At 35.1% G+C, this 72,089-nt stretch overlaps 4 protein-coding genes, 1 long non-coding RNA gene and 2 other non-coding genes across 7 annotated transcripts; 4 read left to right on the forward strand and 3 right to left on the reverse strand.

Moving 5' to 3' along the window:
* Positions 1-5,566: 5,566 nt before the first annotated feature.
* LOC118761308 lies at positions 5,567-6,051 on the forward strand. The gene is made up of 3 exons (XR_004997279.1): positions 5,567-5,892; positions 5,924-5,968; positions 5,999-6,051. It is a non-coding gene; the product is annotated as an uncharacterized LOC118761308 (long non-coding RNA).
* A 4,645-nt stretch (positions 6,052-10,696) lies between these two features.
* Trnae-cuc lies at positions 10,697-10,768 on the reverse strand. Its single transcript has one exon. It is a non-coding gene; the product is annotated as a tRNA-Glu (tRNA).
* A 3,237-nt stretch (positions 10,769-14,005) lies between these two features.
* Positions 14,006-14,077, reverse strand: Trnae-cuc. Its single transcript has one exon. It is a non-coding gene; the product is annotated as a tRNA-Glu (tRNA).
* A 13,521-nt stretch (positions 14,078-27,598) lies between these two features.
* Positions 27,599-28,045, reverse strand: LOC115229105 (guanine nucleotide-binding protein subunit alpha-14-like). Its single transcript, XM_029799523.2, has one exon. It carries the CDS (start codon positions 28,043-28,045, stop codon positions 27,599-27,601), a length of 447 nt encoding a protein of 148 aa, XP_029655383.1.
* A 1,310-nt stretch (positions 28,046-29,355) lies between these two features.
* LOC115229114 (actin-3-like) lies at positions 29,356-30,571 on the forward strand. Its single transcript, XM_029799532.2, has 3 exons — positions 29,356-29,711; positions 29,742-29,975; positions 30,010-30,571. Exons 1-3 carry the CDS (start codon positions 29,502-29,504, stop codon positions 30,562-30,564), a joined length of 999 nt encoding a protein of 332 aa, XP_029655392.1. The 5' UTR covers positions 29,356-29,501; the 3' UTR covers positions 30,565-30,571.
* Positions 30,572-43,182: 12,611 nt separating this feature from the next.
* LOC115229107 (dehydrodolichyl diphosphate synthase complex subunit DHDDS-like) lies at positions 43,183-43,555 on the forward strand. Its single transcript, XM_029799525.1, has 2 exons — positions 43,183-43,368; positions 43,403-43,555. Exons 1-2 carry the CDS (start codon positions 43,183-43,185, stop codon positions 43,553-43,555), a joined length of 339 nt encoding a protein of 112 aa, XP_029655385.1.
* Positions 43,556-43,580: 25 nt separating this feature from the next.
* Positions 43,581-43,892, forward strand: LOC115229108 (ditrans,polycis-undecaprenyl-diphosphate synthase ((2E,6E)-farnesyl-diphosphate specific)-like; the record flags this gene model as incomplete). Its single annotated transcript, XM_029799526.1, has 1 exon — positions 43,581-43,892. A coding segment is annotated over one exon (312 nt), but the record flags the coding sequence as incomplete, so codon positions are not given.
* Between the last annotated feature and the right edge of the window lie 28,197 nt (positions 43,893-72,089).

Here is a 72,089-nt window from a genome sequence, read left to right on the forward strand (position 1 = left end):
CTGATTTCACGTTCTAGGGATTTTTAAAGGCATCACAGTTATACGAACCAAATATACAGAGATTAACTCAATGTGTTGCAGTTTTACGTAACTCGCCGATCCATTTCAGAATTACAACACAGATTCCTGAAAACTTTGAATTTCTAATTTCAAGAGCTAGGGTATTCAGACTAAGCAGGACCTTTAGAATTTATTAAAACTCAATAATGAGAAAAATAGTAAAGTTTCCAGATTAGTGGAGTCTATAAATCATATTTTAAAGGAGATTTCAGGTTGCGAACCGTTTTTTGGAAAATCTCTTCCACTGGATTCTCGCATGAAAATTCTATCCGTTTATATTTTTTAATAATCTGTAGGCTAAATTGCAATTGATGAAGGATATTGGGAGTAGAATTGACTTGATTGTACAATCTATTCAAGATGATGATGATTTGAGAAGAATACTCAAACCAAAGTTGGATAGTCTTATCGATGAGTATCAAAAAATAGGGAAAACTATTAAAGAAATGCAAGTTAGCAGAATTTGATAAATATTGTTAGGATTTGGCTGAGCTGGAATTTTCCAATCTTGATTCTGTGTCCCGCAGTTACGAAGAGTACTTTGAGTACCTCGATGTTCATCTTCCTCAGAATATTCAGATGATCACTTCCACAAAATTAACAAATATTGAGGATGCCAGTAAGTTAGGAAACGAACTAAAAGTCAGCTATTTCTGTATTATACTTAAGATCACATTGGAAAATCTAATTAAGAAGAAAAATAGATTAAAGGGTCTTACTCAGCAGTTCGAAGGAAATATAGCTCAGCCAAACTTCCAAAAAGTATCATTTGTTTTTGCTAACCGGAAAAGGATATGGCGACTGGCAGCAAAGAGCAGATCGAAAAAATTGGCAAGTCTCTTGACTTATACAGCTTAAAAGAACTGATTGAAAAAACCACCAAACTGTCGGAAATGCATAAAATTAAAGTTTTTGGTGATTAAAACATTCTTACTAGTTGGAATCTTTAATTGACCAGAACAACAATATAATCAAAGAATGGAATAGACTAAATATAAAAGAAAATCAAATCAAATTGTGTCTTGTGGATCTTGAAGACCATTTGATACAATTGAATGAAGCAGATAGTCTTTATATCGAGGGACATACACCAATGTCAATTGTTTTAGCATTTCGGATCATTCTTTTAGAGAGAAAAGTTTTCAAACTTGATTAAAGAACAAGGACGACAACTAACATTACTTGAGAGAGAATACACTCAATTTGCTAATAATTTTTCTAATGTAAACCGCAAAGACTTTGCAGATCTAAGACGAATCTATTACTCGGTACTCTCACAGGTTATATTTATGTTTGATTATTTACATTTTGAAATTATAAAAGTCATAGATCAATGACATCCCGGTGTTAAAGAAACAAGTAAAAAACAGCGTAAAAAACATGGGAACTCAATTTGGCCGCAAGAAGCATTCAAGTCGTGACAACAAACGAACGATTTTATTAAGAAAAATAATCAAATCTGTGAAGGAGACCAATCCATTAAAAGAATTTGATCTAAAATATGGGAGTCTACTAAATCATGAGAATATGGGTCCGACAGTCTTTTTTAACTTGGATAATCTGATAAAAGAATATCTTTCAAATGAATGAAATTAATTTAGTGACTAAATTTAATTATTTTCTAACACTGAATTAATTAATTTTGAATAGTTAATTTAAATTGAAAAATGTAATTATTTTAATGGAAGAGTTAGAAGCATTAGTGGCGATATATGATAATCAAATCACTGAGTTAAACTATACAACTCGAAGCTGTACAGTTAATATTAATACAAAAGAATTTAATTTTAAATTTCAAGTAATAATTAATATTTCAGATCATAGATATACTTACCAGATGAATATCCAAATATCGAGCCTACTTATAAATTCGAGTTTGAAATAAATTAATATTTAGGTCTGGTGATAAAGAAATAAGTTCAAAACTATTGTACAAATTCCATCAACTCTACAAGTAGGCTGATAAAATTATAAATCAAGATCAAATCCGCATGGCGGATATCTTCCACTCTGTGTAGAAGCAGCCGGTCAAATGGCCATGGGTTTTGCTTTAATATCAGAAGAAAGCAAGTCACCTGAATGCAATGTCCCCATCTCTTTAGAGAATTGTGAGAAAATACACATTTATCACAGCTCAGTCCTAACAGTCAAAAAGAGCAAGTTCCAGAGTCATCTGTCTTTTATATCTTGTCAAAACGATGTTTGAATAGTTAATTATTTATTTCATAGGTAAAGGAAATGCTCGACCAATTACTTAATGACGGGAGGATAGAAAGTGCAACTCATAACATACAAGCACATCGGTAGTCTTTTTTCAACATTTCCGTAAGGATATTAGTTAGAGATGGATTGATTTCTGAGGGGTGTGACGACGATGGAGAAAAGAAGGCAGGTCTACGGCTTTTGGTTCTTCTACAGGTTATTTAGGGACCTCAGATGTGATAGAGGATGCAGGTGGTTAATGTCGCAGTGGTCGTTTCTCGGTGGTACGGAGGGATCCATTTGGGACCAACTCGTTTTAAAATAATAAACGATATTGCTCACGAGTTGATTTCAAGTATATACGATCATTCTTAATATTTATTACTGTAATCTATATTTCTTTGACGATATTTGATTTTAAATAATTGGATTTTCATATACAGTGGGGCAAAAAAGTCATGGCACCTTTGCAAATTTTGACTAAATTTAACAATTCTTTCAAAAAAATTATTAAATACATTACTTAAAAAAATAAATTAGTAATATAGAACTTTTTAGATAAATTATTAAAAAAACTATCTTAAAGGGAATTATTAATAGTGCACTAATTAACGATTTATTTTTAAAAGTCAATTTTTTGAGGGAAAAAAGTAATGGCACGAAATCCAATTAATATTTAGTTGCATTCCTTTTGCTAGCAGAACTGCTTCCAATCGTTTTTGTAAGAAAAAATTAGTTTTTGACATTCTACTTTAGAAATATTTTTCCATTCTTTGTAGCAAATTGTTTTTAATTCCTGGATATTTTTTGGTTTTCTTAAGCCAACTTTTATTTTTAATATTTCCCTAAGTTTTCGATGGGATTCAGGTCTGGCGATTGACTTGGCCATTCCAAACATTTATTTTGTTTTTTTCTAACCATTTAACGGTTACTTTTGACTTGTGCTTAGGATCGTTGTCATGCTGGAATGTCCAATGTTGTGTTAAATTTAAGTTCGCGACCGAAGGTAAAAGACATTTCCCCAAAATTTCGCAATATTTAAGAGAATTCATCATTCCATCAATTACAAATAGTTCACCAACACCTGTTGATGAAAAACAACCCCACAACATGATACTACCTCCCCCGTGCTTTACGGTAGGTATGGTGCATTTTGGGATATACGCCTGATTTGATTTGCGCCAAATTGAAAGCGTGTAGTTCAGTCCGAAAAGTTGTATTTTTGATTCGTCCGACCACAAAATATTGTTTATGAATTCATTTTCTTTGTTCAAAAGATTTTTTGCATATTGGATTCGCGCTGAAAGGTGTATTTTCTTTAATAACGGAACTCGACGGGGCCTTCGCTTATTGATACCTTCTTTGCGTAGTGTAGAAGTGATTGTACGAAGGGACACTGACGTTCCTGTGATTTTTAAATTATCGGCCAATTCTTTTCGAGTTATTTTTGGGTTTGAAGTAACTAATCTTTTCATTAATGAAGAAGAACGCAGAGATATCTTTTTTGGAGCACCCGATCTTGGTTATTAATAACAGTTCCGCGTTGCTTCCATCGAGTAATAATATTTCGAACAGTACTTTTTGGTAATATCAACAATTTAGAAATCTCTCCATAACTTTTACCGTTTTGGTGGGCAGTTACAACTCGTTGTTTTAGGTCCAAAGAATGCTCTTTCCTCATCGACGAGATAATTTTAATAAAAGGCGAAAAATAAAAGTATATTTATACTAATCGGAATCTACTAATCAATTATATTAATAGAACTAAGAATCAATTATTTCAAAGAAAAAACAAGGCACCAAAAGATAATCATTTGTATCTTATTGTCAAAAAAATCCATATTTTTGATAGTGTCATCACTTTTTTACACATCAAATTTGACGTTTTTCTAAATATGCAGCAAAAACAATTATATTTATTTGAAATTCATGAATATAATTAGCACGAAATGGGTTCAAAAGAATGCAAGATTTTATTGTGTAGCATGATGAACTAAATCGAAAAAGTTATCATTGTAAAAATATATTGAATTAAAAAAAATGATAGGTGTGCCATGACTTATTTGCCCCACTGTAGATCAAGAATATCATTTAAAGGGAATCGTTTTAAATATGTAGGTCAGATATAATCGTGCTAGTTCATTTAAGTCCCAATTAAAATTTATCTTTACGTGAAAATTGTATTATTCCATATCAACGATGTTATAAGATTTTTATTTAAAGTATATTTAGATAAAATTTAAACAATATTCTGACGATAAAATAAAAAGCATAATTAATCAAGTAATTCTAAGTCTATAAAATAGTAACCATAGCAAGTGATTTGCCTAATGAACTATGAAGGTGAGTGTGAGACACTCAATACAAACGAGAAAGAATCATTTCTCACTTGTTTAAAAGAAGCCGTCACATCTCTTCGGGCAAACATTCAATTTTATTTATCGACAGAGTGCAACTGTGGGACTTGGAAAATTCGAACATTTCATAGACGTAAATGCAAGAGAAGATGAACAGAATTTGGAGACATTCTCAGTTTCAACATTAAGTGTATAAATGAAAATAATATGTTAAGGGAAGTGGGGATTTGAATCAAGTTAACGAAGAAAGTATGTGTATATAAATGCATAAAAATTAGATTGCAGTAAACAAATTGTTTTATCAGAAGAAAACGTTTCCAAATTAATAAATTTATTTAAGAACCAAGACCAAGTCACAAGATTAATGTTTGACATTGAAAACGAAATTAAAAAATCCCATGCAATCCGGAATCAAAAGATCTCTCCTTCAACAACCCTTCCCGTAGACTATGATTTGGTAATATCCACTATCCTATTGAAACAAGAACATTCCTGGCAAGTTAGATCAAATTACACCAAATAAATTTTCGAATCCTATGGAAATAGTTCAAAAAGCAAAAATTGAAAATCTAGTCAAGCAGAATGAAAACTATAGAAACCTGTACATTGAAGTATAATTTTTTAACTTAAGTTATAGAGTTCTACTGAGTTGAGATCATTAAGAGAACTTATTCGTGAAAAGACCAATAATATTGAGACTATCAAAAACCGAGTAAATATAAGTTAAACAAACTAAAGATCAAAACTATGAAAGAAGAAATCGAAAATAAGGACAAGAAAATAATGTCACTAGAATATCGACTGAGTCAACAGCAAAGTAAATTTCAGAATCGAAAGGCCCAGTTAGAGTATCAAAGTAGTTATTGACACTATCCATCGTTAGTTGATATAGCCAAGAAAAAAACGAGAGAAAAGTACGAAGGAAATTGTGAAATGGATGATGTAGACTCAAACGAGGATTTGAAAAGCGAATATGACCAGTTGAAGATAGAGAATACTAAACTGAAAGAGAAGGCTTCTGTTTTACTTGGTTAATGATTTGTAGAAACTAGAAGATAAATTAAAGAAAAAGCAGGACCTCTCGAAGCAAGCAAAAATTTGTAAGGAAGAATGTCAGTGTTTGCAAGAACAGATCAATAAAATAAAACAACAACATTTACTGGAGGATTCTCGCTGTAATCTTATTGAAAGCAAAATAAATGATTCAAACAGCAATTTATGTGAGCTAGAAAACAACATTTTGGAACTAAAGACAGAGTATTATAATCTTCAAGTAATCAAATTTAAATTGAAAATATTTTTAGGCAAAAAAAGAATTTGATTCCGAAAAAATGGAACACCCTCAATTGGTGAGATAAGTTTAATTTGTCAATAATTAGATGGATAAGGTAAAAAAAGAAAAAAACGACATGAAAATAAAATATAATCAAATTAGTGCTGAAAATGAAGTGATTTTTGTCATAAACACTCATAGATGTTAAAGTCTAAGGAGCAACAAACAAATAAAAACTTTGAAGAAAGAGAAGCCGAGTTATCAAAGCAATTAGAAGAACATAAAATGATAATAGCATATTTAAAGGTTGTATGTTTTTGAAATGGAGTCTGTTAGAATAAATATAAAGAAAGTCAGAATTTTGATGAATCAAATCTTATTGAGCAGAGAGTAGAACTGTAATTTTAATGATATCCAAGAAACAGCAATTTGAGATGGAGATCCGGAATAAGCAGCAAATGTACGACCTCGTTGCTGAAAACAACCGATTGAGAAAATCTGGGGAAGAAATAAGAATGAACCATATGAATGATCAAGTGCGATATCTTCATCAGAGACTAGACGAGTCCTAGTTACTATAATTACTATGCAGTTGTGAGTTGACAGTCGATCAACTACAGGACAATACTACCTCATCTCTGAAAGAAGCTTTGTCAAAAACATTAAGGTTTTTAATAATTTAAATATGCAGAATGCAACATCAACTGAGAGACCTCAGTAAAGTTACCGCGGAAATTAAATCATCAGACCAAGTATTGAACATTATTGATATTATAGTCTATCATAAGAAACCTCGAAAATGTTAAGCGGACGGACTCTCGATATTTAAAGGACCTACAAGAATCTATAGAACACTGTCAGGTTGATCATTTCTTGTGTTTAATGAGCCCCAGAGAGAAATCAATGGAATACAGTACTCATTTGGCGAAGCTAAAAATTCTTATGGGGTTTATAATAATTAATCAACAAAATAGGACGACTATTTCGAAAAAGTGAGGGCAATCGAGTCACGATCCATCAGGTATAAAATCTAAACACAAAGTGCCAGACTGAGAGAGTTAATCCAAGAAATACGATATGACATATCTTGATTAATCTAATTAAACACGATGACCATTATTGGAAAATGTTCTTATCGACATTGATAAAAAATATATAGTAAAAATACATTATTTCATCGACCAGCTCAATAAATTAGCATTCATTAAATAAGATATTAATCAATCAACAAACCGAACACTCATTTTTTTATTGGAATCCACACTTTTCAAGGCCTGAAAATAAATCCCAAAACTTACCAATTTAAACTCCTCGAATGTGATGACTTGATCTCCGTCAACGTCAACTTCGAGCATAGTCCTAGTGGCAATACTCAGAAGTTGATCCTCTGACATGTTTGAACCAACCATCATCCTCAAAATAGTCAACAAATCGCTTAGACCGATGTAACCCCTCCCTTCCATGTCATACAACGAAAAAGCGACTAATATAACCATCACAACTAGTACATCTTAGCTTTGAATCTCCAGAGTTCAGAAGGTTAGTGTCAGAATCATAAATTGGTTGGAAACAAGCCAACGTGCATAAAAATTGGTTAAAGTCTATGAATTTCTCGTTATTCGGAAAGAAGGCGTATATTATTCTGTCTCGGATAGGGTTTATTTCGAGCTCAGGAATTCGGTGTAAATCCTCGGGGCTTAAATATCCCTGACCCGACTTGTCCAATATCAAAAACCTATTATATAAACGTAAGATTTGTTTCTTTCCGACTGTGAACGTTATCTAAAAATGAATACAGCCTGTCTTGGTTGATAAATGGGAAATTTCCTCATCACTAAGGCGACACGAGATCCATGATCCCATACCAATACAAAAACCTACAACAAATAAAATACTTGTATATTTATTATAATTAAAATATAACACATATTGAAAAAATAAATATCAAATAAATAGAATCGGTTTTTTTGGTTAGCTCGGCAGCTCGCTTCGCTTACCGCAACCTAGCTCATGCTGAGGGTCTGTTTCATCAAACAACTATAAGTTTATGTAAACATATTAAACGACCTGGTTTGATGTGACTCTATTCTAACGCCTGTTGATAAACGATGTTTGTTGTTCGTCCTTCCTTGGCATTATATATGAATAAATTTTCTCTTCTACCTACCCTTGTGCATCCCACATACAGCTGTTCACGGGGAAAGCAGTCGCTCTCTAAAAATTAACTACCTTAAACGACTGTCGCTAGACCTTGTTTATTTTCATCGCAAAACTTATCTTTGGCGAAAATTGCAGCCTTTTAAAACTCATCTTCAACGGAAACAGACAAAATAACAAAAACACCAGATAAATAACAGACACATCAGATAACTAACACATTGAATAGATAACAAAAAATTAAGTTGGCAAAAAAACATCATCAAAGAAGCAGCAGGCAAAGAAGCAACAAGGAACGAATTGAGAAAGTGAAAATTAACAGTTTTAATTAAATACCTTAAACTCAACTTTTTTTTCTTCAGCTTCGTTTTCTTTTCTTCAGCTCCGTTTTCCTCCTTGCGTTAATTCGAATAATAAAAAAGATTAGGAGACGAAGCATACTGAAAATAAATTCAATCTTTACAAAAAACTAAATAAATAATTAATATTTTTATTCTTCTAATTGCCTGTCAGTTGAGGGTCAATTGTGTTTATAATTGTGCTAATCCGCCACGTCCCTCTTCACCTCGGATAAAAGATTGGGAAGGACGTCAGTCGACTTAAAGCTGAACAATATATCCGTTCCCTTCTGCAGGAGTCAGACGGTCCTAGGGGTAACCCTCGACATGCACCTCTGTTTCTCCCCTCATGTGGACAACCTCCTTCGCAAATGCGAACATAAACTGAACATTCTGCGAACTCTATCTGGTATTTGGAAAAACGGGTCGCACCCGGTACTGGCGAATATCTACCGCCAGTACTTCGAACCCTGTGTTGCGTACGCTTGCGGATCATGGGGTCCGCGGCTATCGTGGTCCAACAGGAGGCGAATCGAGGAGGCCCAACAAAGGGCCCTCAGATTAACCGATCGTTGGTCACTTGATAGCCAACGCCCCGGTCCAGCCTCTCTGGAAGACCTCATCAAGCTGAACCTGGGCCCGTCAGCGACTGCTCCGCCAAAAACGGCCTGCCGCCCTGTGCGATCTTGTGTGGGCTCGTGGGAAGACCACCGAGCGAGGATGAGGTCCCTGGTTGAGTGCATCGGGATCACGTGACATTTGTTCGGTTTTTAGCGTGGTCTTGGTGATTTAATAAATAAATAAATAAATGTGGTTATAACGGTTAATATATTGTCAAAATGTTTTAAAATATTGACAAATAGTTATTAACTAACTAAATTCCCGGCCTCGTAAATGGAAACACAGTTTCCACGTACTATAGCCGAGGAAATCCTTTCGAGAAGCCACTTGAACTCGCGTGGGTCTCCCCGTTTATGGGAGATCATGCGGCCAAGCTTTTTCAGAAAGGAAAGAGACTTTTCGCCGATGACGCCGGAAGTCTCGACGGCGATGGGAGTGAACAGATACCATTCAGAGAGCTCCTTGTACTTTCCAATCTTCATCTTCTCGGTTTTGCGAAAGACTGAGCCAGCCTCGACAGCTGAAGAAGGAAGGTTGAGCTCCGAGAAAGTGTCTGAACACGTCGCATCCCATAACAGAGACTTGCCGAACTCAAACGGGAAAGTCGATAATATGTTTTTCAAAATCGGATATGTTTTTCAAAATCGGATAATTACACTCTAAACAAGGTCAAATTTGATAACCAAATGCAAAAATTATTTTTTTGACGAGAAGGTTAAGGACCTCATCATGTGAGTCTGGGACATCATGTTTGTTTATTATAACCAAAATGCATAAAATGATTTTTTGGCGGGAATGTTTAAGGGACCTCCTCATGTGAGTCGAGGACATGTGTGTTGTTTATTTTAACCAAAATCCAGAAAATATTTTTTTAATTTTTTTGGCCGGAAGGTTTTAATGACCTCATCATTGAAAATATTCTTAATGCGTTAGTTTGTGGGTGAAAGATTTTTGGAGAACCTCATCATTTTGGGCGAATAGGATTTCGAAAATTTATCAATTTTAACAGCATGCTCGAGTTAATTTCGTTATCTAATTAAATAATGCTGAATTTTCGAAAATTTCAAAAAGAAATTCATGACCTATTGGATCAAAAACGTTTTACATTCACCCACATCATAATCCGCTTTCCGTATTTTTTTAAAAGCGCTAATTTCTTTGCATATTGACAATGCCGTTTAGTTTAATGCTGAAGCTCAGTAGTCAAATCGTACGTGTTAGTAAACATAGAGATTGTTTCATTCAAAAATTGTGCGACCAATTCATATACGCTCATGTAATTTTCTAAGGCCATTGTGATTAAGAGTTTGCTTTTTAGAAATAAAACTATGATTGCAGTGTAAACTGACATTGTTGTTCACTGATGAGAATTATTTGAATTAGACATTATTGTACGCCAACTTGGTCTCTTTGGGTTTTCTCACAATGGCTTATGAAACCTCATCATTTTGGAAACGGTTTGAAGTGTTCTTGAGAGAACCTTTTCCTCTCGAATCTCGAATTAAAAAAAAGAGGGAAACAACGGAGAAGAGACATACGTTGTTTCATTAACTTTCTCTCTCTTTTTTCGGCTTTTCCGTTTTAATAAAAAATCCATCCATCCACAATGGCTTATAGAACCTCATCATTTTGGGCGAATAGGACCAGTAGCGAATATACTGAAATTTTTGTTTCATAATTTCAAAAAGTTCCTCGACCGGGAGTCGAACCCGGGCCATCCACGTGAGAGGCGGATATCCTGACCGCTGGACCATCGAGGACGTTGATGATTTTGTTGGTGTGAGGTGTACTGGCGGTGAACCTCAATTCACAGGTGATTTATTATTGATATGCTCAAATATGCACCTGACTAGAAAACATGCGGATATGACGGAACGTATAACTTTTTCTCAAAGAAGATGGATTCTTTGCATGGGTTTCTGTGTAAAGAGATAGTCCGAATAATTAATGGAGAGTACACGCCTGATAGCTGGTTTTACACTGGCGTAACTTACTTGATCCCAAAAAAGTGATTGTGAGACCCCGAAGGACTTACGCCCTATAACTTGTATGCCAACTTTTTATAAACTTGTCACCAAATGCAAAACTGGCCGATTTCGTCGAGGCATTTTGCTTAATCCCAGATTCCTTTTTTATTGACGATCTGGAAATAGTTGCCCTCAAAGAAGATGTGCTAGTCAAAATGATGGAGGCTGTTAATGGATTTTTTGAAAGTGTTGGACTAGAGATGAATTCCGAAAATTCAGCATCTAATGTGGAATCTCTATCATACTGTGAGACTGTGGATGGAATCAACGGATATCGGTACTTGGGTGTACTTGAAGACGGGGGAAGTAATGTTCTCAAGAATAAAGTTATAGACTCCATACTGGAGAATGTCAAGAAGAGGGTAACTATGTTGTCAAAAACAAACCTAAATGCTGTGAATTTGTTTCGTGGCATCAATGAATATGCATTATCCCTACATTATTATTATATCGGGCTAATCAATATCAAACCTTACGAATTTGATGAAATTGACCAACAAATACGCCGATTACTTACGACTCTCAAGTTACACCTCCAGCCTGCAAATAAGGAGAGGTTGTATTTAGACTGCAAGACGCTTGGAAGAGGACCTGCCTTAATTTCTTTCAAAAGCGAATTAATACTCTTCCAGACCCAAAATGTCGAAATCAGAGTTGACACGTCAATTATGACTGAAACGAAAGTCCAATTTAATAAACCTGATATTTTCGTTTATGACAAGAGGAAAAAAGAAATTCATTTAATCGAAGTGGGAATTACCTCTCAAGACCGTTTAAAGCAAGTTGAAGTGGAGAAATTTCACAAATACGACCTGCTTGCAAACGAACTGTCGATTTTCTATGAAGCAAAAATGAAGATTATTCCAATTGTCTTGAGATGGGATGGAGTTGTCTCAAAGTTCTTTAAAAGTCATATGGACAAGTTATCCATTGAAGAAGAAACGAGGACATACATCCAGTCGGTTGTGCTGAAGAGGACGCTAGAGAGTATGCTTATCGAGCACAGACATAAGATGAAGGTAGACAACGAGGAGTACGCTTCTGCCGCCAATCAACTTGCGGAGCTGGAATGTCGTAAGGTCACTCAGTTGAATAAAATCATTGACGCAGAAATAGAAAATGAAAGGAAGTTTATGGAAAACTCTTCTTCCAAGCGAAGAAAAGAAATCACTGGAGATCTGGATTTTTAATTAGATAATTTAAAATAGAATTGACATATTAGTAAATATATGTATTGGACGCTTCATATGCGAACTTGGTCTCTTTGGGTTTTCTCACAATGGCTTGAACTTCCGTTAAAGTAATTTCTCTAGATAGCTTTCTGGGCGCTCCATCAAAAGAGTAAAGCGTTTCTTCTTTTTCAAAATTGAAATATTTTTCAAAGTGGTCGGCTATAGTATCTGTGCGTTCCTGGTTGTTGTAAATAGTTCTTCCGAGTTCATAATGAACTATTAAGTTTTCCGATTTCTTCTTTCGCGCTAGCATCTTTACAGATGCAACCATTTGCGCTTCGTTTTTGTACTTTCCCACTTCATTTGCAAGGTTTTATAGACTTGTTTCATAATTATTCTGACATTTTTTTTGATTTCTCGCATGATTTTGTTTCTTTGAATTTTGAACTCAGCTGCTTTCACTTGGTTTTGGGTATTTATGCATTTGATAAGTAGATCCTTTTGTAAATCAGAAAGGTAATCTATATGCGGGTCATGTATTCCTTTGAAGGTTTTGGGAATTGTCCCAATCTTATGTTTAGCCATTGATTTTATTTTGTTTGCGAGTTTATTCCATATACTTCCAGCAGGTAAATTGAGATAGATCGATTCTATGGTTTGTGATATTTTAGCTGAGTAGTTATTTTTGTAGACAGGATAGTTTCTTAAGAGTTCGACTGCAAATCTGGCTTCTCTGTGTCTGTTTTTGACTCTTAATCCAAAATTTTCTTTTTAGGAAAAGTTTGATTACCAATAGTTTATTGTTACTCGATGTTAGCGTTCCTCCATATGTTCTGGCGTCACAGAGTAAAGCTTTCTATGATTGTCGGGACAAAATGTAGTCTGTGTTGCAAATGAATAATTGTTTATTGATTGCGAAGTTGGCCATAGTTGCTCCAGACATATTCCTCCAACCTCTCCCATATGTACCCATGAAGCTCAGTTCTTTGGTCCCTTTTCCGATCTTCGCGTTCCAATCTCCGCTTATGTAAAGTAGATAGCTCGTGGATATTTCCATAAGGGTCGTAGAGAATGAACTATAAAAGTCATCCAGTTCCGTCGGGTTTTTAGAGACTCTTGGAGAAGTAGGCGCATATACATTTATAATTGTAATCCAGTTTCCAATTGAATTACGCAGATTCTGTCATTTACTTTCCATATTCTTTTTATATATTCCCGAAGTCTGATATCCACCGCGAACCCCATTCCGTAGTGGTGACAGTCGGAGGAGAGTAAGATGAGCTCATGGTCAGCATTTTGTTTGTTAAGTCCTTCTTTGACTTTAATCTCTTGCAGGCAGCAGATTGTGATGTTGTATCGTTTCAGATCCTGGCAGAGTGACCTCCTTTTGACCGACGACTTCAGCCCTCGAACGTTGCATATCAAACAAACATCTCTACTACAAGAACAGTGTACACCCGTTGGACGAAGAAATAAGAAGTAATAGATGGGGCTTATTCGGTCACATCATAAGAATGGACAGGAAAACTCGCAATGGAACACCACTACGCCCCCCATCCGGGAACAATTTTCCGAGGAAGACCATGAATCACTCTAGCAACCCTCCTGTATCAAGGTCTAACTTTGATTGGAAAAAGGTTGAAATCAGCAGACGATCTTGAGCACCTGAGGGAACTATCGAGGAACAGAGGGACTTGGAAGCGATTAACAAAACGCATCCAGGAGAGGGTGGCACATGCGAGATAACTTTACTAACGTTATTTTGCGGTGTGCTTATTAATGAGCAAAATTTAAAAAATTCCTCGACCGGGAGTCGAACCCGGGCCATCCACGTGAGAGGCGGATATCCTAACCGCTGGACCATCGAGGACGTTTTTAGCTTAAGTTAACAAATGAAAGAAGTTAACAAACGACAACGACAATTATTTATATCTTTTTTAGTGAGAATAGTCTCATCACTTTTTTAACAAAAAAATTTTCACATTTTTCATTTAAAGTGCATTTTCGATTATATTTATTTGAAATTCATAAAAATAATTTTTAGAAATCGTATAAAGATGCATATACAGTGACTCCTCTGAAATTGGCCATTTCTGAAATTGACCACACTTATAAAATTATCTTAAGAAAAATTCGAATTTCCATTGTAAGTTGCCAATTCTCAAATTGACCATAAATTTTAAAATATATTTTATATAATTTGCAAATTAATAAAATTTCAGTTATTTTATGTCTTCGAACAATTCTCGTGGTAATTATACTCGTCTCACTTTTTATCAAAAAATACAGGTTTTAACTTATAAAAATCAAAATGAAGATGTTTCATGTCTGTATTTGGCTGATAGATTTTCCCATTTATTTAAAAAGAAGATTTCCAGAAAAACAATTAATATGACTATGAATATGACTTTAAATCTTATGACTGTAAATGTTTCATTGATTATTATAGCTCAAAATGAGCTTGGATGACAGGAACAATTTTTACTAACTGGCTATTAAACTTTGATTACCATCTCAAAAATGAAAAAAAGCAAATTTTACTTCTCATGGACAATTGTCCTTCACATTATGTTCCATCAAATTTGGATAACATAAAAATATTGTTTTTCCTCCAAATAGTACTGGTCTTATTCAACTATGGATTTGGGTATAATAAAAACATTTAAAACACATTTTACTCGACACAAGTTAATGTATTTGACTGATTTGTTGGAACAGCAAAATATTTCAGTATACAGTTCCTACAAAAAGTTAACTCTAAAGGATACTGTAATTTTCGTAAAAATGGCTTGGGAAGATGTGTCTGAAAAAACAATTGCAAATTGTTTCGGAATTTTAAGCAACCCATTCAAAAAGAATCATGTAGTTGAAGTTCAAGATATTGCAGTATAAAAAACTGACATTTTTGATCCCTTAGAAGTCGAAGAATTTCTTAATTTTGAATATTCTGAAAATGATACATTTCAAGACGTTGAGGATATTGAAAATATAAAAAATGAAGAAGAAGTAGAAGCTGAAGTAGAATCCAATGAAGTAGAATCCAATGATTCAATTGACAAAGAAGACATTGTGGTTAAATTAACTACAATTGAAAACGAGCTCCTAAAAAACATTGAGAACGAACATGAAGTTCAATTGATTGCATCCATAAGGCGCTATAAGGAAAATGTCATTAAAACTCAAAAAAGCAGATGGGCATCCAATTCTACTTTAAGAACATTAATAATGCTTAATTACTTAAAATTTTCTGGATAAAAGTTGTTCTTATTCAAAATTTAATTTACACAAAAGATTGATTTTATTTCTCAAATTGTCCATTTCTCCTATTGACCACAAAAACACGTGGAACCAAAAATGGCCAATTTCAGAGGAGTCACTGTATATAAAAGTAATAGGATAAAATATTTACTCATTTCTGTTTCGATAATTTGTTAGTACAGTTTCTGTCAAGACCCTATCAGGAAATATCAAATCTAAGAATAATCAAAATAATCTTAACAAGTTGAACGAAACACCTCCAATTAAATTACTATATAACAAGTCGATCAAACATTTTATCAGCATATTGAATTTAAAATTAATGCTTGGCAATAAAAAAAAGTCAAAAATTTTGAACTTTCGAGTGATTATTTAATTTTTAATTAGTATAAGCATCAGAACCAGATATAATCAGTGATCAGAGTTGGATCTCGTATATCATCATTTGCAATTTACGCTACACTAAGATAAAAAATAACACACGCTATGGATTTAATAACCCTAGTAACACATCAGAGTATGATACTAACGGCTAGCAGAAATAACATCGCTTTCTCGGGTTGCTTCCAAAGAATGTCGGTGGAATGAACAAGTTTTCTGGGATAGGGTTAATACAGGGACAGCGGAAAGGTGATCGGTTGAATTATCGTAAGCAAAGAAAAAGTTACAGAAAGGAGACATCAAGTCGTCCGTAGTGTTTTAATAAGTAATAAGAATAATCTGAGCGGAACTGTCAAAAAGCATTTCGGAGGGGTGAGCATCTGGTGGAAGTTCGTTAAGGGCAGAGATAGGCGTCAGCTTTTAAAATTTTTTACGTTGAAATAAAATCGGGAATTTTCTTTATTACCTGTGAAATTGGTTCAGGCAGGATCTGGAGTATTGTTTTGCAGGGGTATCTTTCAATAAACGGACATGTCATTTAACACATTTAGAGCAGTGCAAGAAGGGTAGGAATTACCCGAAGCTAATAGGAATTTTACTTTTCTCATATTTAGATCTTTTTCTATCGGAGAAGATTGTTTTCGCAGTACAGGTGGTCGATGGGTGTAAGAAAGACGCAATTCATGCGACGAGATAAAAAGTTTGCCAGCAAAAATTTGAAGTTAAAGTTTAGGAGGGTTTTCAGAATTTTGTTGGTGAGTTCACCTCGAGAGAAGCTGTCAAAAGCCTGAGACATGTCGATAGAAGCTAGGACTGTTTGTTTTAGTGGTCTCTTCTCATCAAGCCGTCCACAACGACTTGGAAAAGCGTTTTTAAGTGAGTAGTTGTTGAGTGAAGTGGTTTAAAACCATGCTGGGTGTGGGAAATTAGTAAGTAATTCAATATATGTGGAAGAATAAGTTTTCGAGTATTTCACCAAGCGAAAAAAAGTACAGCGCTGTAATCTTACTAATATGAAACTAAAAGAATTACAACCCAATATTTATTTTTTTTGTAAACGAAAACAGAGAGAAAAGAGAGTTAACAAGAGGACTTCCCCGCCTCGTAGATGGAGAAACAGTTTCCACGTACCCAATATTATATTGATGATAATGAAATGTTATTACGTCAGATAGCTAAATCAATATAGAAAATGAGCAATGTAAAAAAATAGAGCTAAAAAATTACATAGTCTGCTCATCTCTATAAATATCTGTCAGCCCCTCAGTTTCCATCAGCCCGCAAAAGTATTCACTGGAGTAAAATGGCTCAAATGACATCAAAGGTGTCTCCTCTGGGGACACGCCCTCCTCTCTATCCGGACAGTAAAACACGTTAATGTCCCCATGGTCACTTTTCACAACTAGGCACAACTCCTAACACTTTCAGCACAAAGTCTCACGTCCTCGGGAACAGTCACAGATGAAAGGTTAGGCGCTTTCACGGCCAAAATAGTCTTGTCGGCGAAAGCAGGAATATTGCGAATATCCTCGATCGAAATGAATGAATAACTAATAAACACTCCAAAAAGTAATGTACGGGAAATAGTCTGAATTGCTTGCGGCCATGCATTTAAGGTGTTTTAAACCTGTGTTCTGAATTTCAGTGACCTCCTGATCAAGGACGTGGAGTTGATCTATTTCATGAAGCAAAGACCGCTCCATTTTCCGTGACTCTTCGTTTCCGTTCATGGGGCATCCCCTTTAGTAAAAACAGCGGGTTAGACCTCCAGGTTACGATATTCCGCGATATCTTGTCAACCAACTGAATTCCTTCGAGAACGTTGACAATGTCGTACAGTCTTCGTTTGGGTATGGACAATACGTTCGCAACGTGATTCAAATCCACTGTCTAGTATTAGATAGAATCAAAAAACCAAACCAAGTCATTACTGCTCATTAAAAGGTGGATGAATCTCTTTGTGAGAAAAGACAAAGAATTTTCGCATTTCCAGTTGGGAGTGTGTTCAAATGTCTCCGAGAAGTTGTAGAGGAATGGATCCTCCTTATCGATGGAAACTTGCGCAGCTTTTTCGTCGACTATGTCGTCACTTACATTTGATTGAGAATTATCCATATTAACGTAGTTCAACTATTTAAATAAATTTTATTTTTTTATACAAATAAATTTTCCAAATAGTTCATTTCTTATCATCATATAATCTGTTTTTTAAAGCAGGGGATTTTTTTATAGGTTTCACGTTTGGATAAATAATTAGTAAGACAGTCCTTAAAAGAACTTACCTCGCTTCTTTTGCGATTTATGAAGACTAGTGGATTTTATTAGTAGAATGATCTATTTTCAAAAATCCTATGATTCATTTGTTGCCCTAAAAAACTTGAGTTCAATACCTTTTGACTGATAATATTTGATTTTCCGATTTTTTTCGAATCAAGCATTTAAAATAAACATAAATGCGGTTATTGACTAATGGAATGTCACCATAAATCTGAAAGTATTTGATGTGACCCGTTGAAAGTGATAGGAGGTTGAGAACGATGGCGCAAAATCGATTTAGCCACTAACGACATTGCCAGGCTAAATCGAGTTTTCTTTAACAATTAAATCATTTACATAATCCTTCTTAACCTGATATCAAACAGAGAAGGTTACATTTTATATTATTTTATTCTTAAATTAACACATTTATTTCTCAAATTTACTTGTCAAATTTACTTTTCACTTTTATATATCTGCTGACTAAGAAGAAAAGTTATTCCTGCCTCACGAACAGCTGAAATATGGGCTGACTACCATCGCCATTTTAAGAAAGAGAATTCTAGCAATAATAGAGGACATTTTATGGATTTGATCTATACTTTTCCAAGTTCAATATGGGAATTTCCAAATTCAATATGGGATTTCCAAGTTCAAAGTGGGATTTTCCAAATTCAATATGGGAATTCCAAGTTAATTTTAAAATATTTGAAAAAAATCATGACTCATTTATATCAAATAAAGAAGGCAATAGTCCTTGGATTCTGGCTATTAACTTAGCACAAATTTTTGAAGTAACTTCGTCCATAGATTGTTTAATTAAATCCTCCAATCTCTGTTTCCGAAATTCTGTTTTTGACAAGTCAGGTTCATTTCCATTTGTTCTGCATTGAGTTGCTTTTTTCAGGTTCGAATCTTATGTTTTTTATTGTATGCATAAGCGAATCAAGATGCAGGCGAACGCACTCACCTGACACTTTTATTCCGTACTTATCTTGGATCTCTGCAGCCAATTGTTTGTAAGTAATTTTCGGATTTGACTCGACCATTTCTTGCATATAATCTCGTACGGTATTTGAAATTTTTGAATATCGAAAACCACCTCTTAAATCATCCTTAAAGCCTTCTTTTATCCACCTGTATGCAGTTGTTCTTTTTATTCCGAGAGAACATGCAACTTGATTCCAATCTCCATCATTTTCGTAAACGGTCAACAAATTTTTTCCTTTTTCCGCTAATTCTTTCTTTTTATTAACGTACATTTTGTAATGTAAGGCGATTTTAAATTAATAAATGAATTCAATAACCGACTTGAAAATCCTTGAACTTGAAAATCCCATATTGAATTTGGAAAATCCCACTTTGAACTTGGAAATCCCATATTGAATTTGGAAATTCCCATATATAACTTGGAAAGGTATAGTGCATCTTTTATTGAAATCAAACTTTTTTTAATACTATTTGTGTTCCATTTATAACACACGTGCACCTTTTTCCATCAGCCCTACGTCATTACCAAAGAGGTTACACTTGTCTGCAGAACAATTAGGCATGTGATGGAAACCTTCACGATAATGATCTCTCCGGTGACCTTATGGTCGAAAAATAATATTTGGTTTGTTTTTTGATAATAAGAAAGGCGGATATTCACTATAATGAATACTTTTTTAGACATCAATTGAATTTGATGAGTTCGCCATTTGCTGGAAGCTAAAAGTTGTTGGTATGACGTTTTTGGAAAATTTTTTTTAAAAAAACTGATAGAAAGAGAGGACCGTTTACAGTACGATACGCTTTGTGTTTTTTCTGTTAGATCGATTTCTGATTCCGGATTGTACATAGTGAGTTTTTTTACCATTATTGGTCTCTCTCTTGGGCTTTCTTCATCAAGAAACAATTTTTTATTTCATCGTACAAAATTCGTTTTTTGGACATTTAGACAACACAGATATTTCTGCTTTTTGATTGAGATGGTGTCTCAAACATTTTTTTACATCGTCTCGAAGCTTTTCGATAGGAACTTTCAAAATAAATTCACTTCTAAGGACCTGGAATTTTACCTCGTAGGTTTGCTGCATAGAAGAAACAAAAATCTGCTTGTGGGAAAATTACGTCGATGGAAATTATATATTCCTTATAATGAACTTGTCGTGTAGCCACTACGGTTCAGGCTTCGCTGTTCATTCATCTCTGGTCAACAACTTTGGACCGTTGACAAAGACATTATACAAATAATTCGGCTACTTTTATTAGATACTTCTCTCCATGTAAAACTTGGGATGACAGAATCTCGAAAATGTATGACTAATACTGAAAGCCCCCAAGGAGATTTACGATACTTGATTTTATTCATTATATACTTAAAAGCTGATTTGAGAGAATTGAGAAACAAACTTGGATCACGTTATGATGATATCAAATAAACAATCTACGCAGACGACGTGGACTTCATTTCTGAAGACACCAAGCTCCTAAACATACTCATACATGCAACCAAACAAATTCTTAGTAAATGGTCGTTATACGGCAGGTTTTATAATGCCTAAGTGCTACCAGTGCTTATTTTTAAAATCAGTAGTCTTCGCTACAATAAAGATTAATATTTAAAATTATTAATGCCGAATTTTTATTATCGCAAGATGTGCCGAAAGTCGCTTGTACGAGACACGACTTGCGCAGACACCTACGCACATAATTTCTACACCTCTCAGCAGTGATTCCGAGATACGCTTGTCCCGAAGCAGAGAATTCGACGATTAAAAATATGATTCTTTTCCGGAGTCTTTTTTTGCCCACCTGGGGTGTCATTGACAAAATGTATACAGCCTAAGAGGCACTATTGGAAGATTTAAGTCTTATATCCAAGGTTTTAAGTCTTATATCAGTTTAAAATTAAATGAATATTTGTTGTAGAAATTATTCTTTGTGATGACGTTAAAATAGTTAATAAAAATAGTAAAATTGATATGTTGTTTTAGATTAATTGATGTGCGACTTGGAAGAAGGCGATATTGTTACTATTTTAATTGGAGACAAAACTTACGATGGCAGCATTGCCGCCCTTGGCATAACAACAACCACGCAAGGTGGGATATATCAAATTAATATAGTCGACTTGGTTGGGATCGAGTTAGAGCAACCTGTGGGAGACACCTCGGGAACATTGGAAAATACAAAATATTTTACCTGCGAGCCAATGCACGGAATATTTGTTCCGCAAAGTGAAGTAAGATATAATTATCTACTCAAGCTTATAAATATGCTAACAAAACCTCCTGAAAAAACCACCAAAAAAGATTTGAATTCGAAAATATTCAAATTAAAGCGAAAAAAACAACTTTTAAATCAAAAATTTGACAATTTCAGGGCTGAGATGGAGGACGCACTCGAATTGGCCACAATCGACAAAGAGATAGCCAACGAGAAAGTCCTCCCTTACTTAAATTTGTAGTTTGAATCTCTGCAATGTTCACATTTATCTTTGGAGAAGGATTACGAGGAGACTTGCTTGGAATTAGAACTTATCAGAGAAGAAATAGCGGCGGAGGGCAGTTTAGCCAATAACAATTCCGTAGGAGGGATTTCTGAATTAGGGGAGAAGAATAGAAGAGATGAAGTGGACAAACTTAATGAGGCTCTTTTGCTGTAAAGTTTTGTAATTATGGCAGATTGAGAGATATGTACACTTCTGAGCGGGAAGAAGGTGAGAAAACTCGTCAATTCGTCGATAAACTGATTGAAGTGAAGGATAGGAGTGAAGAAGAGGTCCAGTTGCTCAAAAAAGAAGTTGAAGGATTAAATGAGCAGGTTGGTTGTTACATTGATCTCAGGTGGATGCATACGAAGGCAGTGATATCATTGTGACTAGGTTGATGCAGGATAATGAAGAATTAATAAATAAACTTGACAATTTAAATATCGAGATGACTAATCTAGTAATGACTAATTAATGTTAATTTAGAGACAAATCAACGACTTGGACGACCAGCTAATTGAATCACTACGTCATGAACAGTTTGACCTGACAAACGACTACGAAAGTGCGTGTCTGCAGGTCGAGAGAGTAATACTTTTAAGTTAGAGTATTTAGTTGACTAAACAACTCCAACATTCACAAATGCTTATTTCGAAACAGGAACAGACCATTAATTCACTCAGGACTACTTCAGATAATCAGACTAGTAGGGAAGAAACTAAATATGATTTCCAGACACACTACTCGATGGCTAAGACCAACCTGAATGTGCTATTTCATCTTAATTTTCTAGATTGTTCAATCTGAGTTGACAAATATATCATTCAAACATTCTCTGCGGCATATTCAAATTCTTAGGACCGTCTTTCCTGCCAAGTTTATAAAAATCGATAGAGTGGCACATTTGGCTGTTTTTACTGGCAGATGGAGAGAAAAATTGCTTGTTTTTGTGGATACAATTAAACCAAAGGTTAAAACGTGCTTTCTATTTAGGCAGTCTCAAATCGACTGCGAAGTTTCAGTCAGAATGGTGGAAACTGGTCATTTCACTGAGACCAAAGACAATTCCCAGTTGGTGCTCTCCTTGTGTTGTTTAATCATGCGATTAGACCAGTTTGAGAGGTATTATTTCATCATTATTAACAGGGTTGTCAATTCTTGTTCCGTAGAAGTTTTAATCAAATTAAGTTCTCTTATGCCACAGCTGATCTCCTACGAACAAATCCTCGACAATCTCACAGAAAGTGTAGTCTCTTTGTCTCAGGTTTTGTGCCTATTTTAGTCTCAGATCAACATTGTCTCGGCAGTTACTTCTGTAAATGAGGCCTCAGAATATATTTTGGTATCTGTATTCCTTCAGTTTAGAATGCAATGGAAGTTCATTCCACACTGGAGTTTCCCTCCATTGAGCTTTTGTTTGCTGTTTTTACTGCTGGGATTTCTTGTCTCGATCTTGTCTCTAGTGCTGTGCTCGCATTTGTGCCACATGAGTTTTACAGTGGTGTGTTGGAAGAGGTTAGAAGATTGAAAACCACCCTCAAGTGGATTTTGGTATTATTGAAAGACACTCCAACTCCTTGTTTTACTAATGAAGTATTCTACTTTGTTGTTGTATGCTAGATGAAAACTCTGTTATTGGAATATTTTGAAAAAATAACTGAAATTGCCGGCATATTTGTATTGATGGGATCTTCTCTTGCCGTGCAGGCTGCATTTATCCTCGGTAACTGATTTGAATATCCCCAGCTGAGGTGGTTTACCCGAGAGAGGAGGCTGACAAAATTGTGAATGACAGTTGTAAGAATACTTCATTCACTCCCGCGTCCATTCTCCAAACTCTTTCTCAAATAATCGAATTTGCAGATGCTTTCAAAAACTCGATCGAGAACGGGAGACTTCCCACTAAGAGAACAGAGTTGACTGTGTGACAGAGATTGATGAGTTGGCAGGAATGTGTTGGAATGAGAGATTTGGTGGATATTTTCAGGAATGAAGTCGAAAGTATTTCCGGACTAAAACAGAATTTGTTATCTTTGGAAAAGGATAAAGTGGAAATGAAGTGTCTTCTCCAGTCCAAGGTTTGCGTTAAAGGTTAATGACAGGAAAACGAGATTGAGAAGAGGGAGATCAGACTAAGCCAATTAGCACTCGACAATGATAAAGTCTCTGCAGCGAACAGTGCAAAAGTAGAGAAACTACAACAGCGGGTAGATCAGTTACTCTATGAATGCTCAAACAAAGAAAAGTACAATTATAATTTATTTCGAGAAACGTCCAGGAAATGGCTGATAAATATCGAACTAAGATTTTAGAGTTAGAACAAAATAAAACTACATTAATAAATGAGCTCGAAAATGTGTCACGAAGGCCTTTAGGTGAGGGAAATGTTCTCTTGGCCGTAACTCCTCAGGACAATTCATTGGCAGAAGAAGTGGACTTTGTGACTTATTAGTAGATTAGTTCCTTAAGACGCTGTGTTGTTGATCAGCAGGAGGAGATTGCTTCTCTTAAAGCAGAGGAAAACTCAGTAAGACAACGATTGTATTTTGTAGAGAATGTTGAGAAGTCTGAGACCACTGAAGACCATGGTCTCTCGAAGTGATGAGTTGTTGAAACTATCGAGAGACGTAAGGGACATGAGACATGTTATCTGTTTCTGTTATTGTAGACGTTGTTAACTTCTCTTTGTTCCGCAAAAGTGACTGATTTGAGAGAATCTTCTGCCCCAATGGAGAATTTTTTAAAAATGGAATGTAGAATAATATCCAACCGTCTCTGCGCTGTACGTAACGGGGGAGTTATTATTTTATTAGGTTCAGTCCAAAATGGCTCAAATGAAGGGTGGGATATAATTTTGGTGATGCTAAATATTTTATGTTGTTCTAATAATGTCCTAAAAACTTGTTCAATATTAGTTAAACAGGAAAACACCAGACTGAAATATCTGTGTAATATGTATGGTCTCTAATATTTTCGATATATGACCAATTAAAATCTGCAGAATCGCCGAATTAATAATTTTTGAAGATTATTATTTTTTTGTTTCTATACTGTGATAGTCTGTTCATTTCAAATTTATCCTCCGAATCTTCCTTGAACAAGCCTTTTGAAGATAAATGTATGCTGTGGAAGGGTTCAGGATTAAAATTTCCACTCCAACAAAACTGGGACAATTTCAAACATCACCTCAGACAAACTTGCAATAAGGCTCAACCACCATCGCCTTGCCTGTTTACGCTTTGCAGCTGTGTCACAAAGCGGGTCATGGACGAATGCTTGCAATTAATGGCCTTGAACATTATTAGAGGATGATTTCCATCCCGTCGGTACAGCACTGAGACTTGAACTTGACATCTGCGAACAACATTGTTGCAAATGTGGGAAAATGGTTGACGTCAAAGGTGTCCACCCTCTTGCAAACGAAGTGCTGGGCGAGCTCCTCGGCACTTCGCTGTTATCAGTGTTATTTTACAAGGTCTTGAGTCAGGGGCTTCTTTTCATCAATGAAGTTGTAGGAAAAATCGACGTGGGGAGCCTTGGGAAGTATCATGGTTGTTCCAAAAAATCGGAATTGCTGTCGTTCGCGGCAATGCACATTCCATCATGCATGCAGCCGCAAGTGCTTTTTGTCCGTGCTCCTTTTTCCTAACAAAATTTATCTTCTTTAATTTAAATTTCGAAATTAAATTTTTTGATTGGTAAATAAAGAACTTTTATTTCTATTTCAATCTTTGTCATTTTTTTATTTTTCAAATTAAGGAAATTTTGAACATAAATATCCTAGAGATTATTTGGAATGCTACTGTTGAATAAATAGAGAAGGCAGGTTTCGACGTACTTAAGGAAAAAGGCTTCTGGATTTAAAGAGGTGTTTGGTCACGAAATTGAATCAATATCAATTAAAATTGAATGAAATTGAATCTCAAGAAAATTGACGAACGTGTTAGTGAAATTAAGAAGTTGGAATACGCAACAAAAAATCTTTCGAGCATCTATGAATTTTTGTCGCCTGGGACAGGGTGGGTTCAGTAAAAAACGCTCGAGGGCAGATGCAGTTTGGTCCCACACGTGAATACGTGCTATGTATCAACAATACAGAAGTGATTTTAAAATTTTGGGAGTGGAAATGTGCACTGCGTTTGATACTGTCAACATAAAAACATTTTTGAACGTTGCTGGGAGTTTTTTTGATGAGGATAACACTTGTCCGTTTCATACTATCGAACACTGAAGTAACTGTACGAGTTAGAAACACGGCATTGAAGCATTTCGGAACAAAATCTGGAATTCCTCAGAGAGACCATCTCCGGTTCTATTCGTATACCTGGGAGCGGCATTGAGAGCTATTAGAATGAGATATGAAGGATGCATTCCGATGGAAATTATATATCCAGATGACATAGATTTTGTTTCAGAAAATGGTCAGGAACTTGGACTTGGTTTAGAGAAAATCCCTGAAGAATTTAAAAATTGGTCTCTGCTAGTTAATCAGGAAAAGGCTGAATACATAAGAATCACAAGGGGATCAAAACATATTGCTGAAAATTGAAGGAAAAAAATTGGGATCCTTACTTAGTGATAGTGAGGACATGATCTATAGAAGAGTTCTAACCATTTCCATTTATAAGAAAATGCAGCAGATATGGAGTCAACCAAATCTAACAAAAACAAATTTAAAAAAATGGATACACTCTATCGAAAACAATTACAAAATTTAATGGTCATAGGTTGGCCCAAGAAAATTTCAAACAAGAAATTATACTCTATGGTACAATCGAGGTTAATAAAAATCAACATTATTGAATCAAGGTAAAGACTGTCCGGGAACGTGCTCAGAATAAACATAAACGCCCCAGTAAATATAATAATGGAAAATTATTTTAACAGTGAAAACAAACTATCATTCAGAGGAAGTCCCAGAGTCGATCTACCCATAGTTCTAAACAAAAATCTTAAAAGAAGACCTAGAAAATCTAAGGACAAGTGTTCAAAGCAAAAGGCAATGGAGACGCTTAGTGAAGCAGATTATGAAACGTGTAGTACAAACGGGACCCTAGTTAATATAACGTTTTTGGGTTCTGTGAGTGCTTTTTAATAAGACAAATACCCTAATTTCGACCTATCCCCATACCCTAATCCCCATATCTAAAGACATCAACGTAGACTAAAATTTCATTACTACATATATTATTAAAAATTGAATTTATCTTCCTGGACACATTGAAATTTGGTCAATTAGATCACATCATGAAATATAATCAAATACTAAAAACAAGATAGTTTAATAAGTTAGACAAAATAATAATTCCGCAAGTTCTGTTGAAGAATAGTCATCTTGACAGAATTAAATATAACCCTCATCGTTTCCGTGTCTGAATTTAATCAATAAACTGAAAACCGGTAGCACACGTAAAATGTTGAAAGACAGTCTTTCCCTTCTCATTCGAAACGCTCAAAAACAATTCTGAAATAAATTCCTTCGCCGCCTTTGTGTCTTCACGACGACCTATCTTCACAAAACTCAACAAACCCTGAAATTCAGGAAAATACAAATCCAAGTGAGAAAACTTAACTTTCTCTTCCAAAAGATCCGTTTTATTCAAAAAAAGAATAAAAGACTTGTCCCCGAAAAAGTCATAAGAAAGAATGGCAGTGAACAAGGCCACAGATTCTCTCATTCTATTCTATTTGATAAGATCAGAGAATTTACTTTGTCAGGAGACTCGACCAGAACTTGGTCGTATTCGGAAATCGCCGCAATGAAAATCACGGAAGTTACGTTTTCAAAACAGTGAATCCACTTTCTCCTCTCCGACCTCTGCCCTCCAACGTCTACCAAACTAACGATTGACAATTCCACAATTCTCACCGGAATATTACGTCATCAATCGGGAGTCTGTACTCCTGCACTCCTGTAGTTGCCTTTCTTGCCTGAAGGACGTCCTGGTCCGTCGGTTTGTAGTTATCCTTCAGGATTCGGTCGATATTCTCCATATAACTGATTTAATTTAGAGTCACCAACTATTTGAAAGAGTCCAACACGTGGAAGGTTCCACGTTTCTGGAAAATCTGTTGTACCACTGAATCGGCCCAGTAATCACGAATTGTTTCGACGTGGAATGATCTCAGGTCTACCCCCGCCTTAATCACCTCTTCGATGGCTGTTTCGAGTTGAGAACTTAGAGACATTTGGTGAGATTTGAGATATTTGTGTAGTTTAAACAGAGAGTCGGCAATGTTGTCACGAACGATTTCTCTGGAGAGTTTGTAATCATCTTGTGTGAATCCTTTCCCGCTGATAATTTTCATTTGTTTCATGAACGTTGTTTTTCCGCTTTCCCCTGTGCCGAGGAGCAGGAGTTTGTACTCTCTCTGACCTTCTCTTTTTTCTTTCTTTAGTTGTTTCTCGATTTCGTTATTAAGATATCTTTGCTCTCGTGCTACAGCGTCCAAACAGCACAAAAACATGGACGCACAACAAATCTAATTATTTAACAAATAATTTATTCCACTTGTTCAATATTGCTTTTTTTTATTTAGGTCAATTTAAATTGCAAATTTATTTTGTAAATAAGTGATTGAATTAATCTACTTTGTAGGCTAAACAAAACTATTTATGTCCGACCAGTTTATATTTACACTTTTTCTGGCTTCCCTTTAGAGTAAGACTTTTGAAGAGCATAAGTTTTCTATGTCATGTACATCCTTGCGAGGAAAATATTATTTAGTATTTTATTGCATTGAATTTTGTTGTGGTTTTTTTGTTCTTTAAAAATTAAGAAATTTTTAACTTGTGAAAACCAGATGTAGTTTAAGAGATGGTTTTAAATCTAATAATCCGAATAAATAATGTAAAACTAAACAGGTTCATAGATAAGATTAGAATCATTTGTCAATAATTTTTGCTGACTCTAAAAAATAAGTAATAGTATTCTATAAAATCATTTAATATCCAAATAATTAACTTCCGGTAAATGCTGTATTAATCACCTGGTAAGGTCAATAGGCTTTTCAATTTTTTGATAGAGTCAGAAAAAAATAATATATTTTACTGCTATAGCTCTTTAAGTTACTCGAAAAATGTAGATCAAATACTAATTGACTCTTAATTTTAGTAACAATAATAGAATGTTTCCCTTACGATGCCTACTAGAAAATAAAAAATTCAAATTTGGTCAAAAGATAGCTCCATTTAATATTCCAGGTCACTATATTTAAATTATAGAATCTCTTTTAAAACTAAGTTTTACGTTATGTCGAGTCTTATCGATTAATATCATTTGACTAGTTACATAAATATATTTAACAACAGTATCCTTCATTCAAAATAAGCAAAGCTTTTAAATGTATCATATAATGTTTTTTCTCAATTAATAATCGGAACAAGATTTTGAATTTGTTGTTGTCTACTTACAGAAAAAAGGATCCTAGTTGACTTTTTGCAGTGTGCAGACTTGATGCGCTTTTTTCGAAACTTTAAATAAAAATGTTATTTTGTTTATTATAAATTTCAGTTGTTCGAAGTATAAAAATGAAGTAGGGGTTTAAGAGGTTGAATTATAAAAAATATTTTAGGACTGTAAATCTCAGACTTAAAACAGAAATTGCTAAAAATGTGTTTTTTCTATACGTAAATTGGTGATTATTATAGAGATTAAAATTGTTCTAAAATGGAAAAATCATCGGAACAATGAAATTAAATTTCCAATTATAGAATTTGAATATTATATAGAAGCTTTTATCGTGTTTAGGGAGAAAATTTTGGGCAGAAATGGACGGTGAAAGAAACTCAATTATTGTTGATAACGGATCTGGAATGTGTAAGGCTGGGATTGCCGGGGAGGAATCACCCCGCGCTGTTTTCCCTTCAATTGTTGGAACCCCAAGCATAAAGTAAGACAAAAATACTGATATCCAGGGAGTTATGGTTGGAATGGGACAGAAGGATAGCTATGTCGGAGACGAAGCACAGGCCAAGCGAGGAATGTTGACCCTCAAATATCCAATTGAGCACGGAATTGTGACCAACTGGGATGATATGGAGAAGATCTGGCATCATACCTTTTACAATGAACTCAGAGTAGCCCCAGAGGAACAGGAAGTTCTTCTCACCGAGGCTCCTCTTAATCCAAAAGTGATTCATTTTTTGATGAGCTCAAAATAGGCTAATCGTGAAAAAATGACTCAAATCATGTTTGAAACCTTCAATTTCCCCGGGATGTACGTGGCCATTCAGGCTGTTCTGTCTCTCTACGCCTCTGGAAGAACAACTGGAGTTGTCTTGGACTCTGGAGATGGCGTGAGCCACACAGTACCAATCTATGAAGGATACGCTTTGCCTCATGCAATTCAGAGGATTGACTTGGCTGGACGTGATATCACCAGGCATATGTGCACAGTAAAAATACAATATAAAAATATTTCCAAATTAGATTCTTACCGAAAGAGGACAATCTTACACTACTTCCGCTGAACAAGAAATTGTCCGTGATATGAAAGAAAAACTCGCATATGTTGCTCTCGATTTCGATAAGGAGATGGCTGAGTTCAAGACATCTTCCTCGGGAGAGAAATCATACGAACTTCCTGACGGACAGGTTGTCACCCTCGGAAATGAGCGCTTCCGTGGTCCAGAGGCGTTGTTCCAGCCTTCGCTGATCGGAATGGAGGGACAAGGAGTTGTAGAATCTCTCTACAGCACCATAATGAACTCTGACATTGATATCCGAAAGGATCTCTACTCCAACGTAGTCCTTTCGGGTGGAAGCACCTTGTACCCAGGAATGGCCGCCAGAGTGACTAAAGACCTCATTAGCCTGGCTCCATCCAGCATTAAGATCAAAGTTATTGCTCCTCCAGAAAGGAAGTACTCAGTGTGGATTGGTGGATCTATTTTGGCTTCTCTTTCCACCTTCCAGCAGATGTGGATCTCCAAGGCCGAATATGATGAATGTGGACCTGCCATCGTTCACAGAAAATGCTTTTAAGCTTTATTTGGTTAATACGTTAAGTTAACAGATTAGTAATTATAATTTCTTTTTTCGGCTTAAATAAAGATTCTTGGTTATTTAATTTAAATTCTTTTTGTGATTTCAGGATTTTTGTCAATTCTTTGGAATAAAATTAATTTAGAAAATTCATTGTCTGTCTTCAAAGTTTTCTTTCGATAAAATTGATTGTTAGATTAATACAAAAATATTCAGGGAAAAAATAGCATTGATTAACAACTCAAAAGTCACGATAATCTCTTGACATGTAATGTGTAGATAAGTCTTGAGAGTCCATATATTCTATAAATCTCTCGAATATTGAACAAGATTTGGGATGACCAAAAATTCGACAATTCGAGAAATCGCGGATTCGAGAGGCAATTTAAATACAGTTTTATAGTTGAAACAGAACTCACAATATAGATTAAGTATTTCTTTTCATATACAAATGACTGATACATAAATTATTTATATTCAAAAAATCAGAAATTTTTTTTTAATGATTTTCTAGCATTTCCTTAGTGCCATTGACATATTTCATGATCATCTATACAGCATTTACCTGAAAAGATAATTTTAATAATCTCTAGAGCTCTGAAGGCTGCTGAGAGATCAACTTTTTTCTCATTTGATTTCTCTTCAATCATTGTTTCCTAGTTAATAATATTAGAATAAAACACTAACTGTTGAACTTTTTTTGACTGTATGGTACATCTTGTTCAGATTTGTCTAAAAATTCCATTAGCTCGTCATTTCAGTATATCCGTAATCACAAATTCACTATAAGTTGGATCGTCAATTTGACCTTGGACTGAATTTTCTTAACTTGATACCATTTTCGTAATTTAACTTTCTTAGCCACCACGACTTTCTTTTAAATTCTGGAAAATTTTTTCCAAATTTAAGGGCTTTTGCAATTAACATCGATCTAATAGAATTGCTCCACTAGATTCCATAAGTTAATCCATGTTATCATCGCTACATCAATTTCATTAAATTTGAGTTTGGAATTCTCGTTATGTTTAATTTTTTGATGTCAGTCCTATTCAAAAGGTCAGATTTTTATTTAAGGTCGTTTATAGTTCTCGGAGAAATTTTCTTTTTATACCGTGAAGAAAAATGCCTGGAAATTGAGGTGCAAGAACGAATGGGTTGTCAGAAATATACGTAGTATAGAAATTTTTTTCGTTGATAGAAAGTCTAACACAAACGACGCATCACAAAAATACAATTTAACGGTAATGAGAATTTTAAAAAGTTAATTAATTTAACTTACAATTAGATAAAAAATTTATTTTTTCATAATACTTGAGGAGCGGATTCGAGAAACACGCGGATCAAGATCATTCATAGGAAATTTCAAATTTGATTAAGCAAGCGGATTCGAGAAGCGGCGGATTCGAGAAGCAGCGGATTCGAGAGGTTTCACTGTATTCTATAAATCTCCATGAAAATATTGAACAAGATATTACATATGATGAATACATTCAAACAGTGACAATCAAAAAAACGTTCGAGAGCATGATTATTGAAACACAGGCATGCCATGAAAATCAAAAACTATAAAAATCAAATTTTCAGGGCAACAAATAGTCTTATCGTTAAAGAACTAAATCGCAGGTATCAATTAATTTATTATACGAGTCAGCTTCCTTAGTGCATTTTGACGAGAAAAGATGACAGGAAATGACAGGGTAGCAGATTAGTTGCCCAAAAAGAAATAATTGCCTAACCAAGTCCTGAGCCTTTAAAGTGGGCAGAAGGTGGCACTCCACGCACCTTCTCTTCTTCCTTTCTTCTCTGGCTCTGTAGACTTTAGAGAAGCTGCAGTCCAACGCCTCTGCCTGACTAAATGTCAGGAAAAAAACTGAATTGGCAAGCATCAAAAGAGATAGTCTCCAGAGTCCTCTTAAAAACTTCATATAAGCTTGTAAAGACTTATCTACACCCAATCGTTTTAAATACCCATTGTGGTATTTAGTGACCAAGTCTATCCCATTTCACCACATACGAAATAACATGTAGTTTACATTGTTGCATCAGCTCTAGCTCGTTTGCAAGAAGTTTATGCTTCCTTCCTTTTTCTCTTCCAGTGTCTGGAAACAATCTAGGCACGTGATGTCAACCTCCACGATAACAATCTTCCACCTGACTTTTGAGTTCTCTTCTGAAAATAAGGTCTATTTCATCTTACTCACTCAGCTCGAATTCAATAAGGCCAAAACCCAAATTTTCAATGTAGTTCTTGAAAAACTTGGAAACGACTCCGTCCCATGTCACCAGTGCAATTATTTTAACTCAGCGTCTTAGAGGCTGGACAATCCCCCCGAAAAAATCGTATTTACGGTGTTTCTCTGAAAAGTAATTCCACTTTGATGAAAGTCATTTCGTTTCTTATTTTGTCATAAACGAATATATCGGGCTTGTTACACTGAATTTTCGTATCTGTAATTATTTGAAGAATAAAGCAGGAGAAAAGAAAAAAATTTCAGACTTTTTGCATCTAAGATAATCTATTTTAAATAATTAAAAACTGATTTTTGGCATTCTTGTTTTTTTGAATTATTTAATTTTTAAATATATTAAAAAGTATCTATAATGCTGTTCCCCATTGCGGTTTTAAATTTTATCGCATTTACAAATTTATCTACGAATGATAACGCTCTCCCTCATTTGAAATCGGATGTTTTAAGAAACATTAAACATCAAACTCTCGTGTTTATATACTCCTCAAGGTATTTCAAATTATTGCTATAATAATAGCTGCGATTCAAAATATTGTTCCTGGATTTCTGATTTTGCTTGTTCACTACCAAAAAATCTACAAAATTTGAACGTCACGATTGGAAAATTTGATTTGGTTTATAATAACATCTTTTTTCGCCAGTTAATGCTGTATTCTAATTAAATAGAAATAATATTTACAATATTCCAGGATTTAGAATGTACGCCTATGGACGAGGACATGATTTTTTGGGGTCAGTCGACATTCAGAGTTTGCTGATATAGACAAAAACTATTTTAGGTGTCCGTAAGTTTGTCCTTCGAGTAATCGCCAATGATACGAACTCTCCGATACTCACATTGACGGATTTAAATTACTCCAAGTTTGTTTCTAGATATGACACTATTTTTTATTACTTCTTTATGAAAAGGTTTACAACTAGTTATCAATTTTTAGTTGTCAGCCTTGTACTCTTTCGTTGCCCTCTGTCGAATCCGCAGCTCTTTCCTTACAAGATAACTTTCCTGACCTGAAATTCGTTTTGGTAGAATCTAGCGAGACAAAAATTACTTCAGAATTCGATATTCATTATTATCCGACTATAAAAATCTTGGTTAAAAAACAAGTCTACACGTGTCAATCTGACGGTATCTTCAAACTTATGGGTATTTTCAGTCATTAAAAATATAGAAATTCTTGAGTGTGTTAATAAATATTTGAATCCTCCCAAAGAGTCGGTTGCGTATATTGAAACAGTTCAGTCTGTTCTCCACAATCTGATGTACTCTGAATTTTTATTTCTTGGATACTTTACAAAAAAGGACGAAATTTTCCATTCTTTTCTCGATTTTGGTTAATTAAAACTTTTATAAATGTAAATAACAGGAAAAAATAAAAGCTTTCATTTAAATTTGATTTATACTTTGGATCCTTCTTCAGAGGCGAGATGGAAAATTAGTCATGGAAATATAGTAATGTTTGTCCCGAAAGGATCATATGTTGAAGGAGCTGAAACATTTCACATTTATTCTGTTAGTTTTAAAATTTTATAGTTTAGGGAAATTTGAATCACGTAGCTATAACAGAATTCGTGAAAAGTCATTTATCAGTTATGGTTGGGCAACTCACCAAAAAAAACTTTAAATTGATGTTTTCACATAGACCTTTGTGTCTCATGTTTTTTGAAGTCTCTTGGATTCCTGAAAACTTTAGTGGTAATTTTTAAAAAAACCCAATATATAGGCACGGAGTATTTTCGTCAAAAAATTATCGAATTAGCGAAAAGACATCATAATGTTTCATTTGCATACAGTAATCCGCAAATTCAACGTGAACTGAGAGAATTGAATTTTGATATCTCCTTAGAATACTACGATTTTGGATTTGGCTGTCTTGACAGTCAAGGATTTAAGTATCAGATGCCAATGTCGGATTCTCTAAACGTTTTAAAAATATCCCAATTCGTCAATCAGTTCATAACTGGTATTTTATATCTATCGACTTGATAGGACATCTCGAACCTTTCAGAATGACCAAAAGTAGTAAAGTGAAGAGCTCCGTTACTCAGCTTACCGGTAAGAACTTCGATCAGGTAAAAGGTTTTACCAAACTTTTATTCAGTTGGTCATGTCTGGGAAGTCCAACTGGTTACTATTTCTATATGATGGATACATGCCTGTCATCAACTTTCCAATGAAAACATTCCGGCAGGTTTTTGCAGAATATAAAAATTCAAATTTGGCTTTTGGAGAAATGGATATTTCCACAAACGACCCACACCCGTCATTTATATCCCAGATCGTTGCTAATCCGACGATACTACATTATTCCAACGGGTTGTCAATTTTGTATTCAATGGCTTTTGATAAGGAAAATTTAATGCGGTTTGTCTTTGAGCAAGAAAGTCAAAACTTTTCAAAAAATACAAATCCAGAGCTTTAGTCTCAATAATTTATATTTAATAGTTCTTAATCTTATAAATACATTTTGTTGTTATTAAAATTGAGTTTTTTGATTAAAGTATTAGAAAGTACAATTGACTTGCAATTGTCCTGTATGATTGCAAGTAAAGATAATAATTTAATTGAGCAAATTAGTTGTTTATTACTCGTTGGGTTTTACGAAGAATATTAAGTTTCCTGTTGTGAGGAAATCTGGAGATAAACCAAGCAAATCACAACTTGATTAGATTTTAATCTATATTAGTCAATATTTTTCTCTTTAGTTGATTGCATCAGGCCATTATTAACCAGTGCCTAAATAAAGAGTATAAAGATTGGTTATATTCTGTACGGGTTGGTGTCAAGAAGGCTCTCAATTTTGTTGACCATAATTTTCTATTTTATTTAATGGATTTTTCTGGAATACCTGTTTGGATTGTAAACTTTGTGAAAAGTATTGTACGAATGTGTACTATGAAGCTCCATATTGACGGAAGAAGAATTGATTCTGTAAAGCTGGGCCGAGGAACTCTACAGAAAGACTTATTATTCCCGCATTCTTTGTTGTGGTAATGGACCCTCTGATCAGGATCCTTAATTTTATTTTTCAAAAAGTCCAGATTAATAAAGAAAACCCAAATATGTTGTTTTATTCTACGAATCTCCTTCATTGACGATCTCAAGATATTTGTTTTAAATAAGATACAGTAATTAAAATGATGGAAGCTGTTAATTGATCCTTCAAAAATGCTTGTTTGGAGATGAATTCAGAAAAATAAGCGTCAAATGTTAAATCGCTATTTTGTTGTGAGACATTGGAAGGAATTAGATGATATTGTTATTTGGGTTATTCGAGGATGGGGGAAGTAATGTCCTAAAGAATAAAGTTATGGATTCCCTCACTAAAGATGTTAAGAAAAGGATAACGATGCTTTCAAATACAAAGCTAAATTCAGTAAACTTGTTCCATGCTATAAATGAATATGCTATTTTTTTATACAACTATTACATTGAACTTATCAAATACGAAAACTCATACGACTCTCAGACTGTATCTCAAACATGCAAATATCGAGATTTTATATCCAAACCGTAAATCTTTGGAGAAGAGACTTGCTTCAATTTTTTTAAGAGTAAATGGATGCTCTTCCAGTTTCTGAAAAGTTTAGATTCTAAACTTTGAGAGACTGATTGTTGTTCATGATATTCGGGTGTGTCTTTCGTCAAAGGATCCAGAAATCGATAGGTTAGTGGTTGATAAACAACACCATCCATCTCATTAATTAAATAATTTTTTTCCTTAATTTTCTAAAAATCGATAAGAGCTACGCAAAAAATTATTTAGATGGCAAGGGGTACGCAAGGCATAAAAGTTTGAGAACCACTGGTTTAGAAAGACAGTCGACAGTATGCTAGAAAGACGGAGGTCGGGAATCCTGCTACTGATAAAAAACAAATAAATGGCACTTAGCTACAATTGCGAGATTTTTTGCCTCTAAATATGCAATTCTCGACATTGAGAAAATAGATGTTTACCTCATCAAAGATACTCAAAGAAAATATTTGTTTAAAAACATCAATTGTAAAGTGCTACATTCCCTGTTTTTCAAGTGCATGGAAAAACAAAATGTTGACCTAGCCACGTCCTCGGAGTGGTTATCTAAGGTAAACAATGGTCCACGGAGTGAGGCATTGTACTGTCTCTTGCAGGATAGGAATTTATTTTCCCCATCCATTAGGTTCTGTGCAATCATTGCAAAAAAGCAGGAAAACTGTCGACCATTTGGACACCCAGTGTGGTAAAATGTTAAACAGTGATTATCTTCAAAGACAAAAAGAAGTTATAAAGTGTGTCCATCTACATTTGTGTTTAGTCTATGGTATTAAAAGAGGAAAGAAGATAAAGGGTCGTTCGGTTCACTCTACGCAGAATGTTGAAATCTGAGTTGATACGTCCATTATGACAAAAACAAAAATTCAACACAACAAACCTGATATTTTTGTTTATGAAAAAATAAAAAAAGAAATAACTTTAACCGAGTAGGCATTAAATCACAAAACCTCTTCAAACAAGTCAAGCTCTGTTAAAGAAGAGTCCCTTCCCCCTGAAAGATTGTGTCAGCAAGGTCTACCAACAAGTGATTGCCCAGACGGTTGAGTATGCCTGCTCAGCCTGGAGGTTTGCAATCGCTTGTTCGAAAGCGGAACGTTTGAACTTACTCAGAAGGAAGATTATGCTCCACACTGACACCTCAGTTGGCAGCCTTGCTTCCGAGGAGGCGACGCAGAAGAATGGACAGGGTTTCCTACGTTTCTGCAAGGAATTGGGAAACCCACTCAAGGAAAAGGTTGCCCATGCAGAGGAATTTCGGTCGGTTATAAAGAAATGCACTCCAATTGAGTTCCTCTGCAGAAGGAAGAGAAGGCGTTTCCGGATTACGGTCGGGTCATCAGAAGATCATGCAAGGAGAGTACGGCTGTTGTTAGAGGCAGGGATCACCTAATTAGTTAGTTCTGACCTATCTTTCTCGGTGATCTTGGAGTTAATAAATAAATAAATAAACAAGTCAAAATCGAAAAATTTCACAATATAATCTACAGGCAAATGAATTTTTGATACTCTATGAAGTAGAGGTAAAAGGCAAAAAAACTGTCAACCAGTTTGGCACCCAGTGTGGTAAAATGTATTCCGGTGGTTTTGACGTGGGATTGAGTTTTCTCGAAATGCTTAAAAATTGCATAGATAAAATAACCATTTAAAAAGCAACGAGGACTTAAATCCAATCTGTTGTATTGAAAAGAACTCTCTAAAGTATGTTAATTAAACACAAGTGTGGGATGAAAGTATCTGGTGATGAATACACCTCTGCTACCGACCAACTTGTGGAAATGGCATGCTGTTGGGATACTTCAATTGAAGCTATGGGAAATATAACAATTTGTCCGGCAGAGAGATATAGAGCGAGTTGTAGCATATTATCCTCCTTAGAGAGATTTCCAACAAAAAGGAGTAAAAATATTAACTAAATAGTGTAACCTTAGTTAAATTTGATTTTGTTTTAATAAATATTTTTTAAATCATAAACACATACAGTGCTGGTGGGAAAAAACCCGTTTTGCAGTTACTAAGTTTTTTTTGGTGGATAACATTCAATTTTCCAACTGAATTGAACTCTCTGGAGTTCATTAGAATTATAATTTAATTAATCGTTTAAAATTTTGAAGATTTAAATTTTTGCGTGTGAATAAAAACCGGTTTGATTTATTGAGTGATATTTTATTCGTTGAATTTTAAGTTTTATAGGCAAATGTTAAATGCAATAATTAAAGGAAAGATCCTTGCTCTTTTTGAGTTAAATTGGACGATAAAAGATATCGCAAAACATCTAAATACTTTAAAATCGACAATCGGAGATTTTCTTCGAAAATTTAAAAAATATGGAACTGCTGATAAAATTCATGGTTCCGGACGTCCTAAAAAGCTTTAGAAAACAGACATTGAAATTCTATTACATCTTATTGAGTGTGATCCAAAAAAATCTTCTAACACGTTGAGAAATAAAATAAAAAATTTAACTGGCAAGAGTGTCTGTTGAAAGACAATTGGAACTTATTTAAATTCACATTTTCTTTTCGGAAGAGTGTGTTAACGTAAACCGTTGCTTTCGAAGAAAAACATAATAAAAAGATGTGAATTGTCAAAAATTTTTATTCTGATGAACAATGATGAATGGAGGACTATTATTTTCTCTGATGAAGCATCTTTTCAGATTTTTCCTACTAAAAAAAGGCAATACTGTTATCGAAAAAAAAGTTCATGTTATGAATTGAGTCATATAACGCCGACAGTAAAATTTGGTGGAGGTAGCGTTATGGTTTGGGGCTGTATTTTCTATCAAGGAGTGAGCGATTTAGTTTTTGTTAATGGAACACTCAATTCCGCTAAATATATAAATGTAATAACGAATAATTTGTTTGTTTCGACGCGAAAAATAGGACTAAATCAGTTCACTTTCCAACAAGATTTGGCTCCCTGTCATCAATCTGCGTTGAAAACCAAGTTTTTTGAAGAAAATAAAGGTCCAATTCTTGATTGGGCTCCGCAATCTCCAGACATGAACCCAATGGAACATGTTTGGAGCATGATGAAGCAAAAGTATTCATTAGATCCTGTAAAAAATAAACTGGATTTCGAAGTCAAATTAATGAAAATTTGGAACGAATTGCCATCTAAAAATATTCGGAAATTAATTGATAGTATGCCTAAAAGGTCATACGAGCTATTTATTAATGGAGGATACCACACAACATACTAACTGTTGATTTTGTTAACTCTTTTTGTTAAAACCGGTTTTTTATTCACATGCTAAAATTCAATTTTTTTAATTTTCGCCGATTATTGAAATTTTTAAAAGTACAAAAAATTATACATATAATCAACTTCAAACTCTTTATTTCACTTGGAAAATTAATAGCTATACGCCAAAAAACTTAGTAACTGCAAAACCGGTTTTCCACCAGTACTGTATAAGCCAGATCCGATCAACATTCCACTATTATTAATGCACATTTGTACATAACAGTTAAAACCAATTAACTACTTATCTCTTGTGCACCCCGTAGAAAATCTCATGTCAGCTTTTTCTACGCACTCCTATAAAATTTTATTCTGTGGGAGAAATATAAACGTTGTGCTTTTCGTAGTTTTTGTGGCAGTTCCTAGGTCTTCATTCAGTAGATTGTATAGTAAAACAGGGTTAAATCAAATTAAAAATATCAACATAAAATGTTATATTTCTAATTAGATAATAAATTTAAGGGCCTTTTCGATTTCCCATAATTCTGTCACGCATAATTTTGTAATTGCGAAGGCGTTCATCATAGGAAAGTATCTGAGGTTCCGCGTAGTCGGGTTTGATTGCCACATCTTCAATGACCTTTTGTCTTTGTAAGATTATGGGAGTAGTTGGATTTACGTTTCTTTCTGAAACCTTCCACTGCTCTGGAGTAAAATCTCGAAGGTCTTCGTCATCGCTGCTCATGCCTAAAATTTCTAAAATGAAATATAAGTGGGAATATAAACGATAGTTAAAATAATCGTAGTGAGTTAAAATGTACAACAACTTACTAATTGGTAAAAATTATATTTGATTAAAAAATAGTAAATTTATTACAAATTATTTATTATATATTCTATCTTTTCCATTATTAGAGGAAATCTTTTATTGTCACAATTTGAAAAACTTGTTATACTCAACAACCAAAATCAAAACACAAAAATTCCCTACAACAAAAAGGACCCAGTTACCTCCTCAGACATTTCATTCTGCTCACCACGGCCATCTTCATTCATTCATTGAATTATTTCTTACGATTTACGAAGTGACCACAACCCTGTAATATTGAATCTGAACAACATATCCTCTCCCCAAGACAAATCGAGACCTTAATTTGAATACAACCACGCTGACTGGACAAGTTTCAAAAATTACGTTGACGATGCTCTTGCCAACTATACCATCAATAACCTCAATTCCCTTAATTGTGCCGTATATTACTTTAACAATGTAATTCTTGAAGAAAGCAGACTTTTTGTTCCAAGACGAATAATTAAAAAGCAGAATAGAAAATACGATGCACAAACTTTGCTTATTAAGAAAAGAAACAAACTGAAAGAAAAAAGACGTGACTAAGAGATGTCAGTGGCCGAATACATGATCTCAGCAAGGAAATCAACAACAATATAAAAAAACTACAAGCAAGAAAATTCACACAACCCAGCGCAGGCGTGAGTAAGCAATTTCTTCCATCTCGTTTATGGAAAATGTTGAGACGTCTCAAAAATTCTGAAAAAACCAATGAAAATGAATAGATCTTACTCAAAACAAACCTCCACAGACTAATGAAACACAATTGCCAAATCACTCACATTCCAAACAAAAAACATAGTCGCACCGATCTCAAAGACTAAACCAAGTAGACAAACTCCTGCTTTCCATATAAATCCCAATGAAGTCTACGACGTGATCATACGACTAAAAAATACACATTCATGCGGACTTGGCAAAATCTTCATTATTATAATGAAACATCTTGGACCTGTGGCCATTATTGCACTGACAAAAATATACAACTGTTCTATCAACTACAATACCATCTCAACCACATGGAAAATATCACAGATTCACCCAATTCTGAAGCCCGGGAAGCCTAAGGACAATCCTGCCTCATATAGACCCATCTCTCTATTATGCGTCCCATTCAGAATCCTGGAGAAACTAATATTAAAACTGATTCAACCATCTTTCTTACTTTACCGTTCCAATATGGTTTTAAGAAAGGACTATCTACATCATCATATCTGAAAAAACTCTCTAACTTTATCCATGAAGGCTTTCAAACCAAACCTATCCGAAAAAACAACTCTTTCCTCAATATACGTAGAAAAGACGTTCGATTCAGGCCCCTTATCCGCAAGATTTTTACCTCAAATATTTAACAGAATTTCAAACTATAACTAGCAAACTTTTTGAGCGGACATCGAGGCTTTCTAAATCAAGATTGAAACAATGTCCCTCAAAGATCACCACTGTCTCCAATTCTTTTCAACCTTTATATGAACGACATTCCAATTTCTTATCACCGGGATGACATCTTACTATGATATCATCATAGGATCACGGGACTAAAATTTACTCACAGTTATCCAAAGACTTCAGGGAAATATTAACAACATATCTTTTTTGCTATGTACAAACCAGCTGAACCTAAGCCCCTAAAAATGCATGACCACTCTATTTACGACTAACCAAAAAATATCGAACTCCGAAATCAATGTTGTTTTGAACGAAATAAGAATTCCGCAGACAAAAACGTAGGAAATATTCGGTGTGACCTTTGACACCCAATTCTCATTCTCTAAGCATATTGACAATCTTAAAACTATCTATTTAGAAGATTGAACTTTTAAAGGTCTTTCTTGGTTCATTCACGGGAATACAAAAACCTTAGTTTAATAAAATATACAAGCAATATGTCGAGCCATCTATTGGTTATACTTGTGGTGCCTAGGTATCATATCCAGCCCCAAAAAAATCTTCAAAAAGCGGAAGGCTGCGAAGTCTATCTCCAGTTTTACTGTACGCTTACAAACTCCTTTCGAAACGCTTGTGAGGACGACGGGGTCTGTTTCATGTTAAAGCATGCTGGCAACAGCCCAGACCCTTTGATCTTCATCCAATCAGAAGGTGCGTCGGATCCCTGGCTGAATACAGAGAGAAGATGCGTATATTGATTGGGAATGTCGGGATCACCTATTTAATTTTTTTTCTGACTTTGAAGGTGTACTTGGTTTAAATAAATAAATCTTTTCCATGAGTAAATTTTTGCCTGGTTTCTATGCATTAAAACTTTTGGAATCCTATTGGTTCTTTGAAAAAATCCCTACATGATTTTACCGTAGAATATACATACTTTGTTTTCATCGATAATTCAATACTTTATGCTACAAATTTTCAAAACTATTTCGAATTTTTGCTAATCAGTCATGACTCTTACTAAACTAGCAGTAACGTGTAATGTTTTAAGAAAGTCTGTTTTTTATACCTGACATTTTTGATCAATGTTCCAGTGATTTTTTAAGTAATTCTGTTTTTTATATTGTCCCTAAATAATATTTTCTATGAGTATCTTGATTCTCAACACCTTCTTTTCAATAATTTACTAAATAAAGTGACAAAGTAAAATCCAAAAGTATATATTTTTGAACTTAATCGGGACACAAGCAAATATAATTTAGAAAAGTATCCAAAAACTCTGGTATAAATAATGGCAAACAAAGTATTTAATTATCAGCCTTCCATTTGATTTTATCTGAGAGTTTAAAAACCTTCAATTATAATACTAAAAATTCTTAATTTTATATGTATTAAAAATATCTTAAATATTTGAATGTCTTTTTTGCAATCTGGTAATGTGGCCATCCGTTGGTATCATCGCCTATTCATTAAAATAATAAAATGTGGTCCAATTCCAAGGCACCTAGCAGTCATCATGGATGGAAATCGTCGCTATGCTAAAATGAATTCTCTAAAAACTGAATTTGGTCACCGAAAAGGATTTGATAATCTATCCTCGGTTTTTTAAATAATTTATGTTTAAGATTCTTGAGTGGTGCCGTGAACTGGGAATTGAGCAAGTCACAGTTTATGCCTTCAGTTTAGAAAATTTCAAACGTTCTCCCGACGAACTGAACTGTCTTTTTGATCTTTTTCGCGAGAAAATGTCCCAACTCGTCAAAGAAATGTATAACTTAAATAACTAACAGTGACAGAAATACTTTCAAACACGTATCTATTCGATTCTTGGGAGATTTGTCTCGTCTCCCCCCAGATATTCAATCTCTTGCAGAGATCATTCAACAGAATACAAAGTCCAATTGTCAAAACATACTAAATATTGCCATTGCCTACACTTCCAGAGGAGATATGTTGCGGGCCACAAGTCGAGTTATTTCCGAATGCAGTGCTGATGCTTTAAATGAAAATGATATGGATCGAATGCTTTCTACTTCTGACATACTCAAACCCGACATACTGTTAAGGACCGGTGGGGAACATCGCTTTAGTGATTTTCTGTTATGGGAGGTGGATTTGCTTTGAGCATAGTTGTAGTGTAGTGACGCTCAATTGCATTTTGTAAATTCATTGTGGCCCAGTTTCAGTTTTTGGAACTTGCTGGGAGTACTTTTGAACTATCAGCTATGGAAGGAAGCTGAGGAAGTGGATGTGCATTATTAGCAGTTTGATTTTTTGCATATATTTTTATATTAATAAATTCTGTTGTTAGAAAGTTGTTTTGGACATATTATTTCCCAATATAAGTAATTTACTATTGCTAAGTTGAATTTGTTTTTGCTGTCATTTCCGATTTATGTTTAAATTTACAAAATAATCACGTTTCTAAGGATACGATGTCAAATATCCTGTCACAAGAATGGGAAAAACCATATTCAATAAATGTTAGCTTCAGAGAGCATACCAAGTCGCAAGATTTGTCTAACTACTACGAAAATAATCAAAAAAATGTGCGATATTCTTGGCACAATCAAACACGTCAAGAATTGGTTGATCCGACCAGTAGTGGAGATAAAAATTAGTTTAGAGACCATCTTTTTAAATAACCAAGTTGATCGACAAAGAACTACCGACCCTGTTCCACGAGTTGTAAGTGTTTTCCGTGCCGATTAAACTTATTTTAGGATATATCTGATAAACTACTGTCTTTACATCAAAAATCCAACTATCCATTTGTTCTCAGGTAGTTGGAATTAATATGATTAACTTAGGTTAAAACCCATTTATTTCTGAAACCTTATGGTACTATTACGGAAATAAAATTAATAAATTTAACCTCACGATCAATGAATAATCATTTTCTTAATTTCTTTGAAAGACTGATAATTTAAATTAATAGCTGAGGATGGACAATATAGTATATAAAGTGTAGTAAAGTGCTGAGTAAAAATCAACTTTTCGATTCTGTGAGAATAAGTCACAGGCTTTTTTATTTACTAGGTTAATAAAAATATGATGTTTATAAAAGTTTTTGATAAAATTGTTTGTAATTCCCGACTTTGCTAATATGGTAGGGACCAGCTCAAACTATAGATAACGAATATGTACGACTGGTCGTTCCCACAAGTTTAGCGAAACGGTTTAAATAGTCCAAGACAGATAAGTCTTTATGGGAGTAGATCCTTCAGATCAAAAGTGGGTTATAAAAAAACGATAATTTTCAAAGAAAAGTTGGGGAAGTTGATCCGAAGCTCTCAGTTTTCTGACTCGTCGATTTAAAAAGGACAATGGAGGAGGTTGGTGATCCCTGAAGATACAATGGCCTTTGAAGACGTGGTAATAAATACGAAACAAATTAATCAATTTTCAAGAGATTTCTCATTTAATCGGGAAGAGTTGAAATCATATGACGCCTATATAAGGTTTAAATGATTTGGAAGACTATCAAAATTGATCAAAATATTTTAGTAGAATTCTTACGCTTTCAGAATATTTTCAATTATAGGAATAATAAGTTATATATTAATAATTAACTTATATTAATAAATTTAATAAATTAAATATTGTGTTCTAGTGCTACTGATGGTTAGGCATGTTTTGTTAAGAATTCACAAAAATTATATAGCTAATATAATTTAGTCTCATACTTTATTCATGTATCAAGTCACGTCGGATTCGAGTTCGAAGATGTACGTGGACTACGAAACAGAGACGGAATGCGTAAAGGCCCTGTGCAACATATTCGAGGAAAACCTGAGGAAACAAACCCCGAATACAGACTCAATTACATACGACATTCAAGACTTGTTTGAATTCATGGATAATTTCTACGACATGGGCTGTCTAGTGTTGATTGTGTGTTTATATTCGTAGTCTCAACGACGAGACATGCTCTTACTACCCAAAGGACAGACGGACTCTCAAGGAGTGGATATATAACTACCTTAAATCCAGGCAGGAATAACTTTTCTCTTATGATTTTTTGTCTAATTTTTGCTTTTTACGTTATTTAGAACGAATTTTATTCTAATATTAAGGTGGAATAAAAAATTTTTAAAAATTCAACAATAAAAATGGAATATTTTCAGAACAAGCCTCGGCATAAAGTTGTTGATCACAAAGATTTTAAGATATTTTATTTGGTCTCAGTTCCTTTGGAAAGATTGATTTTAGGTGGTCTTGAGATAAAAAAAAATCCATATATTGCAAGTTAAAAAAACTTAGTCAAAACAGACTTTCCAAAACATGAGAGAAAAAAGTTGCTAAGGTTTGTTGATATGGAAAACAAATGGAACAAACACAATTGCCACATTTAATTTGCTTTCGAAACGTAAAGTAAAATTTGCTCTTTGTAAAGTTACATCAGCCGGGAATAAGAGATTCCGAGTGCACAGATGTTGAATTACTATCCTTCTTTCTTGTACGAAAGGTCCTTCAAGAATATAGAGAATCGATTTTCCCGCTGCCAGTAAGTGAAATAAGAAAAAATTCTTTGGCAACAGAAGCGGGTTCAACAAAATAGCTAAGTTGTTTGTAAGATGTCCACTTTCATGAATACCTTGAATTGTCAAAAACGATTAAACGCGATGGGATCACAACTTTCTGGATCGCCTTAATGTGTGCATGTCAGTGAAAGAGAAGGGATCTCGCCAACTCTCCATATATGATCGCATTTTGAGGCTGAATTTCCCTATTGGTTATAATCTTTCCCTGGGCATTAAATAGTTCCTATCCTAGGAATATAAAAATTAAATGTTTCCGTAAGACACAAATTTAACATAAAAAGGAAAAATATTAATAGATAAGGATCGGGTTCAAATTCATTTGAATACTCTCGGCCTTGGAAAAATGAAAGACTAAAAATACTTGGCCACCTCCACATTGAGGACCATATAACCGTAGATTTTTCCATTCAGATTTTGAAGAACGGAGTTCATCATACTCTCGAGTTCAAACGTGACATAAGCAAATCCCTTCCATATTCAATTTACAAATAACCCTCGATTTTTTGGTGGAAATATCCATAGGCATTTTTATTCGAATTATTTTAATTCCTTCCAAGGCAGTAATCAGGCTGACCAAATCCTCCTCGAGACAATCAGGAGGGAGGTTGCTGATTCGGAGGGAGTGCTCTAAAAATTCAGGCAGTTAGGACTACCTTTCGTGTTTCGTCGGAAATCGTCTCCACCAGCAGTTTCAGCTATTCCCAGTAACTTTCGATGGGGGCAAGAAGAGGACGAGTGCTCCCCTGAACAGTGTGTGCAGACGAGGGCATTGATGACAATATTTCGGACGATTGATTTTTCCATCTGAGAGACCTCGGCCTGGCCAATTAAGATATGCAGCAACTGTTTTTTTAAAGTCCTGGCACACGTAATTGACTGGGTTTTCCATGCCAAGTTGACATATTGTTTCCGAAGTTCCAGATTTAACAGCACAATTGTCGTAGACCTTCCATTCCTAGAATTGTTGATTAAATTAACTACCCTTCTTCGGATCACACTGGGAGGCACCTTCATTGTATTTATTCTGAACACTCGGGTGATCTATGTTTGTCTTTAATGGTAAAAACAACTTTTTTATTTTCCCCATTTGAGAGTTGTACGATTCTTGTTATCGACATTAACTTTTTCTCTTCGTCGTATGATTTTTCTGGAATGGCAAGTTCGAGTTCTATAAAAGGAGTAGTTCAATGCACGGAAAAAAACCTGAACATTGATCAGAATCCTAAAAATAGTTTAATAATTCGATTACACTTTCGTCGAAATTCTCATAAGTAGTGGGTGGAACTGTCGACATGAGCACACTTGTCAATTAATTTAAAATACAAAATTAATTTAATAAAAAATAGCAATATATTTTAATTAATAATTTTTTTATTGTTGAGGGATAGTTGAGTTTCACCACATCAATTTAATCTTAAAATAAACTTGCATTCTTCATACTCAAAACCTCTTTTATTCATCTTTAAAAAATTTTTTCCAATTTCCCCATTCTTTAATCATATTTTCCTTAATATAATTAATTCCGTTTGTGACAACATGCATAAACTCACCGGGCACTAAGTACCACAGTTTTTATTGAAGAAGGGAAGGAAGAGTATGGAGTGCCACTTTTTCTTTACTCCAAAGGCCTAGTACTTAGTTAGGGAGTTTAGTTTTCTTGTTAATAAAGGTTTGTATTCAAATAAGTTTTTCACTTTTCATTATTTACTTGAAACATTAAAAAAGTTCTAAAAAGGACGGGCATGTAATGGTTGGAAAGACAGTTTTAGAAATCTATGGTAGAACTTGTAACATGCCGGTTCTGGAAAATTTTCTAAAGTTAATTGAAATGGAGTTATTTTACATGTTTTTGACATATTTCCAAATGTTTACACGGGGTAACTCGAATCTATTGTACAATAATCAACAACCGATCTCACCCCAGAGTTCAGACTAACAACATGACCGAAGCCACATTTCTTGACTGTCTTATCAGCCTACCTGGTGAAGAAAGACTAGGAATTCTGTGATTTCACAAGCAGGCTTCTGAAACTAGACTTGCACATCGGCTTCTTCCTCATGAAAAGCAGTATGGACCACTGCCTAACTCTCAATCCCTTCTGAGTTGTCCAAATAGATGAAATGCTACGATATCTGGGCAGCACACTCTTTTTTATGCTACAACCTCTACTGGACCAGCAACGCCTGGCCTGGTTATTTTCCATAGCACAAAAACACAGTGGCTCCTGGTACGACGCCTTCTCGTCGGCATCTACGCACTCGTTGTTAAATGACGAGACCCTCCGGATTGGAGTTGCTCTCCAGCTGTGTCTTGACATCTTCACGCCCCATTTATCTCGATGCGGAGGCACGGTGGATGTAAAAGGTTTACACCCCCTCTCGTGCCGCCGGAGCGTATGCTGCTTACTTCGTCAAGAAGCACTCTACGACGTCATTCCGAGTGCATTTATTGTTCCCGAATGTACTTAAACGAGTTGGTCTGGAAAAGAGGAGACGGAAAACTTCCGGACGGGATGACAACCTTCCCATTCCGTTGTGGAAAATTCCTCATCTGGAACGCAACGTGCACAGATACTTAGTCACCTTCTGTGATACTTTCATCTGCTTCTTCTCCAGTATCGGTCGCAACTTTGGCGGAGGCCAACAAAATTGAAAAGTTAAAAAACTCGTCGCCTAACATTCTATTGTCCCTCTGACACTCGAGACTTCGGGAGCCTTTGATCCCAAAACATCGAAATTCCTGAAATACGTCGGTCTTCTTATCGCTCAAAGGTAGATAAATACACGCAAATCCTCTTGGCTGAGACAGAAGATCTCGCTTACAATTGTATGCGGCAACGCGCAAGTTACCCATGAAGCAAGGAAAAATTTCCGGAAGGACAATATGTGTTTTGAACTTAACTGAAGGCAGTTTTACAGAAACTTGACTGAGAAAAAGAAGAATAAACAGTTTATGTTTGACCAGAGTCAGAGTCTCTCATTCTGGGAGAGTGTTTGGGTAAAACATGAGTCCGTGGGGGACTCGATTTTATTGGATAACCGGGTGACTGGTGCCGAGGACACAATTGCTGATTTTGGAAAAGACACAATTATTGAGATCATTAACCAGCTGCCAAATTGGAGGGCCTGTGGATGCGATGGCATATACAATTTTTTCTTGAAAAAGTTTACTGCGTTCTACGATGACCTCTGTAAGAACGTCGCGGGTATCATATATGGAAAGTACACACCTGATAAGTGGTTCTACACAGGAATTATTCATCTTATTCCAAAAAAAGAAATTTGTGACTCACCCAAGGACCTGAGGCCGATTACTTGCATTTCAAATCTATATAAACTTGTGACGGACTGAAGCATACAATTTGATCAGCTACAATCAATTGGTGTCGTGATGCAATCGTTTATTTAAACTTCTTAATTATTATAGGCACTTTCGCGATGCCATGGATCATGAGAAAGCTTGTGCAGCACAGAAAACAATACGAGTAATTAGTTTATTCCATTTCCCGCGATCTTGGGCGACGTCCCGTAGTGCATCGAGATCGTCCCCCTCCTTCAATTCTTTACCAGTCCTCTTTAGGTCTCTATCCAGAGTACCGACGTCTTTATTATTTCTTAATTATGAATATTAATTATCTTTTCTGAAAAAAGCTGCTGAATCCGTCCTCAACGTCCAGCTCGATGCTCCGGGATGGGCCCAATGCTCGCTCCCACTGAGATTCGGAGGTGCGGGAATCCGTACTGCATCCGATTTGGCACTTCTGGCATACCTATCCTCCCTTTCGATGTGCAACAACCTGACCTCGGAGATCCTACTCAAACCTTTCGGATCTTGCCTGGACGGTGCTTTTTCGGATGGGCTTGCTACCTGGGATCGCTCCTTTTCTGAGAGGCCTGGAGATTTCTTCTCCCAACGTGCCTGGGACACTATCGCATGCCGAGCGCGTGTGTCTGAGCTCTCGGCAACCCTTGATCAACACCGCCTGGCATGCCTTCGTGCGGCATCCGCCCCTCACTCTGGCAGCTGGCTGAATGCTCTTCCTCTTTCCAGTATCGGGACGTGGCTGGACGATGCTGCCATACGCATCGGAGTCGCTCACCATCTCGGCCTGGATGTTTGCGCAAGTGGTGAGGACGTTGACGAAAAGGGACTGCACCCACTTTCCTGCAAGAGGAGCGCAGGCAGAGAACACAGACACAAGGCCCTCAATGAAATCGTAAAGGCCGGTCTCGAATCGGCGGGCATTCGTGCCTCCTCGAACCGGTCGGACTCGATCGGGGAGACGGCAAAAAGCCTGGCGGGATGACAATATTCCCGTACTTGTCGGGGAAGGCCCCTGTATGGGATGTTGCCGTTGTGGATACCTTTTCAAAGTCAGGATCCATTCTTCCGCCGTGAACCCTTGTTCGGCTGCAAACCACGCCGAAAAGATCAAAATACAAAAATATTCTTCGCTCGCGGACCGCTACCGCGCTACGCCAATTGCCCTGGAGACCGCTGGAGCCGCGGGAAAGGTGACTGACTCGTTCCTCAACGAGGTCGGGCAGTCCATTGGGAGAAGGCTCAAGGACCCGAGAGAGGGCTTCTGGTTCCGCCAGCGCATCGGTCTGGCCATTGTTCGCGGCAACGCACACTGCGTCCTTGCCGCAGGGACTTTTCAAAATCAATTTCTTTCATTTAATTCTAATCAATTTTTTTTTTTTGAATATAAGAACTAAATAATTAATCATAATGTCGATTCAATCGGATTCCCATCAGTGCTGGAACCACCTGGATTGGACCGAGGAGATGGAAAACGCCCAGACGGGATGACTATCTTTCCGTTTTTGGAAGGAAAGCCTCTCGTATGGGATTCAACATGTTCCGACTCCTTGTCCAAGACAAATATGTTGGAAAGTGCCTGCAATGCTGGCTGTAAAAAGCGCATATAATTAATTCGCGGCTGACGACATAATCGAATAGGCATTGCCGCGAACAACGGCCAAACCTATTTTTTGTCGAAGCCGAATTAATTATTTATGATTAATTATTTAGTTCTTATATTCTAATCAATTATTTTACTTCCTAAATAAATTAATATCATCCCGATATGATATAACTTACTTCCTGAATAATTATGCCGGAAATTCGAAAGAACATTAACAATTAAATGGTTGCTAAAAAAACAATTCAATTGATTCCAAAAAAATTGATTCCAATAACTTAATAAGATCGATTATGTCTATTCTCACCGAATAAGTAGTTTATTGAGTTTATTAAATAAATTATAAAAATAAAGAAGTTAATTAATCAAATTTAGAGTTTGTGAATGTCAATCCGTCAAAGGATATATCTTCAGGAACGTCAAACCCTCCAAAATCTACTGTCAATATCCACAATCATACCAAAGTCGCTCTCGGCATCGCTCGTTTTTTGATCGACTGATACTTCCACTGGGGAAAGTTCCTTTAGGGCTTGATCTTTTTCCAGTTGGACTTGCAATTCTTCTTTCCTTTCTTTTCGATATCGCATGTATGAGGGTCGAGGAACTGATTCGTTCGATTTCGTAAGAATGGAATCCTTTTCCTCTATTTCGAATCGACTGTAGTTCAATTCAAGACTGTCTGTTTTCTCAATGGAAGAAACTTCTGGAGATGTATGTCGATTATAGTGCAATGAAGGAGAGTCCTGAGCTGGAATAGACTCTTCTGGTAGTTTCCGTCGATTATAGCGCAACGGAGAAGATTTTCTCTGGACGGGAATAGATTCTTCTGGGGTTTCCGTCGATTATAGTGCAACGGGGGAGATTTTCTTTGTGCGGGAATAGATTCTTCTGGGAGTTTCCGTCGATTATAGTGCAACGGGGGAGATTTTCTCTGTGCGGGAATAGATTCTTCTGGGAGTTTCCGTCGATTATAGTGCAACAGAGAAATTTTCTTTGTGCAGGAATAAATTCTTCTGGTGATTTTCGTTGATTATATTCCAACAGAGAAGATTTTATTTGGATGGGAATAAATTCTTCTGGCGATTTTCGTCGATTATAGTGGACCCTGGAAAAGGGTTTTATCTGGACGGGAGTAGATTCTTCTGGTGATTTTCTTCGATTGTAGCGCAATTCAGGACAATCCTTAGTCTTGGGTAGAACACCTCTCCTGTCTTGGTTTGTTATATAACTTCGGTGCACATCTGAAGTACCCCATACACGACCAGAATAAGATCTATCTTCTCTTTGTGTAGTACTGCCTGTATCATTTCGATGGTCTGAGGGAGTCTTTTTAAATCCTTGGCCATTTAATTCAGCCTTGCGAATATCTTCTCTTATTTCCTAGAAACTAAGATATTGGTAAATATACGAGGTATTCTTCGTTGATTTGATCGTTTGACTTTTGAATGAGCTTTATACGTTCGTCTAATAGTCTTTCAAACTAATTATATATTATAAAATAGAATACATCAGAATCGTCAACCATAACAAATAAAGTGACAAACTTCTAAACCTGTTTTTTATTTTATATTAAAATATTTTAAATAAAATTAATAATATTATAACAATTAATATTTTTTAAATTATTTTTAACAATTTTTACCTAATTATAATTTTTATACCTACAGAAAACTAAAATTGGATCACTTTAAATAATATTTAGGGCAATTTAAGTGCTAAATGCTATTTTTACTTTTTAATTTTTTTTAATATAAAATTGAATTTGGAATAATTATTTTTTAATTTTGTTAAAAAAAAACATACATTATAAATGCTATAAATGCTATTTGTAATTTTAAATGCTAATTTTTTTTTAAATGCTAATTTAAATTGCATTTAAAATTTTTTTAATGCCACCCATATTAAATAAAATAATTTAACACGCTATATAGTATTTTGAGTGATGCCAAAACCCAAGTGTTTGTTGCTTAAGAAAGCCAAGCGTATAGTCTCAGAATTCAAAGATGAGTTTTTACTTTTGATAAGTTTTCCTATTGAGCTAACACGCGCGTTGTTGTTGTGGTGCACTTTTTCTATTCATTTGTTCATTTGCTATTTGTTATTCAATTCAATAATTCTCTCTCTTTTTCCATTTCTTTTGTCATCCATTTTTTCATTGTTTTTATCTGCTCTCTTTTTATGTCTTTCTGTTTCCACCCACTTCTGTTCTATGCTCTACTTGCGAAGTTAGTAACAACCGCAAGAAAGGGAAAGTCTGTTCTAGTTGCGACAGATTCTTCCACCTTTCTTGCGTGCGTCTTTCTAGGCGCGTTTCTGCCTCTCTCTTAATTTGGGACTGTCCTTCCTGCCGCACTTGCCAGCCGGTTTAGTGTTCCAGCCCGCAAGAATTCCCCGAAAAAGTGCCATTCGCAACATCCCCGTCTGCCGAGGAAGTTCTCAAATCTATCAAGCTCTTCTGCCGTCTCCGGAAAATCCCATCCAGAATCCCAAAAGCTGCGCGTATCTTTGCAGCCTCCTCCTTGTTCACCGCAATCGATAATGCTTTGGCATCTGATGGCCATTCCGATTGGCTTAAGCTGTTTTGCTTCGCCTCTTTCGGTCTCGGTTTTATTATTCCTTCCCTCTCGGCCATTGGCCTTTCTATAAACGACAACAAATCCGAAGTGGTGAACATCAATCTTAACCCAAATTCATTCACTGAAGACGTCGTAATTTGTTCAAGGATGTTGGATACCCACCTGATATCGTAATTACTAGGTATTCTTTTTCTTAATTTATGCAGATGGGGAAGTTGGTTTAAAGCAGCGAAATATTATTTTACGAATTTTGAAAAAATTTGTGAAATTTTTAACGCATTTCAGTCAGATGGAGTTTTAGTATCAAATGCTAAACATCATGTAAATAATCCCGATATTAAGTTGAAATTAACGGAGATAAAATTTAAATGTTATTTTATTATTTTGGCGCCTGGGGATCATATCGAACACAGAGAGAGGATGCGTAGTCTGATTGGGAATGTCGGGGTCACCTAATTAATCTTGTTTTCTGGCCTGACGGTGCTCTTGGTTTTTAAATAAATAAATTTTTATTATTTTAAGTTATAGATTTTACAATTTTAAATGCTAGATTTGATCATTTTAAGTGCTAATTTTTTAAATTATAAATGCTAGATTTAGCGCTAAAAATTTTTTTTTAAGTGCTAGAAAAAAATTGCCCTAATAATATTACATAAACAATCTACGCAGACGACCGGACCTTATATCCGTAGACACGGGGCACCTAAACATAATTTTACGTGAAACCAAACAAATTTTGGCTGCCGTCGCCTTCAAAAGATTGATGAATATCCACAAAAAACAAATAAATCTATAACTTCGACAATGGCTATAATGCATACGTGCTACCAGTGCTTTTATACAACGCCGGTACATGTGGATCTACCAAAAATCATTTATGTCGATGGTTTCTTTTCATAGAAATAGGTTAAGAAGAATCGTTGGCATATATTGGCCACACAGAGTATCCAATGAAAGTCTGTAAAAGATTTGGAGTTTGGGACCTAAAAGCAGTGATATGCTGAAAAGCCGGTGGAGCCTCTTGGGATAAATGCTAAATAACGAAAAAAGAGACCTTCCTAAATGGAAGATGAGAATTAGCAAGCTTCTTGGTCTCAAAAACACAGGAAGTCTCGACGACAATTGCCAAAAGCAAAATCAATCGCGTAAATCCTCATATTTCGTCAGTTTTGTAGAATCGGCTTTCTCGGCCGACGAACCGGGTCGACAAGCCGTGGAATTCAAGGCTCTCTTGGCAAAAGAGTCGGCACAGGTGACGTCCCATACAAGCTGCTTTCCGGATTCAAAAGCGAAAACCGTACAGCCGTAAAATCTGAATTTACATTTGAAAACGGATAATGACGTAAATAAAATGAAAGAATACTCTGACAATTATTTTTTAGTATTAAGAGATCAATTATCCGAAAAGTTTGTGCTGAATTTGTGGCCTGTGCTCAAAGTCAGCCATTAAAAGCACATATTCCCTTAATAAACATTAAAGCAAAAGCTCCAAGATAACGTTACCAGATGGATATAGTAGATTTCAGTCGCTGGTCTGAAGAAAATTATGGTCTCAAATATATTTTTAACGTAATCGATATTTATTCCAAATTTTGCTTTGCCCAAACTTCTAATTCGAAGGAAGCATTTCTAATTTCTTTTATCTTAAAAGATTTATTTTATAATTTTGGGCCTCCTCAATATTACAATCAGACAACGATAAAGAATTTAAAAATGAAATAGTTACTTCATTATGCTGAGAATTAAACATTTTACACAAATTTATCATCCAAGGCACCCTCTATCACAGGGTCAAATTGAAAGGTCTAACCAAACATTAACGCGTTGGTTACAAAAAAGACTTTGTAAAAGAAAATCACGAATGGTCGACGAGTCTTGATTCAGTTAGTCATAACTACAATATAAGTATTCATTCAGCAACAAAAAACTCACCGTTTATCTTATTTCACTGTACTAAAGGGTTTATACATTTATGCCGAATGAAAGTGACTTTAAATTTAATAATGTTTAGATATTGATGAAGATAAGGAAGAAGAAATATAGAACTTGAACTACGAAGATGACTGAAATTAAATCAAGTGAAGGTATATAGAAAATGTTTATTTTAGATGTTGAAATTAACAATGAAAAATATTATCAAAGAATGAAAAAGAAAAGAAATTTAAACAATAAAGTAGAAATTAGAGATTCGGTCTTAATAGCGAATGACTTTAATAGCGATCAAAAATATTAAAAATGAAATAAATTTATGTTATGAAGGTTTTTATTTAATTTGGACACAATATGAGTAAATTAAATAAAGGAAATCGCAAAGTAAATACAATGACGAAAAACGCTTTTCAATACAAAAATAATCTTTTCATGACCTTTTTGGCATCTTTATTAAAACAAATAGCTTGGACGATTATGGAATAACCTTTTAAGATTCAAAAATAGTTGTTGTTTCGCAATTTCATTATAATATTTTTTACTGTAAGTTATTTGTCCGGTTCAACTTATTTCAAAATACTGCTCTATTTGGTATTCAGAAACTTTAACATTTACACGTTATAAATAAATTATTTTATCTATATTTTGAATATATTTAATTAAATCTGGTTAGTTTTTTTAAATATCCCTTCGGGAGTTGAACGAAAAGAACTCCAAAAATAAATATTCCACTTGAAGCAGAGAGCACCACAAATAAATACTCTACAATTTTGAATTCACTCTGAATTTTGATAGCAAATCCAAATATCCAACATAGTCCTAGATAGGTGATCTCAAAAACTTTACCAAGGAGTATTCCAGAACAGAGAGCAAGTTTATTTACCAGCTCCGGCTTCATTTTGACTTTATAAATGTTGTAGCATATAATCAAAAACATTACCCAGTTTGAGATTATAACAAGTCCAACGGGAAGATAGACTGCCAAGTACATGCTCATACCATGTAGCCAGCAACTGAAGACATATCTGTCAAACTGCTTACTTGTGTTCTGGGATATAGAAGTTTTGTCGATTCCCAAGACAAAGCCGACTATAATAAAAGGAAACACTATATTAAAGATAGTACTCAAACCAATAGAACATAGAATGAAAATGTAGTAGTAAGCCTTTGATCGAGTTATAAGCACTTGTACAAATTTGTGGTAATGGAAAATAGCTAAAGAAAACATGATTCCGAACATTGCTAATAATCCGTAATGAAAGATACTCCCCACGGCTGTACAATTTACCTGAGAGGTTTTTCCCAAGTCTAGCAGCAAAAAGGACGTGTTCGTGATTAAAACAGTAACTGAAAGAACTGCTATAAGAATTTGAAGAACTGAAGACATGCATTCCCTTGACAAAATCAATCAACATTTTGATTTACTTATAATTTGCAAAAAAGAAGAATAATGTCAGGAACGAAAAAAAGTTTGATAAGCCAAGACAAATGGTTGTGAGCAAACTCGTTGCAGCGTTATATTCCAGATTTTCATTCTAGCGAATAAAATGACTAATAATACGAATATTATGGCGAAACTGCTTAAATGAGAGTAAGAACAAATGATTGAGTTATTTTTTCTTATAAATTCACCATGGGTCACCCATCTATCATTATCGTCATCGTAATATCCACATTTCATTCCTTCCCGAACGTTAGAGTCGAGTAACTTGAATTAAGATTTCAAAAATATCAACAAATGTAATATTGACTACAGAACCCGAAAATGTCGTTTTAAAATTTCTCCCCTTAACTGTGATTACTGGAGAGGTCTGATAACGCTGAGAATACAAAGATAGATTTTTGATAATATTAAAAGTGATTTTGGCATCTAAAATAATGAAATACAGTTACTGGAATGTTTATCGAGAAGATAGTTTTCAGGGAGCTCAACATTGAATTTGTTGTGTTCAAAATTAGGATAAAATGCCAGCATGCTACATATGCTGTGGTGATCCGATATCTCGACACTACCACTGCAAACTGTATTTCCGCCAAGTTCGAAACAAGTATTATTCCCAGCGTTATGAAAATGAAAATTTTCGAGTAAATTACGAAACCTATATCTTATTTATGTGGATACATTGTCGTGACTCGAGAAATTTTGTTAGTATCTTTTGTTATTTTTGCAATTCTTCTTAAAATTCTATTTTCCGATTCATACAAAACTTCAAATAACTAACAATGAATATTTTGATATTACTTTAAATCCATTTTCAATCCCGTCAAAAGCACTTTCAAATTCTTGTTTCAATAATTTCACGTCGCTTAAAAAAGTATCAATGTCTTCCGTAGTGTCTGTTATCCTTAAAATTGCATTTATTTTGTCAAAAAACTAAATTAATAATAAATTATATCAAAACTCGGCTGTCCTGTGCCCGGAATAATACAATGAAGAATAATACAAAACCGCCTAGAAACATACTCAAATATAAAATTAGTGTCGAAATGCAATATTTATTCCAATTATTGCCCTATTATTCTTGGAAATGCTGAAGTCAACGAATAATTAGGGTTACTTTGATTAATATGACAATATAATTAAAATTTATTCATGATTATGCAGGGTTTCCAGAGATGTCATTAAGGTGGGTTGAAAATATTTTAGCCACCTCAACAGGGTCCGAGAAGAGGGTTCCATCAGAGTGTTTAAGGCGCACTGAATTTGCCTCCCCTCTCCCTGACAGGCTCTTCAACTGTTTCCAGAAATTCGGGAAGCGGGCGTCGACGCGTCTGCAGGTCCGCATCCACCGTGAACTTTCAAATTCACGGATTTCTCTTTGGATCTCCCTCTGATCCAGCCACGAAACCAAACACGGTTTACCTCGTAAACGCATTTGTCTTGTAGTCCGGACACCCGGCGCTTGAACCTACTTTTATTTAAAACCCGGTACAGGAATAGTAATCCTTTGATCGAGTTATAAGCACTTGTACAAATTTGTGGTAGTGGAAAATAGCTAAAGAAAACATGATTTTGAACATTGCTAATAATCCATAATGAAAGATACTCCCCACGGCTGTACAATTTACCTGAGAGGTTTTCCCAAGTCTAGCAGCAAAAAGGACGTGTTAGTGATTAAAACAATAACCGAAAGAACTGCTATAAGAATTTGAAGATGCAGGGCTTACCCTGCACTGAGTTCTGTTTGAAATTATCTCGCATATAATCAGTGAGGGCAGCATTGATTTCATTATCTAGCGCCTCCAACTCACGTATGTTGGCGCAGGTATTCCCCACCAGAAGTGAGGGTAACCTGCTGACCATGAACCTCTCCAGGTTGGCCCAAGAACCCGACCGAAGGTCAAAGTATCTCGGGACCCTTTGAGTTCGTGCACTTTGCAAGGCGAGGTACGGCTTGTAGAATAGTTCCCGTGCCACATATTGACCCCTGTTTCCAGGGTATGTGACAACAGTTGTAGCCATCAACTACGTACGGACCCCCCTTTACCTTCGTTTCGTTGACCACCAGAATTTCCGCACTCGTGGTGGCCTTTAAACGGCGTCTCCTTTACTGGACAAGGAGCGCGCGTTCACCGATATGATGTTGAGCATGAAGCGGCAATTGCCCAAAAGCAAAATCGATCGCGTAAATCCTCGTATTTCGTCAGTTTTGTAGATTCGGCCTTCTCGGCCGACGAACGGTCATAAACTGTCCAGATTTTATGCACGCAGCTCATTAGGTTCAAATTGAATGCGAAAAAAAGACCGTAGAATTACCATTCATTTTGCAATATTTTCAAACCACAGGAAAGATAGATCATATGAAAAATATATCTCTGTTATTAGTGACTTGATCGATTTATTTATTTATTTATTATTTATTATTTAAAGACCAATACGGGCAAGCCAGTTAATTATAGTTAATCCCGTGATCGCCGATCCAAACGAGGGAGATCCTTCTGAAAGGTTCAATCCTTCCCGCAAGATCGGCCTGAGACGACGATGTCCCAGGGTCTGAGAAGCTAAGAGTCCTTTTTCGGAAGGCATTAAGTGCCTCCTGAGCGTTGCCATATCGAAGGATATTTCCAACTGACATGGTGGACCCCGTAACGCCACGCTAAGCCCGGAAGGTAAGAGATCCCCATTTCCAACTGTGTCGTGCCAGAAGTACTCGTTGCCTCACGGGCAGGGGAACGATAACGAGAAACACGTTTTAATGATTTTAAAGAAGCTCTACCTATTATGAAAATATTTCTGTTATTAGTGACTTAATTGCCCTTGAGCTAAAAGGGTTGAGAACCCCTGTCCTAGAGTGAGACAACAGTCTCTTTAAGGAGGTTGAACAGGTAATATAGTCGATTTGATTGTATGCGTAAATATGTAGGAACCATCATTCTAGGACCTTACGCAAACCCAGGTATGTTATGCTTTGCAGGATGTTTAAACGTGGTATTGCAGAGATAAAAATTTGATAAATTACAAAAATCAATGAGAGATTTTCCAGATAGATTTCGTTATCCTCTTTTATGTTTCCTCATGTATACTTCATTATGCCTTCTCATGTCAGCTTTTACATTCCAGTCGCCACAGAGGAAGTCATTGTACATTTATGAACTTTGGAATATGCTTTTGTAAGAGTTTAGTAAAATTTGTCTAGTTCATCGATGTGTTTTGAGTTCTTCCCGTGTATCGAGCATTGACGTTGATAACAGTCATCATAGTTTTGTTTGAAAATGATAAAAGAAGCTACATTACAGCAATACGATCATAAACTGTCCAGATTTTATGCACGCAACTCATTAGGTTCAAATTGGTCGCAAAACCAAGACCGTAGTGACGATTATCGGTCGGAAGTAGAAAAATACAATAGTTGTCAAAAGTTCCTTCATACACAAGAACGTTCCTCGTTTCTTGTAAGCCAAAGATATAGAGTTTGTAGTGGGACAGATCTTCAGCCAATTGTTCCGACTTAATTAGAAATAAACGACCTTAAACATTGTATGTGATAATGGTAAACAGGGATTTTGAATTTAAGCATTATAAAGGCATGCTTTTTCTAAGACAGGTCGAAAAATCTGTTACTAAAAAACTAAATTATCTCTTATTTAATTTACAAATCCAGATATTAATTAATTAAACTTCTCCTGGTCGCAACTTCCTCTATTCGCAGTGATTCAGGAAGGCAAGCCCGCCTCTTTCCCTTCGAGGTACTGACAGGCAGGGGCGATGTTGAAGACACACTCATTTGGTGATAAATCTCGCTTATTCTTTTGTCCAGTTCAAGCGTTCTTTCACACGGTTCAACTCTGTTTCTATAAGAAACAATCATGCTCTCAAGGGTTTTCTTTATAAGTGATTGAATGTATGCGTGCGTACTCTCACTGATGTAAAAAGTAAATTATTATATACGATTTTTGTAATTTAGTTGATTTAATATTTAAAAATATATTTTTTAATTTATAATTAGTGGTAACCTCGCTTATTGTGTCATGCCGGTTTATCGCCAAACAAGTCAGTCAAATCCATCATGCTTTGAAAAAATGAAATATGGATTTTGTGTGGGCTGCTTAGTGGGAGTTGGTTCGGGATTAGTTTTTGGAGGCTTTAACGCGTTAAGGTTTTATTCATAAATATTTGTTAGATTCGGACTTCGGGGAAGAGAACTTGTAAGTACCCTTGGCAAGTCCATGTTTCAAGCTGGTGGGACCTTCGGAGTATTTATGACGATTGGGACCGCTATTCGCTGTTGATTTTTATTAATATCTAAATTTTTTTTTAATTTGATTAATTTTATAATCGAGATATTTAAAACATATTTATCTCCAAGATATCAAATGCCAAATACAATAACTAGCAATGTTTTTGACGTTGAATCTAGAATTAAAAAAGTTCTTTTAATATCAAAAGTTGTAAGGTTTTTGAACAAATCAACGTGAGTGGCGAGGGATTGGCAAAAGAGGATTACAAACTTGCAATCATCAGCATTTTTGGTTATACGCCACATAAAGTTTCGTTTAAATCAACCAAATAAAATAGTCCGAAATTGAGAAGATTTTTGGGAAAAATAAGACGAAAAGTTAGCAATTAATAATTATTCACAGGAATTCACTACGACTGCTACAAACGAGAAATCGACTCCAAATTAAAGTGGTACTCAGATGATGATTTAATTCGAGCCTCATTTTCCGCGGTGGATAAAATGGGTCACATTAAGACATTATATTCCAGGTCACGGTTTTCTTACTCTCTCGGATTTTAAAGATTGCTTTCCTCAAGTGATACGAGATAGCTCGTCTATAATTGAAACAGCTTTCCGGCATTAAGAATTTACATTTTATACTCTTAGGGAAGTTGATCGGGACAACGACGGGAGAGTTACGTTCCAGGATTTTGAACTAATGATGAAACTATGATTTATAAACTAAATCTGTTTATATTTGAGATATTTGTAGTAAATACTCTAATGTAATTCCGAATATTAACTAAAAATTATCTATCTTAACTAGTAAAGGGAAAACATGTAAGATAACAAGATTGTTGTCCCCAATGCGGCCTTTAAAAAAATTAATTTTATTTTTTGTATTCAACTGTCTTCGAACCTAAAATTTCTTTAATTATCTATTGGTAACCAAATCACGTTATTTTTATTAATTACAAATTTGTGGGGTCACAAGTTGTATGAAAAGAAAGAACCTGAAATATCATAATAATCATTTCTGTGTTGATCATTATTTTTTTCAAATCAACATCTTCGCCAACAAGCAAAAGACTGACTACATCTGCTTCGAGATTGATGCTCTCATTTAGAATGTTCATCACCAGTGATGTTATTTTTATTCTGTTTTCAATACTATTTTCGAATATTTGGTGATATTCTGTTATTTTCGATATGGAAATATGATAAGATACAAGAATTGTGAGCCGGTAAGCTCGCATGTGTCCATTTACTAAATCCAACGTGATTTCTTCACTTTGCTTGATTAGTTTATCGAGACCAAAACTGACATCTTTTAAGGCTGTGGTTACAGGAAAATGACTTTCATTTTTTGGAAGATCCAACGACTTTAAGTTTTCGAATGTGAAATACTGAGCCATCGCGATTATCGAATTAAAGTCCATCTTCTCAGGACCCACAAATGAAATAATTAAGAGTTTTTCAAAATTATTTTGTTGGCAAACGACAAGTATGTTGCTAACTCTCAACAAGCAAATACCAAACTCACAAAGTCGAGTCAAACACCTGGTCATTTGACAGAGAAAATAAATCATTTCAGTTACGTTTCTTGATTTCGTTTTTGTTTGGAATGTCCAGTTTTCAAAAGTTTTGACGGATTTTGCGGAAATCCTAATTCCAAATGATTTGTGTTCTTTAGAATGTTTGTTTTTAATTTCTCTAGATTGAATCACAGCTTCAAATGCATCAAGTAACAAAAATTCGTGAGCTGAGATCTAACAAAAAGTTGAAAATATTTTTAGATACAATTTCATATGTTTTTGATTTTTTAGAATACGAAATCATATAATCCTCGTTCCCCGAAACGACCTTATTTTTGGTTGAAGGGAAGATGTCGTAAAAATAATCGCCGACATTTTTATCGATTATTGTTGCTTGTAAAAAGCACATTTTTTCAATAGTTCTGCATAAATATAAATTTTGCATTTGTTCAAAACAAATTTTACTGGACAGTATATCTATCAACGGACTATTCGCAACGTAATCTGAGAGTGATTTTTCGTAGTAGTGTTTTTTTTCTAATTTTGGATCTTGGGCATCAATATAAATTGATGGAAGTCGCCAATTTCCTAAACTGTAAAATATTTTAAAAACATGCCCAAAATTGTATCAAAACAAGAAATTGTCTTTGGCTGTCTTTTTTTCACTATGATCTATTTTTATAATTGAAAACAACACTTACGACTGGTTCTTCTGGTTTGACCTATTTAAATAAAATAAATTAACAAATAACATTTTCTTCAAATATTCTGCATGATTCTTGAGCAGTGAACATATTTTCTTCATTTGAAGATAATTTTTCACCGCCTTTGTCCAAAGATTGGGAACAGCAATTAGTTTTTTCGCCTCCAATTGGAGAGAGATTATCTAAGAACAAAGTCCTGGCAGACTGAAAATTATATTTCTGTTAGGGTTACTAAAAGGGAGTCGCTTGTATCAGATGTACGATTTTGTTGAAGCTCGTCAGGAGATTTTATATTGTCGTTGATCAATTCTTTCAGTTCATTTTGATGTTTTTCCAATTTGTGCAGACAATTTGCACACAAAGAAGGTTTCCAAAAATTCTTTTCAAAATTTGAGCACATTTGGAATATCACAGAATTGTCCTACTTAAAAGAATCAAATGCGTAAATTCGATTTATATTTCCTATTTAAAGCCGTTATTATTATTAGCCTTATCACGAGAGCCATAGTACTTTATAGCCTCGAATAGAAAAAAAACAATCTTTATTTAAGTAAAGACTACTTAATGTTAATTAATCGAGAACAGATGAAATGACTTTGACTTGTTTTTCTTTTTCCTGCGTGTTAGTCTCTTCTAGACAAATCCGGTTCCGCAGTGGTATCCACTGATGACGGCGTCATTCGTCAAACAAGAAACTTTCAATCGGATGGACAGCGGCCAGATTCGAACCCGCGAACTATGTCACACTAAGATGTGTCCTCATTTGTTAATTAATATCGTTTCTTCAGAATAAAAACAGGCTACCATAGTTCGTATGACTGTCTATTTGTTTATAGATATTTTATTTAAGGGTAATTTTGGGGTCAAATAAATTATTAGTCGAATGTAATAACTTATTACATTCTTATTACTAATAAGATAATGAAAATCAGTGATTAAAATACTTCGAATACAAATCCACCATATCATTCTAATTTAAAAGAATAATTAATTTTAATTTTTATAAATAGTTTATGAATAAAAATAAAATTTTGCCTGTTAATAAATGAAAGCTTGTTGTACGGTCTTGAAAACTTCGACTGCTGTTATTGACAGTGCTACCGGTAATTTAATTTATTAATTATCGCAGGTTATTTTGTTAATGACCAGGAAAAGAATTTGTTAATCGCAAAGAATTCCCATGTTGAGGTGTACAATTATGTCGACCACGAGCTGGTCCCTGTTCTTGAAATACCAATCTACGGGAAAATTGACTGCATTAAATTGTTTTCATCCAAAGTGATTATTCCTACTGAGTGTGTAGAAATGGAATAAACCAGTTTTGCTAGTATATACTGAAAATGGAGACTTGATGATATTGGAATGCAGGAAGGAGACAGTCAGAACAGTGCTGCACGGAAAATTAGATGTATTCGATTAGTGATAGTCCAGAAAAGGCATTCTTCCTCACCCGTTGTTGATTCGACCGGGGCATACCTGGCTGTGCAATTTAACGAGCATTCAATAAGAGTGGTATGTCTTGACCAATCGTTGACTTCCTCCACGATGCAGTGATAAGGCTGTTATTATTTATAGTATGAACGAACAAGTGCTTGCCATTGCCTTTTCCGACACTTCATTGACTGTGGGAATATTATATGATGTTAGTTCTTGCTCATATTTAGAATTTCCACGGGAAGTATTTTGTCGTCCGAGATGTGCTGGGTAGCAAAAAGTACGGAAATCACAAACAAGTGAATGGTGATGTTACCGCCATTACCCCTCGTTATATTTTCGACTAATGTGTAGTTTGTGGTACGGATGCATTTATTCTCTATGGAGGGGGATCTGTTGTGTATATCAATGAGGACCGTGTCATGTCTCGTACATATTCGCAGGTATACTTTCACTAGAACGTAGACTGCCTTTATCACTTGCTGTTGTCAAGTCGGGGATGACCACTCTAGACTAGTCTTGGGTGATTTTAGTGGACTACTCTACTATGCCATCATTACTCCCACTGGATTGAGCATTGGCACATTCGGCCAAACGACTATTCCTTCCACTCTACAACATTTGGGTAATGGAGTGCTCTTTGTTGGCTCGAAGATGGCGGACTCACTCATTGTTCAAGTTTTTTTTATAGTTACACATCGTAGATTGTATCTGAACAACCCGCCATAAAACAACTAACCCGGATTCCTAGTATTGGGCCTGTCGTGGATATGGGGTTTGTCGATAAAGATGAGGATACTCACAAACTGGTAATGTGCTCGGGGTATGGTCGTTTTGGTTCACTCAACGTGATTGAGCATGTGGTGGGTTTTGACACTACTCTTACCATCGATTGTCCTCACGTCCAATGTATCGTGACAATTGCAATTTTAGATATTTCTCAGTTCATCATTGACGACTCACCCTATCTTCTCCTTTCTACTATTACGACATCTCAGTTGTGACTCCCTGCCTATAATAGTGTTATTTACAAGTCTCGGGAGATTCCCTTTGACTGGCTTGACAATTCGTGTCCTACTCTATTAATTGAAAATGTGCGGGATTACTTGTTATATGTTAGCCTTACTGACTACCCATTCATAGGTTAACACTCGCCAAATGTCACTCATCTATTCCAACAATGTCATCAGTTGGTCTCCAAACGGCCCAGAGATAACCCTGGTTGCCACACACCAGTCATTAGTATTGGTTGTGTCCGTCTCTACCATCTACTCATTTATTATTGGCGATGGTGATTTTCAGAACGTGAAGTTATATTTGGTTATTTTCTTGACAGATCACATCTGTTCAATCAACAAGTGTCAGCTCTCTGTTTGATTGGAGATATTTTCGTAGTGTCCTTTTGGTCTGATAACTCAGTCTATGTTTATGAAGTAAATTCATTTTCCCTCCGCTTTTCTACTCAAATTGGTACCCTGACGGTTTTATTTTAGACCACGTGGTTTTCAGTATGGTGTTACTTAGTTCATCATACTCCCAACGCCTCATCTGTTCTACTAATGATGGATATATTGCACATGCTGATTATAACTCGACCACTTGTATGTTATGTTGTAGTAATGTCCAGGTATGCTTACTGATTTTGATGGTCGTTATTTGTCTCATTCTCCTACGAATTTATGCAATATTACTGCTGATGGTGAGCCTTGTGTTGTTGCTTGCTCTTCGTCCTCTTCTCAAATACGCTACTCAGAGGACAATGTGGTGATATATCCCACTAAGATCAGTCATTTGAGATATGCTGCCAATTACACTTGCCCTGATAATCGACATACGTAGTGTTTTGTGTTCATTATTAGTCACATTGTTTCCGATGGAACATGCGTGATGATTGGTCGATTTGATAGTATAGAACGACTGCATTGCCACAATATTCCATTAGGGGAGTCACCGCGGTATTTGTTGTTTACGTAACAGTAGGCGAATAAGTTATTGTTCACAGAATAACTTCATTCTTGTGTTGACCTGCCAACCTTCGAATGTTTCGTCATTGCTTGTGTTGGATGGAGATAGTTATGACTTGATATATTCACATACATTCCCCCCAGTTGAATATGCATCCAGTCTTGTAATTCTCAATACGGGACAGTACTATTTGTATGCTGTCGGAACAGGCGATACTGATAAGGATACATTCGAGTGTGAGGAGGGAAGGATTATATTATTTGAGTGGCATGAGAAAAGGCTTAAAGAGTTCAATCACGTTGATATCGATGGTTTTCCATATTGTATTGCACAGTACAAAGATAAGTTTGTTGCAGCAGTGAATGGGAAGGTTAGTACAGTATTCGTTATAATAGATAATCATCTGCTGTGTAATTACCTGCACAATCATTTCTGTACTTGACAAATATGTGGCATGCACAAACATGACCGTATTTGGAGATTATATTGCCGTTGCTTGTTTTATGGAGTCTGTTGCTCTTCTGACAGTACAGAATAATACATTGATCGAAGTTTATTTGTATTATTCAATGATAGGTCAAGAGGGACTATCGCTGTAGAAGCATCACTCATGTCCTCTTTCTAGACGATGATCTGATTTTGGCATCAGACAAAAACAAGAACATATTAGTTTATAGAATAAACGCGGATTACAAACTCGAGATCGAATCATGCTACTATTTGGGGGATTCCATAAATAAACTAATTTGTGGACATATTACTAAATATAGTCCACAATCAAAAATTTTATTTGCTACTACATCAGGAGCTTTTGGCTTTGTCCAGCTTATAAAAAATCAATTGGACGTAAAATTTTATTCTGCCGTTACATCTGCTTCTCTGTCGGTGTGTGGTAAAGTGGGAAATATAGATTATAACAAGTTCTGCCAGTTATTCTTATTCTAGATTCCGTCAGGAATGTTTTGCATTTCCTAGATATTATGGATATCCACTCAACTTTGATTATTTTATTGACGGGGATCTTTTACTTTCTTGTCTTAAATTAAATTCAGTTCAAATAGATCAAATTGTTACGCATCTCGAGGTAATCAAACATTCCTATTTCTTTAGAGGCATTTTAGTATTTCAAAATCTTCTAAACAATTGGTCAAGACAGTTAAGAACTTTTATTCCAATCTGTGATTTACATTTATTATTATTTTTACTTCGTTTTTTTATTTAACTTCTAAATTGTGGTGGAAGCGTTTTAAAATTATTTTCTAAACTTGTTGTTCAATTAGTAAGCACCTTTTTATCAAGTGAATTAGTTCCACTTAGCTTCCTCGATACTTTTCAATTAGTAATGGGCATCTAAGAATTAATTTTAACAATATAAACACCCCTTACTCTTTTTTGAACTCTTATTACGTTTTGCATTTAGAAGAAGAACTAATGATCTCTTAAGATAAAAGGTTTAGAGACACGCTCAATCCAAACTGAGTGTAGGCAATCTTAGATAAAGTCTGCATAGTCTCGAACACTTTGAGGCCCCACCATAACCTCTAAAAAACGTCTCATTTGCTCTACATTCCCACATAGCTTGAACTTATCGGCATAAACCATGGACACGAAAAAAGCCAAACTAAATTACTGTCTTCCCTATTTGATTTGAAGGAAAAAGGCTTGTCTGAAATGATCTATACACTGAAAAAGTTCTTCGGTAACGAACAAGTGTTGAGATAATGTTCGGGTCTTGTCCTTCTAAAACTTGAGCATCAGAAAATTGCAAGAGTCTCATGGACCTTTTCATCTTTATTCACGTTTCGGCTGAAAATTGCGGTGTCATAAGTCTTCAGATATTGTGCCTCATCAAAAAAATCTGGCTACTTGTGTTAAAGAAAAATCTACAAGAAACTATTATATTTTACCAGATAATTTTTCAAATGATTGAAGTTCTTTCGGGGATAAAATTATTTTTCATATTGTAAATTTTATTCATTTAAATTTTAACTAAAATAATTTTTGACATTAGGACCCTTTCCGTTACGTGTTACTGTGGCAACTACTTAACAAATTGATACTATGAACTTTAAAAATTAATAAATAGTCATTTAATTGTTATTTTTGTAAACGAGACATCAACACCTATTTTTTCTCACCATTTGAAAATTCGACTTAAACATGAGTTTTACATATACCTCTACAAGTGAATTGGAGAACATCGTGACTATTTTGCAAGTAACAGAACACTTGGATTTGAATTTATCCAAAATTAAAGCTGGATTCGTCCCCTAATCCTTTGCAATCCAAATCTTAATGAGATTAAAAATAATTTACTTTATCCCCTATGCCATAGAGCCTATGGAATAACTGTATTTACTAAAATACGAGTCCATTTTCCTATTCAACCTCTTTTAGTATTGATCTTCACCATCTATCGGATGTATTTCAAAATTAATGGGTACTTCTCCGGACCATTCTTAAGATTACTTAAAATATGGCAGCTTCTATGGATTCGTTCACCGGCATTAGATTTGTTCCTAGAATTCTTCGATAACGCTTGAATAGGGTCTCATTTGAAAATAAGTGCATCGTTGTATTGTAGCAATAACTGAATATTCGAGAATTGAGATTTACTCATTTTCATTAGAATACTTCAACTTCGATAGTGTCGCGTAATCGTTTGATGAAAGCATGCAACTATTCCTTACAAAATGATGGATACACGTAAATGGACAGAGTGCACATAGCGACCTGGTTCCCCATGGCATGACATATAATATACAAATTTGAGAATTTCTCATTCGAAATCCACGCCTTTTCTTAAATTTGGATAAAATCCATAGTTTTAAAATTTTCAAGTGAAAGCTTCTTAGCAAATAATAATTACAAAATTGAAAAGAATCTGTTATTTACTAGAAGTTAACAAAGCCATCTATCCGAAGTGGACCCCACCAACATAATTGACGTTGCGTTGCCTCTCACGATAGCAACGGAGATCAACTGGAGAAGCCACCGGGTCTCACGTGTGTCGTGGCTTTTTAATGTGGCTAAGCGTCCAAGCTTCTTTAGGAAGCAAAGCGATTTCCCACTTATTCCTCAAGTTGTCTCGACCACAATCGGACAAAACACGAATCGATCTCGCAGCGCTTCATATTTTCTCTCCTTTGCCCTCATCGTTTTTTCCGCGGCATACAGTCTGTCCACTGCGCTCCCGGCAATGTTGGACGGGCAGATAGTGTCCATTCTTCCTTATTAGATATTAATGCACCGTTCAATATTGCGCCTAAAAATTTTAAAACAGAGATATACTTTTTGATTCCATCGAATTCATCCACTCAACAAGTTTTCATCAAGTTGCGGGAACATAAACTTTTTTGAGATGAATTTTTAGTTTTGATTTGTTCCTCAATTCACTCACGACTCTTTAAAATACTGTTAACTCTCCTCCTGTAAATGTTCAAATTAAACAAAAAGGAAAATTTAGCGAAAATTTTTTAGCATGATAATAAGTTGTTGCCATCCATATAATATAAGGTTTTCGGATCAATATAATAATTTTTAAATTCAAAGAAATTCAAAGAAAAAAAGATCAAAAATCAAAAATGCCGAAACTGATAAATATGCCAAATGTCCAGCTTTACTTCTTCGAACAGTTGAGCAATATCTTTGGTTGAATATCCATCCAAAGATTTGTTTATTATACTTTCTCTCACATCATTAGATATTATGTCGCGAGCGCAGCGCGCGACCGAGCGCTAGACGCGACTTTGACACCTAACAAGCCTATCATCAACAAATATATTTATTAAATTATTTAAAATTTTAACATGATTTAAAATTAAAATTGAAATAACTTAAGTTTTCCATTGAATCCCATAAAATAATTTATAAGTAGACCTTAATAGAAAAAGTAAAATCAATGAATACTGAACGCTAATTTGGTTTAGGTTGTGAGGGGGGTAATAATTTGACAGATCTCATTGCTATTTTTTTGTTTTAATCTCTAAAATTAGGTCTTCTAATCAAAAATGAACTGTGCTGACAGGCTTGCTCCTTCAGAAGATTCTTGTTTTGACATTTTTATAAATTATGAAGCATTTAGATTTTTTCTCATTATTCTAAAATATCAATTATAAATTTTAAAATATTATTTTTATTTATGAAATCGGTTTTAAAGCACATTCTGCTTTGGCATCGATTTTAACCCAAATACCAGCACGATTTTAATTTTTGTAATCGAATATATTTAAATCCAAATACCAGCCTGGGTATTTGTCAATTTATAGATTTTTTGATTGATCGGATCTAGAAATTGAGTGGTCGCTCGCTGCGCTCGGTCGCTCGCTGCGCTCGCGACATATTATATATTTGTCGGTGAACCATCGCTGGCTCGATTGAATATTCAGAAGCATTTTAATTATGTGAATCCATTAACAGTAAATTCAGGTCAATAAAATTTAAATTTTATTTAATTTAAAAATTATTATATTGATTCGAAAAATTATTATATTGATTCGAAAAATTATTATATTGATTCGAAAAATTATTATATTGGTTCGAAAAATTATCATATGATTCGAAAAGTTATTATATTGGTTCGAAAATTATTATATTGATCCGAAAACCCTATATTTGCACTTTTTGTTCAATGGCAAAATTGTATTTTAAACTCATTTTAAAAACTCGGCCGTCCCGGGGTCTTTTCCTTAGCAGCAGCGGTGGGATGAATCGCCTAAAGTTCATCTATCTCTTGTTCCCATTAACCCACGAATCCGGAAGGGATTTGCCACCCTTGGCGGTGCGGGTCTACAATTTCGTCGAACGGCTTGCACGGCTTGTTGTGCAAGAAGAGTGGTGATGGAATTTTTTGCCACACTCAGCTTAACGACGTCGTCAAAAGGGCTCAAGAGTCGGCTCGTTTTTTGTGACGCTGTTTCCAGGGACAGTTAGCAATTTAGGTTTTCCTAGTGTTCAGGTTAAGGAGTCAAAAGGAAAAAATATAGGTACATTTTGGACTCTCAAGTTTGTCCCCCTCGCCTTTGGAAACTTTAGAATCACCAGCAAGTA

This window comes from Octopus sinensis, unplaced genomic scaffold, assembly GCF_006345805.1.
Source record: "Octopus sinensis unplaced genomic scaffold, ASM634580v1 Contig11875, whole genome shotgun sequence".
NCBI classification, from domain to species: Eukaryota; Metazoa; Mollusca; class Cephalopoda; order Octopoda; family Octopodidae; genus Octopus; species Octopus sinensis.

Excerpts from the sequence above, each read along its gene's own strand:
- LOC115229105 (XM_029799523.2), bottom strand. The coding sequence starts at position 28,045 with ATGTTTTTGTGCTGTTTGGACGCTGTAGCACGAGAGCAAAGATATCTT.
- LOC115229114 (XM_029799532.2), top strand. The coding sequence starts at position 29,502 with ATGGTTGGAATGGGACAGAAGGATAGCTATGTCGGAGACGAAGCACAG. Across the intron at positions 29,712-29,741 it reads AGGCTCCTCTTAATCCAAAA|GCTAATCGTGAAAAAATGAC; the intron begins GTGATTCATTTT and ends AGCTCAAAATAG. Across the intron at positions 29,976-30,009 it reads TCACCAGGCATATGTGCACA|ATTCTTACCGAAAGAGGACA; the intron begins GTAAAAATACAA and ends TTTCCAAATTAG.
- LOC115229107 (XM_029799525.1), top strand. The coding sequence starts at position 43,183 with ATGTCTTTTTTGCAATCTGGTAATGTGGCCATCCGTTGGTATCATCGC. Across the intron at positions 43,369-43,402 it reads GATTTGATAATCTATCCTCG|TGGTGCCGTGAACTGGGAAT; the intron begins GTTTTTTAAATA and ends AAGATTCTTGAG.